This window comes from Adiantum capillus-veneris, chromosome 20, assembly GCF_014529385.1.
Source record: "Adiantum capillus-veneris isolate H3 chromosome 20, ASM1452938v2, whole genome shotgun sequence".
Classification (NCBI taxonomy): Eukaryota; Viridiplantae; Streptophyta; class Polypodiopsida; order Polypodiales; family Pteridaceae; genus Adiantum; species Adiantum capillus-veneris.
Window position 1 is genome coordinate 37,361,410 of NC_140950.1, and position 72,089 is coordinate 37,433,498.

The 72,089-nt window shown below is 43.0% G+C and overlaps 1 protein-coding gene across 2 annotated transcripts; it reads left to right on the forward strand.

Moving 5' to 3' along the window:
- Positions 1 to 21,648: 21,648 nt before the first annotated feature.
- LOC147432375 (DNA-binding protein) lies at positions 21,649 to 58,720 on the forward strand. Of its 2 annotated transcripts, XM_086492355.1 has the most exons (15): positions 21,649 to 21,931; positions 43,306 to 43,410; positions 43,489 to 43,557; positions 43,660 to 43,749; positions 43,843 to 43,926; positions 44,023 to 44,187; positions 44,270 to 44,457; positions 44,544 to 44,616; positions 52,891 to 52,944; positions 53,571 to 53,828; positions 53,901 to 54,107; positions 54,178 to 54,281; positions 54,355 to 54,499; positions 54,835 to 54,969; positions 58,304 to 58,720. In XM_086492355.1, the coding sequence occupies exons 1-15, from the start codon at positions 21,815 to 21,817 to the stop codon at positions 58,475 to 58,477; spliced, it is 1,968 nt and encodes a 655-aa protein (XP_086348481.1). In that variant the 5' UTR covers positions 21,649 to 21,814; the 3' UTR covers positions 58,478 to 58,720. The 2 variants fall into 2 exon arrangements, with proteins under 2 accessions (XP_086348481.1, XP_086348482.1); XM_086492356.1 differs by lacking the exon at positions 21,649 to 21,931 and having other exon boundaries at positions 43,337 to 43,410; positions 43,493 to 43,557.
- Positions 58,721 to 72,089: the final 13,369 nt, after the last annotated feature.

Genomic DNA, 72,089 nt, shown 5'->3' on the forward strand with positions numbered 1-72,089 from the left:
TAGATTCTCTCAAGGGCAAATATGAGCATGATGAAGCATATTCCAAAGTGTGGAGCCATGTTCAAAAGAGGGATCCTTCTCACTCCAACGACGGTAGTGTACAGTTAACCTCCTCACCTAGTTCTCCTTTATCAAGTGATGAACTATAGTGATGGAAGCATTTTACCATCGACAATGGGTATCTACTCCGTAAGGGGAGAGTTTGTGTACCGACGGACACAGACATTCGGCGCCAAATTGTTTATGAATGTCATGATAGTCCAAGTGCAGGGCACCCGGGGATTAGAAAAACTTATGCTCTTGTACGACGACAGTTTTACTGGCCAGGTCTACATGGCACCAGTGTAAGACAAGGGAAGCTAGAGCCTGAGAGTCCACCACCCAACCACCCATTATATAGGCAAGCCCCTGGCCCTTTGTCCTAGTTGGACTCCCCGTTCCACACCGCCTAGCTCGGCCCTACCCTTGTCTAGTCCGGCCTTGCCGGTGTCCTGACATTACTCCCCCCTTAAGAAGAGTTTCCGTCCTCAAAAGCAAAAGTGGGAAACTTCTTCTAGAACACTAATGTTTTTCCAAGTGGCACCTTCTTCATGTCGGTCTTTCCACTTGATTAAGGCTTGTTGACATGTACGCAACTCATGATAATCAAAAACACGTTCAGGTTCATGCGGTAGGGTATGAGGTTCAATGAAATCAACCAAAACCTGTTGGTCAATGACATTGTCGTTTCCATGTAACCGCTTACGTAAACGGCTTACATGAAACACCGGATGAATGCGAGAATGTGAAGGTAGTAATAATTTGTAGGCACGATCACCTACTCGCTTGAGTATTTTGAAAGGCCCACAATATCGGAGAGATAATTTAGGTGTCGGCCCAGTTTTCAGACTTTCTGAATGTTCTGGCATACGTAAAAATACTTTCTCCCCTTCTTCGAAGGTAACTTGCCGACGTTTCTCATCAGCGTACTTCTTATACCGATCATGTGCTTGCCGGACATTCTGACGAGCAAGTTTCAGCATATCCATGTGGTCTTGGAGAAAATCCTTAACTTGTTGGAGTTTTTTGGTTGCCAACCCCATCATAACTAGTGACCTAGGTTGAAACCCGTACATGAGCATGAAAGGACTAAAACCTGTTGTGACATGCTTAGCACTGTTGTAGGCAAACTCGAGAACATGTAAGTATTCTTCCCAGTCTGACTGTTTTTTGCTGACGTATGCTCTTAGCATATCCTCTAGAACTTGGTTAACCCGTTTCGTTTGACCATCTGTTTCTGGATGATCAGATGTACTGAGGTTGAGTTGTGTACCCAATCGTTTAAATACAGCTCTCCAAAAGTGGTTGTTAAACTTGGGATCACGGTCACTAACAATATTACTTGGCAAACCATACAATTTGTATAGATTGTCCATAAATAACTTGGCTAGTTCTGGTGTCTTAACAGTTGATTTGGTCGGAATAAACTTACATAGTTTAGTCAACCTGTCTACGACCACCCATACTGAGTCATGACCTCGTACAGTGGTTGGTAAACCTACAATAAAATCCATAGAGATGCTTTCCCATTTTCATTGGGAATCTCCAAAGGATGTAAGAGTCCTCCTGCTTTCAGGTGCTCTGCCTTGTTAACTTGACATTTTTTTGGCAATGTAAGACATAAGCTTGAACAAAGCCATGTAGACCTGGCCAATAAAACTGTTGTACGAGAGCATAAGTTTTTCTAATCCCCAGGTGCCCTGCACTTGGACTATCATGACATTCATAAAGAATTTGGCGCCGAATGTCTGTGTCTGTCGGTACACAAACTCTCCCCTTGTGGCGTGAATTTTTGCAATTTAAAATTTTCAAGCAGGTTTTCTCCTTCTCCCCCTCCCTTCAACCAGCTCTTTTGATTTTTCAACCAGCTCAAGGCTAAGCTGAGGCAAACTTTTCCGAACTATGCACGGGGCTGTCGGGGGGGGGGGGGGGGGGGGGGGGGGGGATGTCCTCAATTGAAATAATAAACATCCTTTTTACACCGAAAAAGGCAAAAATAGTGGTGCTACTACTACATACGTTTTTCTTTGTATTAAAAGCGTGACCATTCAATGAGATTGCAACCTTAAAATTCTCCTCATATCTAGGTGATCCCACGTTCACCTTTCTTTTCAATTTGAAGAAAAGGTCATCATCTTATGTTATTGCTTCCTCTATACATAGGAAGAGCATGGTGGAAAGCGTCTTTTGCATAATAGGAGTGGGATTGGAGCTGTAGGGAGATGCGGCTCTTAGTCGACTACACCCAAGAACTTGGAGAAAGTATGAGTCTACTACACCCAAGAACTTGGAGAAAGTATGAGTCTCAATCAACATCAAAAAATGCACGGAGTGAGAAAGCAAAATGGTTGGGGAAGGGGGCCATTTTTCAATATTGAGTGCACTTCTACACCCCGTTCTTTGCATTTGCAAGTATCGCATGTCGACGTGTGCTAATTGTAGAGGCGACATTACATACAGCAAGCCGACAAACCTCGAGACAAACCTGCACTCAACTCCTCACAATCAACTCTTCCGCCATAAATCAAAGACCTTGCACGTCGGCGTGCTTTGATTCCAAAGGTGCCAAAGTGGGCAGCCAACTTGCATAGCTGCACCATGTTGTGTTGTGTTCGCCTGCTCAAATTTCCTTCGCACAAACAAATCAGGGCTTAGAGGTGGGTGACGATTGATATGGGTGCGCTATCTGGTCTGAATGTGAGGATGACCCGACTGCTGCAATGCTTGCTTTTCAACTACTATCACATTTTACTTGACTGCATCGTTTACAACGGTTCCTGTAGGGATCGGAGAGCACACACACAGAGAGCCAGCACGAAGAAGGAGATAGACACAGTGTGTGGCGGGGCGGTACTCACACTACAATATGTAGTTATGAGTATAGTTATTATGAATGAGTAAATGAATGGCTGTACATGGGCGGCTGAACAACGGGCAGCCGGGCACACGGGCCTTTAACCCAACAATCTCCCACTTAAAGGCAGTGTGCCTTTAAAGTGGCCAAAGTACAGCAAAAGAAGTCAAGCCATACCCATCAGCGATCTACAGTGTGCAAACCGCTGTGAGGCTAACGACTTCGTGAGTAGATCAGCAGGGTTATCGTCAGTGTGTATTTTGACAAGCTCTATGCGCTTGTCCTCTAGCACCTCTCGTATGAAGTGATACCTCACCTCAATGTGCTTTGTCTTCGCATGGAAGACAGGATTCCGTGCCAACGCTATGGCACTCTGACTATCACAATGTAGAATCAGAGCATCACCAGCCATACCAAGATCTCCCACTAGTCGTGAGAGCCATACGGCCTCCTTGGCAGCCTCAGTGGCAGCCATATATTCAGCCTCTGTAGTGCTCAAAGCAACGCATGGCTGTAAACGTGATGCCCACGAAACCGGTCCACCTGCAACTATGAACACATAGCCGCTAGTAGACTTCCTCGAGTCCACTGACCCTGCATAGTCTGAATCTGTATATCCGCAAACAGACATATCCTTCTCACCATAACATAGGGACAACTCTGAAGTCCCTCTCAAGTATCTGAGAATACCTCTCACTACATCCCAATGACGCTTGCCCGGGTTAGACATGTACCTGCTAACCACACCAACTGCATGAGCAAGATCTGGACGCGTAGCCACCATGGCATACATCAAGGAACCAACAGCTGACGCATAGGGAATCTGAGACATCTCTGTAGTCTCCAAATCTGTCTGAGGGCAGTCATCATGGCTGAGTTTTACATATGGAGGCAACGGGGTACTAATGGCCTTCCCCCCTTCCATATGAAAACGCTCAAGCACCCTGTCAATGTACTCTTTCTGACTAAGAAAGAGCATCTTGCGAGAACGATCACGAGTGATCCGCATACCCAAAATATGACTGGCATCCCCAAGATCCTTCATGGAAAAGGTCTCATGTAGCCTATGTTTCAAGGCATCCACATCAGAAATACACTTCCCTGCGATCAGCATGTCATCCACATACAAAACCAAAACAATAAGACTACCATCTGCAACCTTGCGAGTATAGAGGCATGGGTCCTCATAACTGCGTACATAACCCAATGAACTCATGAATGCATCAAACTTACGATACCATTCACGAGATGATTGCTTCAGCCCATACAAGGTCTTAAGAAGCCGGCATACCATCTTCTTTGAACCATGAATAACAAACCCACTTGGTTGCTCCATGTACAAATCCTCGTGCAAGTCCGGATGTAAGAAAGCTGTCTTTACATCCATTTGCTTCAACTCCATGTCTTCTGTAGCTACCAAAGCAAACAACATACGCAAAGTAGACATCTTCACCACTGGGGAGAAGATCTTGTCAAAATCAATGCCCTTCTGTTGCTTGAATCCTTTAGCCACAAGCCTTGCTTTGTACCTAGGCTTTGCATCCATTGAACACAATTTTATCTTGTAAACCCACTTACATGGTAGTGCCTTCTTACCCTTTGGCAAAGGAGTAAGCTCCCACGTTTCATTTTGGATCAACGAATCCATCTCTGACTGCATAGCCTACTCCCACTTGAGCTTGTCAACACTAGACATGGCCTCATCATAACATGATGGCTCCCCGCAATCAGTCAACAATACATAATCCATAGAAGGCACAAAACGCTGAGGCTGTCTTGCACGCCGCTCTGAACGCCTCAAAGACTGTGCAGGAGGTGCATCTGGCTGTCCCACATCTACATGATCACCCAACAAGGGCTGATCTAGCTGTCCCACATCTACATGATCTCCCAACAAGGGCTGATCTCCCACTTGAGGGTCAATGGGTTGTCCCACGAGTAGCCATGGGACCATTATACCGATGACCATCCTCCTCAAATATCACACGCCGAACCTCAACCGTTCGCGGTGATGCTCTATACATAGAGTCCTCATGAAAAACAACATCATGGCTGCGCACAATCTTCCTGTCAATAGGATCCCACAATCGATAACCCATCTCACCAGAGCTACCATAACCCAAGAAGATACATCTCTTGCTCTTTGGATCCAATTTGCTGCGTTTTGCCTTAGGTACATGTACATAAGCTTCACAGCCAAAAACACGAAGGTGACCATACGAAGGTGGCAAACCTGTCCATACCTCTTCAGGCACTTTGAAGCCCAAAGGAACACTAGGTGAACGATTTATCAAATGCACAGAAGTGGCAACAGCTTCAGCCCAAAATCCATTTGACAAACCAGCCATAGAAAGCATACTACGGACTTTTTCCTGTATAGTCCTGTTCATGCGCTCTGCCACACCATTTTGAGGAGGTGTATAGGGAGCACTAAGCTCGCGCCGTATACCCTTCTCAACACATAATGTTGTGAAAGCATGAGACATAAATTCACCCCCATTGTCCGTACGTAAGCACTTCAACTTACAACCTGATTGGTTCTCAACAAGAGCCAACCATTGCTTAAATATATCAAACACCATATCCTTCTTACGAATGGGGTATGCCCATACCTTCCTGCTAGCATCATCAATGAACGTAACAAAGTACATAGCACCTCCAAGAGAAGCATTGGGCATTGGCCCACATACATCACTATGCACCAAAGCTAGCTTTTCCAAAGATCTGTGTGGGACACTTTTCTTATGAGAAGACCGAGCATGTCGACCATAAAGGCAATGCTCACAAAACTCAAAACCACCAAAATCTGAAACGGGAATGTAATCCGCACGTGCCAACAACTTCAAACCTTTTAGTGACATATGCCCCAAACGCTGATGCCATAAAGAAGCAGGAGGTTGCTCAGTGATCCCCACAATGTGATTAGCCACACTACCTACACAAAGGGAATACAACGTATTCCTCTTAGCACCTTTAACCAAAACAAGGCTGCCCTTAGTGATCTTCCAACCTCCATCACCAAAAGATACATTGAAACCAAGTGAATCCAACTGACCCACACTAATCAAGCTTTTTGCAAGAGCCGGCACATGACGCACACGCTGCAAGACAAACGTAGTAGAGTTTGGCATAGCCAAATGAATATCCCCAATGCCATGAATCTGCATAGAACGCCCATCGGCAATCCTGACAGTACCTGTGCTCGAAGCATCATAGTCATGAAACCACGGCCTATGAGGCGTAACGTGAAAAGAAGCACCACTGTCAATGACCCAATCCATAGGCATACTACGATCATGAGTGAGAAGAAAAGCGTCATCAAAATAGGATGCAAGCAACACATCACCAAGATCTTCACTAGTAGCACTAGTCGGAGCACATACATGGTCTCTTGAGAGCTACACTCTCCCTGTGTTGCATTTAACTCCTCAATCTTGACATTGGATTTAGGCTTGTCCTTAGCATCATGGTCTTTCTTCTTACCATCTCCATTTTCCCTTTTCCACTTGTAGCAATCCTTTTTGAAATGGCCTTTTCTACCACAATGAAAACATTCCACATCCTTTTTACTTGTGCCTGCACGGGACTTGCTTCTAGATTTACCCCTGTTGGACTTATACTTGTCCATAGTCCTGCCTCTGACAACCATTGCACTAGAAGACTTACTACCTGCATTATTCTTTCGATTAATCTCTTCCGTGAGAAGACTAGACTCCACATTAGTACTTGTCAACTCATTCGCAGGAACCGAGTTACTTATGGCTGTCCTAAATGTGTCCCATGACTCAGGCAACGTGACAAGTAAAAACATAGCTTTTACATTTTCCTCAAACGTAATTTCCTGCGTAGCAAGTTGGCTGAAAATTGTATTGAACTCATTCAAATGCGCATTCATGGAAGCACCTTCCTCCATTCGCAAATCAATAAGCTTTTTAATCCAATACACCATAGAAGCAGCCGAATGCTTATCATACATATCACAAATCCGCTGCCATAGCTCATAAGCTCCACCCTGTGCATCTTTCACATTGTAATAAACAGACTTTGAAAGGGAAAGCCTAATGGTAGACCTGCACATCTCATCCAACTCCTCCCAATCATCCCTCTCCATGTTCTCTGGCTTAACTCCCTGCAACTTTAGAGGTCGAATCTGTTTCTTCTGCACCAAGACATCCCAAATCTGATCTTTCCAATATGAGAAATTAGCACCATCCAATTTCTCAATATTGAAAACTGTGTCCTCTTTAGTGCCCATTACAATAAGAATGCAACAATGAGAAACCTGTAACCAACCAACAAACTGCCACAACAAAGTAGTGTTGCAAATCTGACAACACCTGCTGCTCAATCAAAGAGCAAACGCATAGACTATAAATCAGCCCATAATATGGTCAAAAAACGTACGTAGAAATCCACAAACAAATGCATAAACCTGTGACACCTGTAACTCAACCGGCCTAGGCAAACCGTGCCACAAAATGCATCAACAATGAGCTGTCATAGAGGCATAAACATACTCCATGTCTGAATAACCACAATAGAGACATAAGCTGACCAAGCTTACACAAATCCGTGAGCATAAATGGATCCAAGTGAGCATATAACCAATGCACAAGCTCAACGAAGTCCAATCTCTACTGTCAACCAAGTACCTGTCTGTACTCAAACCGCAACACTGCAAGCAAGAGCAAACCCGCTCTATGTATAAGTGAACCAAATCTCCACAATATCATGCATAAAGAGTGTCTGTCAAACTGCCATATCCACATCCATCAACATACATAGATGATGTAAACCTGTAGCTCAAGAACACGCATAAACAGACTGCCCAGAAGAGTAGAAGCTCCCACTCAAACCACAACCATATACATGGCTGTCCCACAGTCAAAATACATGTTTTGTAACCACAGAAGAAACCTGTATCCAAAGCTCCCTGTAACCTGTACCCGTACCTGTACCTGTACCTGCACCTGCACCTGTACCTGTACCTGTACCTGTACCTGTACCTGTAGTCGAAGAAGACAATGTCGCCAAACTCCCACTCTATCTGTGTGTACGAGGCCACTCCAAGAAGAGGCTACACACTCTCAAATGAGCTGTGGGCTCACGTAAGTGGAAGATATCACAACAATGGCACCTGTAATGGCTATGGAAGCTCTGGCAGCAGAAAACTACCAAAGAGAGCTGAAAAACGCAGCTCCGAGTCTGTAGCTCGGATGGGATTTCTGATGGCACGAATGGCTCCGAAAGGGGGGTTAAACCTCAGGACGCCTGCTGAAAATACTCGCGGAGAGCTGAACCTTCCAATGCCAAGCTCAGAAAAACCTTCTGCTCTTTAGAAATGCGCGCGTGCGCGAAACCGAAAAACGGCAATGAAACAGCAACAAGTTTCAACAATGATGATGAAGCTCTCAATGCTCTCACTACCAAGCTCTGATACCACTTGTAGGGATCGGAGAGCACACACACAGAGAGCCAGCACGAAGAAGGAGATAGACACAGTGTGTGGCGGGGCGGTACTCACACTACAATATGTAGTTATGAGTATAGTTATTATGAATGAGTAAATGAATGGCTGTACATGGGCGGCTGAACAACGGGCAGCCGGGCACACGGGCCTTTAACCCAACAGTTCCCATCTGTGCCAGTAATTGAGCGCAAAAGCCAGAATCAAATCGAAGTCGTGCAAAGAAGGGTCCTTTTTTTTATTGTGAGGGAATGCGGGAGGCTGAGCATGCTATAGTTGCGGGTGTTCTATGAAGTGACGGAAAATGGGTGGCGGGCGCTGGTGAGACATGTGTAGGTGCTAGAGGATCTTGACGTTCATAACTGCCTACAGGGCACTGCCAAAACTTTTGCCATCTCCTTATTTCTTGTACTTGCTTCCACAAACAAATTAAAGTAGCCTTGAAAACTTTTGCAACGCTCACCCTAGCATCACCGTCAAGGTTTACGAAAGAATATCTAGGCCGTTCTGGATGGCCTCTAGGGAGCCGATTGGGGAGGCGTCCCACCTTTTACGCGGACCGCGTAGGATGTTATAAAGTCATGCATTTTGGCTACTCGTTGTTCGATTTTGTCCCCACGATATTTCAGGGAGATAGTCCACTCTTGAGATCAAGTCCACTCCTTGACGGTCGGCATATCGACAAGAGAGATTCCCTCAAACTTAGCTCAAGATTAAAAGCTGACCATTACCATGAGTTGGCAAAAATATCAATAGATTGGTCATAGATACCGCTATGAGTTCAAAACTTGAAGAGATGTTTGTGCGCCTTTTTTTAGAGGACGAGCCTTGGTCTCCGCGGTCCTTGATAACATGGCTTCATATGCTTCCTTGGCTAATTTGAATTGATCACTCAATAGAGCGTCCATGTAGAGTTCATTGCCTCTTGAGACCTCTCAGAAGCAACACCAGTAGCAATAGTTGTAGCATGCATTGCCTCTTCAACACTGGGTATTGTAATGTCTAGTGACGTGATTGCAAAGTGTGATTGACTTGAATCTGACAATGATGCCTCTCGTGTAACCAGTAAAGGCTTGCTCAAAGTTATCGATATAGATGAGGCATCCTTTAAAGGTTCGAATGTAGATGAGGTATTCTAAGGATTGGGAATTTCCTCAACTATGGGCAAAGGCTGTTCAATTTGTTCAACTTTAGTAGGAGATGACTTTCTCAAAACATCACTTCAACGTGCTTCTTCCAATTCTTCAAGTGTGTGCTCTTTCCTAGCCCATACACATTGTAGCTTGGTCGAGACTTGGAAATGTAATGGAATATGGCTATATAACATTGATTGTAGCGGGATTAAATAAAAATAGTGAGCATTTTATTTAAGAGAATCTTAAAGAGCATAATAATAGTACTTGATTAAAGGTAGCAAAATGAACATTACACCTAATTAGCTTGGCATGAACAATACTTGTAAACAAGAGAGTAAAGATTAGAGAAATTGACAACAGTTGAGGACCAGATTTATGTGGAGCCAGTCCCCCCTCCAAAGGCTTTTGTATTATAGATTCCCCCATAAAGAGAGATTTGGAACAATACAAGATTGTGTTCCTCGAGACCTCATTGGTGCAATGAAGATGGTAGACTTATACACCAAAATTATGCCCTTAATCAACTTGCAAAAGCATTAACATATCCTTGGACTCAATCCCAAGACCTCAAACACCTTCAAAGGTGGAGAGAGCTAGCAAGGAGTGAGGGAAGGGAAGAGGAAGAAGAAGTAACATACAAGAAAGAAATAGACTCCTCACTTGTTATTACTCTTGTTGCTTAGCATAGCATAATAGCATAGTAATGGAGATGAAGAAGATGGCAAGCTTCCACTTTGGAGCATGGCTCTTGGTTGGATTTGCATTCCATATCCAAGAGTTGTTGGTGTAGGCTCTCAACTCTCAAGCTTGGAGAAGGAGATTGAGTTCTTGCACCACACTATGAGAATGAGAGTGTGTGTGTGTGAGAGAGTATATGGTCAAGATACCCCCCTCCTTGAGCTTGGGTTGACCCCTCTTCCTAGATCTAGCTTGAAAATAATTGGACCTCCTCAAGCCTGACCAATCACGTGATTAAGTCATTGCAAGCAATAGAGGTAGTATTTGGACAAGTGTCCTCCTTTCCCCTTTGAGAGAGAGGGCTTGAATAATGCTTAAACAACTAATTAACAAACTAAATTCTCATTGGACCCCTTTAGAGGTCAACCGACAGGCTTTAGGCACCTTATGAGGGCAACATGGGGAGAAGCTTGACATGTTTCCTTGTTGCCTCTTTAGACTTGGCTTGCCTTGAGTGAGTGTTTGTGTGTTCTCCCTCATGCCCCTACTTGTAGGGCTCGCCCCCCCTTGTGTAGGGATGTTGTTGACTTTTTGGAACACCTCCAACCCCTCAAGCACCTTAGCCATGAAGCACCTTCAACACCTTAGGCATCAAGCACGACAAGCACCTCAAGCACCTTAGTCGCTCAAGCACGACAAGCACCTTAGTCAACTCAAGCACGATAAGCACCTCAAGAACAGGCTTAGCTTGTCTAAGGTCTAAAATACCCTAAGGTCCTAGGTCTAAGGACTTTTAACACTAACCTTTGGAGGTCTTTAATGAAGCTAACCCTAAGGAATTTTATGCTCCATTATTTGGTCATTGCTCTTTGATAGACCATCTTCTTTTTGGACCCGTTGCCTTCTCTCCTTTTGGTCCCGTGCTAAGGTAGACTTAAAAACACATGTCTATATTCTAAGTCTTGTTCTCATTTATTTCCCCACGTTAAATGACCAGTTCAATATGAGAAAATCATTTGGTTTAGTTAGATATTGGATTTTATGACAAGAAACAAGATGAAACTTCTCCAAATGAATGCAAAATGGAGTAGATGTCTGGGCAAGGCCAACCGACACTCCTAAAGAGAGTATCGTGCCCATCTATCAGGAAACTAGTGGTACCGTGCCAATCTACCAAGAAACTAGTGGACCTCAAACTGAGATTAGAGAATACGCATTGCACTCACAAGTGCACGTGACATCCCTTTTGAAGTTTGGTGAGTAATGGCATGAGGTGAACGTTCAAAAGATGGTGAATGAGCTATAAGAAAAATTGAGCTTGGTCAAAAGATGACTTGTTTTGGGATGGGTGCTGACTAGAGCGCTAGATGTGGTAGATTCATCAATGAGGGGGATGCTGATCTAGCATGTGGACTTGTAGGTCCATGCTTTTGGAGACGTATAAATTATCTTGCATCTACTACAAATCTAGGTGGTTTGGTTGAGGGTTTTGTAAGATTGTGCAGCTTGCATAGCATGCATAGATGGTGGTGGATACATGACATGCATAGATGGCGGTGGGTCCACTTCGACCGGCTCTAAGGGTTTGGGCTATAGTGCAAGGAACATAATTATTGCCAGTTGAGACAGAACACTTGCAACAAAATGGATTTGTATTTTAGTATTTGCAAAGTATTCAATATATGGTTGAGTATATTTGCCTATATTTAAATTTATTAGAAACTTCCATCCTAGGACTATATAGGATGCAATTTTGATTCTTTTGGCTTAGCCTCATAGGCAACACATTAACTTACAAAGTCTTCAGTATAAGGTTGAGTATATTTTTTTGTAAACTATTGAAAGCCAACAATAATGGGTTTTATTGTTTTCATTTTATTTGAATTGGTTTGCTCAGTTTAGTGCTTGCTCGGATATGATCGCTCAGAGATTAGGATTCCTCCATCCAATTTACTATCACGCAAAGTACACACCAACCATTTTGGCATACCTTTAGCCTTCTCATTCACAACCCTTTTTACATCAAGTACATAATGTATATCTGCATCAGTAATAGGCAGATCCGTAACACTTTTAGAAACCCCCATAGGCTATACATTTGGCTCATTGCGATTTGCATTCAAGTTTCCATTATTTAAAAGAGACAACAAACTGTCATAAATGTCCTGTGACCTTACATTACTATCTCTAGTACATGATAACAAAGACTGAACAAAATCTTCCACAAACATCACATCTCCTGAAACCAAGATATGTTTTGTTTGTGGATGGTGTAACCTATAACCTTTTCTTTTAGTAATGTAACCAACAAAAATGCATTTAACGGCCTTTGTGGCACCAACGCATAATCTAAACAACCAAAAATGTGCACGTGGAATGGCATGTAGTCATAGAGAGAGAGAGAGAGAGAGAGAGAGAGTATATATCAAAAGATTCTCCTTAGTTCATCTTCAAAACGGAGCCTCCCTACCTTAGTCCCCTTTGCCAGTGAGAGGGCCATGATCCTTTCTCACACACCAGCTCAAGAGTTACCAATGAATCAGCAGATTGAATCTAGTGGGGATTCAGGAAGCATGAGTAGCTATATAGGGTCGAGAGGCGAAGAGTGTCTGCCGCATTGGCTTTTGTCCAGGAAGCTCGCTTTTACATTTCCTCAGTTTTGAAAATGATGGATTTTGCCTTTGAGTCTACTCATACTTACAAGGTATTCATCAAACACGTGGAATGGCATGTAGTCTCTCTCTCTCTCTCTCTCTCTCTCTCTCTCTCTCTCTCTCTCTCTCTCTCTCTCTCTCTCTCTCTCTCTCTCTCTCTCTCACACACACACACACACACACACACACACACACAGATAGATAGATAGATAGATTTTATTATCGTCCTCGGAGGTCAAATATGACCTATGGGACCAAAGTTACATGTGATGTAGTATGTGTATGGCTGATGAGTGACTCTCGATGCTCCAAAATTGTAGTGATGAGAGTCGCAATGGAGAGCCCACACTTTGGCTGGGAGAGGAAAGTGTGTAGGTCTAAGTTATGGCTGAAAATGTGAGAGAAGCAAGTTCGGATGTGATCAAAAGCTGAGCACTCTAGTAGTGTGTGGTACTCAGACTCTCGAACTTGCAGTGAGCATAATGTGCACAATCTATTTGACTCTTCTCCATTGCCCCAACGCCCTATCTCGCATCGAAGGAAATGGGAGCTAAGCCGAATTGCTACGATAGTGCGTATCGCGGACAAGGGAATAGGCTCAAGCATGTAAGTGTGAGTACGGTTTCCTCTCTCAGCGAAGAACATGGTTTTGTAGTTGGGGGCAATATAGGTGGTGTAATGTATGAAGCGTGACCCACAGGATTTCTCCCAAGCCGTAATACATTGGCGTTGTAGAAAAGCTTCATTCACTTGAGAGTCAATTGAAGCATCATGTAGCAAGTGTAATGCATCCCATCTCCCAAACTACTTCTTTATGTCTTGCATCCATCCCGTGCTCAAGATCTTGCTTTTATGCGTCTTTTGAACTTTTTTGCTTGCTTCCCATGCAATTGTAGGAAGTCGGTGTGAGGGGTTTTGACGCATCTTTATCATGTACTCCACAACCCTTTCCATGCCCATAACCTCAATTGGAAGAGATCCCGACTCAAGAAGTAGGAGCATATATGGTGTTTGTGTCTTAACTTGGAGAAATTTTGTAAGAAAACGCTTTTGGACATTCTCAAACTCTTTCCAAGTAGACTTTGAGATGCTCCCGCCCCACACTTCAACTCCATAAAGAAGAACCGGTGTCACCAATGCATCAAATTGATACTTCTTGAGAACCCAACACTTGATGTTTCCCGCATTACACATGTTCTCAACTGCATAATATGCTCTCTTTCCCGCTTCCAAACGATGCATAGCACATTCATGCCACTTGTGATTGGATGGAACCTCAAGGCCAAGGTACTTAAAGCTCCCAACAACTTCAAGTGTCTCGTTGTTGTACACAATGCATGGCTTCTCCTTATGGTTGGTTTTCACAAGCATAACCTTTGTTTTGGATTCATTTACAATCAGCCCACTATGCAAGCAAAAGTTCTCAAGGACAACCATAAGCTTTTGTGCATCTTCTAAAGTGTGTGCTAGAAGCACTACATCATCCGCATACAACAAAAGCATGATTACCGCATTGCAAATAGTGACCTCTTCAATGCCTTCTTCTTGCATAAAGTCAAGTACCATTTGTTCCAATTGATCAATGCATAGACCAAAGAGAGTTGGTGACAATGGACATCCTTGTTTAACCCCAATAGTGCTTACAAAAATTTCTGAAACTTCTCTTCCCATGCGCAATTTGTTGGGGTATAAAGCCCAATGTAGTCGCCCAGGTAAGTGGGCGGGCCGCCAGGTATGTACACATATTCTTTTATAAAAACCTAATAAGAACTCACTATGCTCTACACATTACAGTAGAGCGAGTTCACCATATCGTCGTGCTCTTCTTCTCGCACTCTCTCTCTCTCGTCGCACTTCTGCTCGTACTCCTTCAAGTGGTATCAGAGCTCAGATCGAGGCTCGGGGCAGCACTGCAGGAGGCTAGAGTCACCAGCTCAGATTGGAGTGAAATTCGACAGGCGAAGACACGGCCCCAAATCCAGTGGGCATACCCAAAGGGCTCGGTGTTCTCAGAATTTCATTCTGAGGTCATCTCGGCCACCGTTCGGCTTCGACAAAGGTCCGCGCAGGCCATTCTCGACTACGTGGTCTCGACGGGTGCAGATCCGACTCTGCAAATTAGGGTTTTTCGGCCTACGACTGCAGGTGCTGAGGATATCGACACTCCCAGAGTGTTGATTTGTGGCTGTCTACACATCGAAGGACGGCTCACAGTTCTTGGAGGCGTGTCACATACGACACGGGCGCATCTACACACAGACTGTAGGCGACATCCACTAGTTCATCAGGTAGCTTGTGTTTGCTGCTTGATATTCCAGATTTCATCTTGACATTGCAGGTACTTCCACATGGGATGTATTGTCAGAGATGATGTATGTCTGTTGAGGGTTTGCTGGCTGTGAGTCACGCAGCAAACAACCGCCGCAGCGGTTACAGTATACAGTGGGAAATTTGTGGATGTATGACTTTGTGGGAAGTCTATGTACTGTCAGATTTACTGCAGCCTTTGTTGAGGGTCGAGTGAGGTTTTATTGAGCTGGGGGATTCTCGAATGTTCAGATCCTTTCAGTGATACAGGTCTTGGAGCGATCCCTCGAGCACCCTTAGATAGGCAGCTAGGATGTATTGACTGTGAGTTAGACAGTTGGGATTGCATCTTTGCTTTACTGCCGTTGAGGCATTGTCGCAGTCTATGCTTATAGGACAGTGACAGGACAGTGAGAGACAGTACACGTGCAGGACAGGTTTACCCGCAGCTTACAGTGTCAGAGAGACAGTGTTTTTTGAGCTGTTTTTTGGTCTGTTTTTTAGTACACCAGAGCCATTTTACAAAGGAGACTCTGCCGAAATTTATGCAGAATCTGAAGCTTTCTTGGTTCATTTGACAGGTTGATATTGGTTCAGAGGTCAGTTTACAGGGGAAACTCTGCCGAATTTTTCACAGAAAAGTAAACTACTGTGAAGCGTAGCTATGGCTGGATCACAGGACACTGCTCTTTACAATATCAAGAAGCTGGATGGAACCAATTTCCCATTGTGGAAGAAGCAGATTTGGAACGTGTTGGTACAAAAGAAGCAAATAAAACCTATAAAGCTCAAGGGGATAAAACCAGAAGATATGGACGAAGATGAATGGAGGGAAATAGATGAATTGGCACTTTCTACCATTATGCTGACTTTGGCAGAAAGCGTTTACTTCAATGTAGCAGATGAGATGTCGGCTTATCAAGCATGGTTAAAGCTGAGTGATCTTTATGAGAAGCAGAGTGCAGCTTCACAGGTATACTGGCTTAAGAAGCTTGTTGACTTGAAGATGAAAGAAGGGACACCTATGTCCAATCATCTGAATGAATTCAACACAATCTATAGTCAGTTGTCAGCTCAAGGTGTCAAGTTTGATGAACCTGTTAGAGCTATGTTCCTGTTGATCACATTGCCGGAAAGTTGGGACACTTTTCGCACAGCTTTGAGTAATTCTTCACCTCCAGATGGTTTGAACATAGCAGGTGTAGAAGGAAGTCTGCTTACTGAAGAAACCAATAGAAAGACAATGGACAAAGGCAAAGGAATAGCCTTAGTTGTCAGGGGAAGGACCAAAGAAAAGTACAAAGGTGGAAAGAGGAATCAGTCTCGTAGCAAGTCCCGCAGTGCTAAAGGCAAGAGTGACATAGAATGCTACCATTGTGGCAAGAAGGGTCGCATGAAAAGAGACTGCAGAGAATGGAAAGCAGAAAAAGGCAAAGAGAAAGCTGAAGACCATGGTGAGAAGAACAAGTCCTCAGTGAAGATTCAAGAAATAAATGTGACAAACACTGTTGCAGAGGATGACAGTCTAGTGTCAGGAGACATCTACTTCTTGAAGAATACAATGGACTCATCTCTTCTTACAGCATCTGATGGAAATGCAATGAGTGACTGGATTATAGACTCAGGGGCATCACTTCATGTGTCTCCAAACAAGGAGTGGTTTACCTCTTATGTGACCACTAAAGATCATGTTCGGCTAGGCAATGGGCAGACATGTGAGATCTTAGGTGTTGGAGATGTTCAATTGAAGTTTCAGAATGGCTCTTCTTTCACGTTGAAGAATGTGAGACATGTTCCCGCAATTACAAAGAGCTTGATCAGCACAGGTTTACTTGATGATGCTGGCTACGTCACCACTTTTGGACAAAACATGTGGAAGATATCCAAGGGTTCTATGACAGTAGCACATGGAGTAAAGTCTGGAGGACTTTACATGATTTATGTATCAAATGTCTCGAAAAATGTAATCAATGTAACCGAGCAGCCGAACGTTTCTTTGTGGCATAGCCGGTTAGGACATATGTCCAAGAAGGGAATGGAAATCTTGTCTCGTTCTGGTTATTTGCCTGGCTTTTCATTTAATGATTTTGAATTCTGTGAACATTGTCCGTATGGTAAGCAAACACGGCAGCCACATAAGCATAGAAGCAGTAGAAGAGATACACAGTTGGCACTTGTTCATAGTGATTTGTGTGGACCTATGCCTAACCTATCTCTAGGGGGAGCTTCTTACTTTATGACATTTATAGATGATTACTCGAGGAAAGTATGGGTTTACTTTCTCAAGCACAAGGATGAAGCGTTTAGTGTTTTCAAAACGTTTGTGACACTTGTGGAGAATCAGAGTGGCAAGAAGCTTAAATGCTTACGCACTGACAATGGTGGAGAGTATGTTTCAAAGGCCTTTTAGGACTTTTGTGAGTCAAAAGGTATAAAACGTGAACTTACTGCTCCTTACAATCCTCCTCAAAATAGTGTTGCTGAGAGGATGAATAGGACCATACAAGAGAAGGTCAGAAGTATGTTGTCTAATGCACAGCTGCCAAATGGGTTTTGGGCTGAAGCTGTATCAACAGCTGTTCATCTTGTAAATAGATCTCCTAGCAAGGTTTTGCAGAAGGATTCAGTGCCAAAGATGGTATGGTCAGGCAAAATGCCCTCATACAAGCATCTCAGAGTCTTTGGCTGTGAGGCATATACTCACGTTCCAAAGGAATTTAGGAACAAACTTGAGCCAAAGAGTAGAAAGTGCATCTTTCTAGGCTATGGTAATTCTGGTGAGATGGGGTACAGACTTTGGGATCCCGAATCCAGAAAGGTTGTCCACAGCAATGATGTTCACTTTAATGAATCCAAATATCATTCTAAACCAGAGAGGTTTGAGGAGATTAGAAGAGTTGTCTTCCAAGAAGATGGACCTGCACGTGCAAGACAAAATGTCAGGGCTCAAGAGGAGCAAGGACAGGATAGAGTGGAACCACAGGTTGTGGCTGAGCCTGAGCCACCTATTGTGCGTAGATCTGGACGTATCATGCGACCTCCTGATAGGTTTGTTCCATCTATGAACTATGTCATGTTAACTGATTGCAATGAGCCTTCATGTTACAAGGAAGCAGTGCAAATGAAGGACTCCGAGAATTGGCAATTGGCCATGCAGTCAGAGATGACAGCTCTGCATAAAAACCAGACATGGAAGCTAGTTAAATTACCACATGGCAAAAAGGCTCTACCCTGTAAATGGGTTTACAGGTATAAGATCACCGCTCATGATAGTCAGCCAAAGTACAAAGCAAGGCTTGTTGCCAAGGGCTTTAAGCAAGAACAAGGCATTGACTTTGATGAAGTCTTCTCTCCGGTGGTCAAAATGACTACATTGAGATGCTTTCTTGCATTGGTTGCCATATTAGATTTGGTGTTGCACCAAATGGATGTCAAGACAGCGTTCTTGCATGGTGATTTAGATGTGGAAATTTACATGCAACAGCCAGAAGGGTTTGTTGAGAAAGGCAAGGAAGATTGGGTATGCCAGTTGTTAAAGAGTCTTTATGTCTTAAACCAATCACCGAGGGCATGGTACCATAAATTCCACAAGTTTATGCTTTCTCAAGGCTACAAACGTAGTGAGTTCGATCACTGTCTATATACAAAGAAGGCTAAGGATGGCAGTTGGCTGATCCTTATTTTGTATGTGGATGACATGTTGATTGTTGGCAAGCACTTGGAAGAAATTTCAGCTTTGAAGTCAAAGATGGCAAAATCGTTTGACATGAAAGACATGGGTGAGGCAAGTCATATACTTGGTATGCGCATTGAGAGAGACACATCAAAGAAGTTGATTTGGTTATCTCAAACAGAGTATATTGACAAGGTTTTGCAACGTTTCAATATGGAGAAGGGAAAGGCATTGAGTGTTCCATTGCCACCATATGTGAAACTTAGCAAACAAGATTGTCCTGTGTCTGAGGAAGAACAGGCTGAAATGGATAAGATTCCATATGCGTCTGCAGTGGGTAGTTTGATGTATGCAATGATTGCTACTCGCCCAGACACTGCATTTGCAGTGGGAGTAGTAAGTCGATACATGTCAAACCCAGGCAAGAAACATTGGGAGGCAGTGAAAGGAATATTGAGATACCTGAAAGCTACAAAGAGTATGCGTATATGCTATGGGAGTCGGGAGCTAAGTGTAAAGGGTTTTACAGACTAAGATTATGCAGGTGACTTAGACAACCAAAGGTCTACGTCAGGGTATGTCTTTACATTGGCTGGTGGAGCAGTATCATGGCGTTCTAGATTACAAGATTGTGTTACTCAGTCTACTACAGAGGCTGAATATGTTGCAGCATCAGAGGCATGCAAAGAATCAATTTGGCTTAATCGACTAGTTACAGATTTGGGAATCAAAGAAGAGATGCCTGTGTTATATTGTGATAGTCAAAGTGCTATACAATTGGCTCGCAATCCAGTTTATCACTCAAAGACAAAGCATGTGGATGTGAAGTATCATTTCATCAGGGAAATGCTCGAGGATAAGCAACTTCAGCTTGTCAAAGTTCACACCACAGAAAATCCTGCTGATCTACTTACAAAAGGACTTCCCTCAGAGAGCTTTGCGCATTTTCGCAAGCAGTTAGGTGTAGGGTAGTACATCACTTCTCTACATCTCTTGTATATTAGCTTCTCTCACACTTAAAGTACCACATTGGACTTTAAGTGGGAGGTTGTTGGGGTATAAAGCCCAATGTGGTCGCCCAGGTAAGTGGGCGGGCCGCCCGGTATGTACACATATTCTTTTGTAAAAACCTAATAAGAACTCACTATGCTCTACACATTACAGTAGAGCGAGTTCACCATATCGTCGTGCTCTTCTTCTCGCACTCTCTCTCTCGCGTCGCACTTCCGCTCGTACTCCTTCACAATTGACAAATCAACTTCTCATAGATTCGAGAAACCGCAAGCATAAACTCACTTGGCACTTGGAGTTCTTCCATCTTCAACTTCTCATAGATTCGAGAAACCGCAAGCATAAACTCACTTGGCACTGAGAGAGAGAGAGAGAGAGAGAGAGAGAGAGAGAGAGAGAGAGAGAGAGAGAGAGAGAGAGAGAGAGAGAGAGAGAGAGAGAGAGAGAGAGAGAGAGAGAGAGAGTTTATGCTTCCCGAATCCCCACTAGATTCAACTTGCTAATTCATTGGCAGCTCTATGGCCCTCTCACTGGCAAAGGGGACTAAGATAGGGAGGCTCCATTTTGAAGATGAACTAAGGAGAATCTTTTCTCTCTCTCTCTCTCTCTCTCTCTCTCTCTCCTTAGTTCATCTTCAAAATGGAGCTCTCTCTCTCTCTCTCTCTCTCTCTCTCTCTGAGCTCTCCTTAGTTCATCTTCAAAATGGAGCTCTCTCTCTCGCTCTCTCTCTCTCGCTCTCTCTCTCTCTCTCTCAGACTCTCTCTCTCTGAACTCTCTCTCTGAGCTCAGAGAGAGAGAGTCTGAGAGAGAGAGAGAGAGAGAGAGCGAGAGAGAGAGCTCCATTTTGAAGATGAACTAAGGAGAGCTCAGAGAGAGAGAGAGAGAGAGAGAGAGAGAGAGAGAGAGAGAGAGAGAGAGAGAGAGAGAGAGAGAGAGCTCCATTTTGAAGATGAACTAAGGAGAGAGAGAGAGAGAGAGAGAGAGAGAGAGAGAGAGAGAGAGAGAGAGAGAGAGCTCCATTTTCAAAGGAGAGAGAACTAAGGAGAGAGAGAGAGAGAGAGAGAGAGAGAGAGAGAGAGAGAGAGAGAGAGAGAGAGAGAGAGAGAGAGAGAGAGAGAGAGAGAGAGAAAAGATTCTCCTTAGTTCATCTTCAAAATGGAGCCTCCCTATCTTAGTCCCCTTTGCCAGTGAGAGGGCCATAGAGCTGCCAATGAATTAGCAAGTTGAATCTAGTGGGGATTCGGGAAGCATGAGTAGCTATATAGATCGAGAGGCGAAGAGTGTTTGCCGCATTGGCTTTTGTCCGTGAAGCTCACTTTTACATTTCCTCAGTTTTGAAAACGATGGATTTTGCCTTTGAGTCTACTCATACTTACAAGATATTCATCAATCACGTGGAATGGCATGTAGTCATAGAGAGAGAGAGAGAGAGAGTATATCAAAATATTTTCCTTAGTTCATCTTCAAAATGGAGCCTCCCTACCTTAGTCCCTTTGCCAGTTAGAGGGCCATGATCCTTTCTCACACACCAGCTCAAGAGTTACCAATGAATTAGTAGGTTGAATCTAGTGGGGATTCAGGAAGCTTGAGTAGCTATATAGGCTCGAGAGGCGAAGAGTGTTTGTCGCATTGGCTTTTGTCGCGTTTACATTTCCTCAGTTTTGAAAACGATGGATTTTGCCTTTGAGTCTACTCATACTTACACGATATTCACCAATCACGTGGAATGGCATGTATAGAGATAGATATATATATATATATATAGATAGAGAGAGAGAGAGAGAGAGAGAGAGAGAGAGATAAGATTCTCCTTAGTTCATCTTCAAAATGGAGGAGCTACCTTAGTCCCCTTTGCCGGAGAGAATGCCATGATCCTTTCTCACACACCATCTTAAGAGCAGGTTGAATCTAGTGGAAGCATGAGTAGCTATATAGGCTTTTTGTCCGCGAAGCTCGCTTTTACATTTCCTCAGTTTTGAAAACTGACCACTCGCTATGGCGTCCGTAAAGGAGAAGCGAAGCTCGCAGAAGGAGAAGCGAGGTTCTACCTCTCCGCCCATGACCTTAGAGCGTTTTGTCAGCACCATGCTGCCTCTCATTGATCTCGAAAAGGTACTCTCGATTATCTACGTATATTTGTTTTGTTCGGCTGTGAATGATGGATCATGGTGCTATCAGTGGACTTTTGAGCACGTGGCTCATCGCAGGCAGATAGCTTAATGTAAATTCAATGGTTGCCAAGCCATCACTCTCCTCGCGAATAAATAAAGAAACCATGTAGGGCCGGTATAAGACGGGCATGGCAATGTGGTGTTATGGGCATACTCCCACTCCAACCTTGCCCCCCCTTCTCTCTTTTCATCTTAACCTGTGCCATGGACAATGGAGAACAGCTTCTGTCGTCGCTTCATGCAAGCACTCTATGCCTAGTCTCCACCTCGGGCCTCAAGGGCTGGATGTTGTTAGTAGTGGCAGCAGAGGATGCACTTGGGGGGCATAAAACAACGGTCACTGGTGCACAGAGAATTGTCGTCAGCTGGAAAATTTCGCCTCAAACAACAGATAAACTAGCTTTAGAACATGTCAGACCCTCACACAAACAACTGCCAACCTCATCTCTTCTACCCTTAACGCTCCAAAAGGGGTCGCCCAATTAGTAGTAAGTACCAAGTTGTCTCCCAAAAGTGGTGAACCTTTCACACTACCGGTTGCATGACTAACGAGGGGACATGGAATAAACGACATGGCGTGAAAAGACTTTTAACTTGCCTGAGGGGAAAACTTGCTTCCTGCCCCCGTTGGCTTGCGACAGTTGGAGGCTCTTTTCCCCTTGTTGGCTTGCCGGCTTGTGCCTGAAAAAGTAAAAAGTAAAAAGAAGGTAGACGAGGTTGCCTACAAGTTACAATTACCCGCTAACTCGCCCATCCATCTAGGGTTGTTCAAGAAAATGTCTTTGCATCGCGAATACGGTTAGAAAACCTTTTCTTGTCAAGGGAAAAGGTAGATTTGACCTCCAAGGAAGAGTGCAATTGAAACCTGATGGTCATCTAACAAAATGGTAAAATAATGGAACACCACAACTGGATGGTAGACAACAAACTAAACTCCAAGAGATATTGGTCCCTCAATAGGTATCCCTTGCGGTACTTCTTATATTTATAAATTGTCGTGGTTACAATTGATTTATGTGAGCACATATAACATAATTTGAGTCTCATGCACCCTTGGACCCACTTATATAGGCACTTGGCCCCAAAAGCACATAAAATATGTGCTTTTTACAACGTCATGTGGGGTATGTGAAATCAAAAGCATACATAAAAATAGCCTCGTTAGCACTTTGTTGCATAGTCGGTGTCACAAACTGTTGACGTGTCAAGCCATTGAAGACCTAAGCCAACTTGCCGATCGCAATCGAGGGGCCTAACCCTAAGAAACAGAAGAAGTTGAAGTTCCCACCAACTTATGGGACCCCATTCGAAAGACATTAAAATAAAGAAAGCCCACACACGCGTGCGCGTGGAGAAGATGACGTGGGAGCTGTACGGATTCTCGGAATTCACACTGATAGCTTGTACGGATTTCCAGATTTTACGTTGACATGCTGACGTGGCAAAGTTGTACGGGTTTCCTTGTTTTACGCTGACTGCTTGTTGGAATTAGGGTTGCAGGAAAACACACAGCTTGGAGAAGGCGAAGGAAGCTCAAGGCACACAACAGAGAGTGTATTACTTAGTGTGCAATGGAAAGATAGATAGCCCTAGAATAATGAGCGTATATACAATGCACGGGGAAAACACCTCTTAGTGAGGGAAAAAATGCCTCGACAGTCTTAAGTGTGTTTTCACACATCACTACCACCTGTATATGGTAACAATTCTCCCCTAGGAGTGATGCGGTGAACGAGAGCTGGCACATAGAGTAAAGGGAAGCGCCATGCCTTGAGGACATGATCAGTCCACAAAGGGGAGTAAGCCCAAAGCTTTGGGGAAAGCTTCGAACTTCTCATGAGACAATGCCTTTGTGAAAAGGTTTGCAAGGTTGTCTTGTGTTGGCACATAAACCAAGCTAATCTCTCGTGTTGAGAGCCTGTAAAAAACTTGGGACACCCCAAGTCAAGATTCTACCGCGACACAGCAGAGATTCACTTCAAATTCACAATTAGGTCGACACGGGCCGGCGTAGATCCGTGTCAAGAGGTATTGGCCCCAAAGACTTTTGCGTCCCTTTCGGTATTTCTTTTTGTATTAATCTGTGTTCAAAGTTCAAGAGAGCGGGTAGGTGCTCACTCTCAGACTTTGCATCTAGATGCTTTGAGAAGTGGAGCCTTGCCCACTTATTTAAAGGTACAAGGGATGCCCAAAAGCAGAGCCCCAAAAGCACTTAAATTCAAAATCTTTTAGTCTTAAAAGCAATAGGCCCAAAAGCTGCTAAAATCAGCCAGTGCTATTTCCAGAAATTCGTACAGTCCGCTTTTTGTGCCGCAAATTGCGGAAATTCCGTACGGCAACCCAATAGCGTAAAATGCGGATGTTCGTAAAACTTGCGACGATAGCTTGTCGGTGCGTTTTACGGAAACTGCTACCACATTAGCAGTGTGCTTGTCCGGGGCCTGTTGCCACATCACCAGTTTGTGACGGACCCCCCTCTTGAAAGAATTGTAATCATTCTCGATTATGCCTGCAAAAACAGACAGAGGCCATAAACTGTCTTAGTAGACAGTGACTGTTAGTACCGACGCACTAGGCACAACACATCTAGCACATGTAACAATCGACAGTCACATTACTGAACATCATAGGACAACAGTTGACATCACAGGACATCACATGACAAATCACATTCAAATTCATTCCAAATCTCAGACCATGATTAATCGGCAACGTATTTAGCAATCGCATCTAGATCCAGTCGGGACCTCACAGATGTTCGATTAACTAATCCATATTGCAATCATGTCTACAGAGATTTATGAGACCAAAATGTTGCATTCATTTTGTCTTTCAGTTCCTGCACTCAAACAAGTCAAGTACAAATCAATCAATATCATTTTCGGGAATTCCAGTTTATAAAGTCATACAGCAAAATACTGTCAGCCCAACAGTATCCTTGAAACCCAAAGGGACATTAGTGACTCTATATCAAACATCGAGGTAATCTGTTGACAAAGGAGTGGAGTGACTCTACGCTTGTGCATGCCCACTGCACTAGATTCACCCATGCTGAAATCGGGGTTCTATCGGAGTAGACTATGCTAAACCGAATGCTTCAAGGTAAGTTCCACAATCTGAGGAGTATCTGCTAGGTCCTCCTGCTCCATCCATTTCGCATCCAATGCAGGATAGTTCTTGAATTTAACCAAGAACCGCCTAATCACTTTACCTTTAATCTTTCTATCTTTATGTGCCAGAATCTGTTCTGGAAGGAGTATCTCCTCTCTTTCCTCCACTTCGGGTTGCTCATTTGGCTCCCCATCATCGGCACATCGCCTTTAAAAGGCTTCAAGAGACTCACATGAAAAGCATTGTGAATTCTCCAAGTATCGGGCAGCTTTCAGTCCAAAGGAGACATCATTTATCTTTTCGTTTTTCTGGAACGGTCCATAGTATCTCATGCTAAGCTTTGGCCGCTCCTTTTCTTTTTCTTCCTCAGGCGTGCCTTCTCGAATCATAAGAGCACCCAATCGTCTTCCTTTAATTTCAAATCGCGACGGTGTCGATCTGCTGCCTTCTTGCGTCTTTCGTGAGATTTTGCTAAAGCCTCCCAGACCTTGGCAATAGCAGTGTCCAAGTCCCTCATGTACTAGTCGGCTTAAAAAATCTTATCTTTCGTGCTTAGGAAGGGTGAAACCTTCGTAGCACCTTCAATAATCTCAAATGGCGCCTTCCCGTCGAAGAGTGGATCGTGTTATTGTAGGCAAATTCCACCAAGGGCAAAAACTTTTCCCGTTGAGTCTTTTGATCAGAAATGTAAGACTTCAATAAATCCAGTACGATTGAATTTGCAATCTCGGGCAGGGCTCCCACTTCTCAGAGCATCTGGAGACAGAGTCTGAGAGTGAGACCCTCCCGCTCCCTTGTACTTTGAGTTGCAGATTAATACAAAAAGAAATACAGAAAGGGGCGCCAATCTTTGGGGCCATTATCTCTTGCCACGGAACTCCGTCAGGCCGGTGTCGAATCAAATTGTGAACTGTTTTGAAGTGAATTCGTGTCGTGTCGTGGTAGATTCTTAACTTGGAGTGTCCAAGTCTGTTACAGTGGTATCAGAGCACGGACGATTTCTCTTCTACAGGGAAATCCGATCCTCGTTACGCGACACTTATGGATTCAAGCAAAGGACAATTGACTTCCTTTGCATCCGGAGATGCGGGAAGAGATCACGAAGAAGATTCACTCGAGGAGTATGGCCCGCCTCGGCCTACTCAGGCGGAGCTTGAAGAGATGGAGCATCTACGATTGATCGACGATGCAACCAAGATGATGCTAAATTTTGCGAAGGACCCAGAATTTGCAAAATTTATGACCCAGACCTCCTTCGACAAGGTGTGTAGACATGTAGTAGTGTTAGTGTGTATACGCGCTTCACCAAGGGCACTTTTCCCCCACTGGGTTTTTCCCCCCTGGACATCCGGTGTGAAAGGACACCTTATCTCTTAGGGTTTCATATAAGCTTTGTAGCTCTGAGTTTGTATACTCTATTATTCTAATACAGAGAGAGAGACTACAGAGATCTCGTACGCAAGCTCTGTGTCTTCTCCTTCTCCATCTTCTTCCTACTCTGAGTTGTTGTCTTCCTTCTGTTTCCTGTTTCATCATCTTCAACAATTGGTATCAAAGCAAGGTGATTTCCAGAGCCTCTACTTGCGTTTTCGCGTCCGCGCGTGCAATCGCAGTTTTCAGGCAGTTTTCGGAAAATTTGCTCGTGGGAGCATCCTCGACGTTCCGGGAGTATTCTGCGTAGGTGACCTGGGGTTTTACCCCCCTTTCGAAACCGTTCAAGCCCTCAGAATTTTGTTCTGAGCAGCGTAGCAGAAGTTACTTTTCGGAGGCGTTTAGATCAAGAGGGTGTGCTTTTTGTCAGATTTTCTTCAGGTAAACAGTTCTTTTGGGAAGCAGCTTGTCTTAGCTTTGTGCTAAGATTTTGTGTAGAGTTTTGCTTGGATTGGAGAGGAGATTTGTGAATCTCTTGGAGGTTCTTTTGCTCTCTTGTGTGCATCCACAGTATGGCTCAATCTACGGAGAAAGAGATTTTTGGTGCGTTTACATCCGAAGACAAATTGGATGGTACCAACTATTCTCTTTGGTCTTTTATGGCCAAAAATGTTTTGGTTGGTAAAGGATTGTGGGATTATGTATCTGGAGATGAAGTTCGTCCAGGTAGCATTGCACCTACCACGCCTGGTCGTGGTGCAGCTGTTGGTGCAGGACCCTTACAAGTCCCTCTAGAGCAAAAGAGATGGGATACTAAAGATGCACAGGCTATGGCTGTGATTGCCTTAACCATAAAGAGGACAATCACACCACATATCAGATCTTGCAGAACTTCTGAGGATGCTTGGAACACTCTGCAAGCTATGTTTGGAGGAAGAAATGCTGCCAAAATAGAGTTTTTGAAGAAACAACTTGACAAAATACAGATGGATGAAGGTGACGATATTGTCGAGCATCTTACAAAAATCAGGGATCTTAAAGAGCAATTGCTTAGCATTGATGAAGTGATTCCAGAGAAGGACTTGGTTTCCAAAACACTCAATTCACTACCACCATCTTATCTGACTTTTCAGACTTCTTTGACTCTGTCTTTGCGAGCTAATCTTGAGCCTCTTCATTTTGAAGAGTTAGTGGCTTTGCTATTGCAGGAGGATCAATCACGTAAGAACAAGTCTTTACAGGTGGATGGTATGGATCATGCTCTTGTTGTACAGAACAAAAACAAGGGTAAAGAGAGTGCTCATTACTCCAAGTTTAGTGTAGGACAATCTTCAGAGAAGTCTAAAGGTGATTCCGACAAGTCCAAGAAGAAAGGTAAATGTCACTACTGCAAGAAACCTGGTCACTATATTAGTGAGTGTAAAAAGCAAATTGCTAAAGAAAAGAAGAAAGAGTCAAGTTTGGTTGTTTCAGCTTCTGGTGATTCTTCTACAGCTAAAGAAGAGTCTGCAAACTTTGTGTAGGATTCTTATGCTTTCGTAGTATGTTCAGATTTTTCTGCTTACAGTGTTGACGAGACACAAATGATTTGGTACTTTGATAGTGGTGCATCCAGGCATATTACTTCAAGGAAGGATTTGTTTTGTTCATTGGATGCAGCTTCAACAGGAAAGAAGGTGACATGTGCAAATAATGCTTCTTATCCAATCAAAGGCGTTGGTAAGATTTTGATTACCATTTCAGATGGTTCAGATTTATGCTTGCCAGATGTCTTATATGTTCCAGGGATCAAGAAGAATTTGTTGTCTGTATTCTCTCTTGCAAAAAATGGTCTTCGGGTCATTTTTGAGGATGACAGATGTGTTGTACGAGATCGAGAGAATGGTTATTCTCTTATCACTACAGGTACACTGGAAAATGGACTATTTGTGCTAGATCGTTATGAAAAGCAGATTTAGGTATGTATTGCAGAAACAAAGACTCAAGCAATGCAGGATACTGAGTTGTGGCATGCTAGATTTGGGCATGTTGGTTATGGCACTTTGATGACTTTACAACGTCATAATATGGTGCATGATTTGTCTTTATTGGAGATGCCACCAAGACATGTATGTGAAGGTTGCGTTCTTGGAAAGATGCACAGATTTGCATTTTCGCAGGATGGTTCAGTTAGAGCAACACGAAAGTTGCAGCTTGTACACAGTGATGTATGTGGTCCTATGAGGACGCCATCTTTGGGAAACAACCTTTATTTTGTGACCTTCATTGATGACTTTTTCAGGTTTTGTTGGGTGTATCCACTCAAAGCAAAGTCAGATGTGTTTGCAGTTTTTCAACATTATGTCGCCATGGTTGAAAATGAAACAGATTGCAAAGTACAGACTCTTCGTACCGATCGAGGAGGTGAATACATGTCAGGTGCATTTAAGGATTTTTTGGGAAAGAAAGGCATTAAACACCAATGCACTATGCCATACACACCACAACAGAATGGCGTTGCAGAAACGAAGAACAAGTCTTTAATGGAGACGGCTAGATGTATGCTCAAGGCTAAGAGTTTGCCTCATAAGCTATGGATGGAGGCAGTTGCTTGTGCAGCACATGTTTTGAACAGGTGTCCTACTCGTGCCTTGAAGACCATTACTCCATATGAAGCTTGGTATGACAGAAAACCTTCAGTCAGTTATCTTCGTGTTTTTGGTTGTCTTGCTTATGCTCACATCCCTCAGCAGTTACGTGGGAAGCTTGATGATAAGGCAATCAAATGTATATTTGTGGGGTGCAGTAGTGGAAGTAAAGGTTATAGACTTTACAATCCTGCTACAAACAAGATTTTTGAAAGTCGTGATGTAATTTTTGTAGAAACTATTGCTCAACCTATGGTTGCTTTTGATGTACCTCATATGCAGACACATGATGTATTTGAAGGTTTGCTTCCTTCTTTTGTGGAGAATCAAGAATCACAACAGGTTGATAATCTTGATCAATCTTTTGATCAGCATGTGACACCTCATGATGTAGAGGAAATTGTGCGTGAAGAGCAAGAAGTTCTCAGGGAAGAAAGAACCTTGCTTAAATGGGTTCAGAAAACTTTGCAGGATAGCAAGTTGGATGCACCGTTGCCACGAAAAACACGTGCTGGTACTACTTTTGACAGAGAGCAAGTAGATTTGGCTTGCTTTAGCACTCTTTGTGATGCAGATGAGCATGATTCATTTGAACAAGCGTTAGAGTGTGTTCAGTGGAAAGATGCTATGCAGCAAGAAATTGATTCTATTCATAAGAATCATACATGGGATCTAGTGGACTTGCCTATAGGTAAAAAGCCTATTGGTACAAAGTGGGTTTTTAAGGTAAAAAGGAAACAAGATGGTACTGTTGACAGGTACAAAGCAAGGCTTGTGGCAAAAGGCTATGCGCAACAGAAAGGCATAGATTATGATGAAACCTTTGCTCCTACTTCTCGTGCGTCCACAGTTAGATCACTAGTTGCAATTGCTGCTCATCATGGTTGGAAAGTGCATCAGTTGGATATCAAAACTGCTTTTTTGAATGGTGATTTGTAGGAAGAAGTTTATGTAAGTCAACCAAGTGGTTTTATTGTAAAAGGTCAAGAGCAAAAGGTATGTAGATTGCGTAAAGCTTTGTATGGTCTCAAACAGGCTCCAAGAGCATGGTATGAGAAGATACATACTTATTTGATTGGCCAGGGATTTCAGAATAGTCCAACAGAAAGTACTTTGTATGTCAAAAAGAGAGATGGAGTTCTCATTATGCTAACACTTTATGTGGATGATATGCTTCTTACAGGCAATAATGCAAATGAAATTGAAGCGTTTAAAGATGCTTTGAGAAAAACCTTTGAGATGTCTGATCTTGGTTTGCTACATTATTACTTGGGTATTCAGTTTGTGCAATCAGAGGATGGCATATACATGTTGCAGGCAAAATATTTGCATAAAATTTTGGACAAGTTTGGTATGCAAAATTGTAAGCCAATCTCTACACCCGTAGAAACTAGATCAAAGTTGAGCATGCACGATGTTGAAGAACCTTTTGATGTACATACTTATGCAGCAGCGGTTGGTTGCTTGATATATTTGGCAGGCAACACTCATCCAAACATTCAATTTGGGGTTTCACAAGCAAGCAGATTTATGCACAGCCCAGGTATGCATCATTGGCAGGCTGTGAAGCGCATACGTTGTTACCTTTCAGGTACCCCTAATCTTGCCATGTTCTTTCCAAGGGGGGATATGTATGGAAAGCAAAGTTCTATGTAGCTTCTTGGTTACAGCGATTCAGATTGGGCTGGTGATTTTGACACACGACATTCCACAAGTGGCAATTGTTTTTTCTTGGGAAATGCATGTATATCTTGGCTAAGCAAGAAGCAACCCACAGTGGCTACATCAACTTGTGAAGCTGAGTACAGGGCAGCTTTCACGGCAACAGTTGATTGTGTATGGATACGCAGGTTATTGGCAGATCTTTGTGAGTGTCAACAGGCACCCGCTACCATTTTCACTGACAGTCAGAGTGCTATGGCAGTTGCAAGGAATCCAGTATTTCATGCAAGAACAAAGCACATAGAGGTTCACTACCACTATGTCAGGGAAAGGTTACATGTAGGGGAGATCACACTAACTTACTGTCCTACACAGGATCACGAGAAAAGTTTGAAGCTTTCCGAAAAGCTTTGGGCTTACTCTCATACACATGATGATCTACTACTTTGTACGGATTCATACTATCACTACAGGGGGATTTCTAGACATGTAGTAGTGTTAGTGTGTATACGCGCTTCACCAGGGGCACTTTTCTCCCACTGGGTTTTTCCCCCTGGACATCCGGTGTGAAAGGACACCTTATCTCTTAGGGTTTCATATAAGCTTTGTAGCTCTGAGTTTGTATACTCTATTATTCTAATACAGAGAGAGAGACTACAGAGATCTCGTACGCAAGCTCTGTGTCTTCTCCTTCTCCATCTTCTTCCTACTCTGAGTTGTTGTCTTCCTTCTGTTTCCTGTTTCATCATCTTCAACAAGGTGCACTCACAGTGGCGGCAAACCACAGAACCACCCCTCAAACCGGCGCTACTCCAAGGATGTTTACAGAGCAAGAATTAGAAGGGGTGGTTGATGCACGGATATCTCAGCTTTTGACGTGCAGAACAAAGCCGAAAAGCATGACAAAAAGCAGAAGAAAGGAACTGAATTCCCGGGTTATTTGGGTCGTCCGTCTACATTTTCCTCGACAAGAAAGCAGAAAAAGCACGTCAGATTTGAAGGAGTATCCAGTTCTTCTTCTTCTTCTTCTTCTTCTTCTTCTTACAGTTCTTCTAGCTCTTTTGACTCGAGCGAAGAAGACATAAAAGGGAAAAAGCGAAGCAAAAAGCAAAGCTTCGGAAAGGGCAAGAAAAAGGCAAAGAAGGGTAGATATCGCCCAGTTTCTTACAGTTCTACAGAGGACTCGTCTTCAGACAGTTCGGACTCCAACGATCACAGATTCTATGCAAAGAAGAAGAATTTCTATGAAGCCAACCAATATGACTTTTTGGAGGATAAAAGCAAGAAAGTCCGAGAGTTTAAAGAAGGTGGACAATCAATTAAATTTGACAAGTTTTCTGGATATCGAGATGCCTTCATACAGCAGTTTGACATAGCTTTCTCTGGAGGGCGTTACTCAAAGCACTCCAAGATTCGGAGGGCTACCTCTTACTTCAAGGGAAATGCTTGATTTTGGTGGTCCACGCTTCTATTGAACAAGACAGCGCCAGTTAAATGGATGAAATCTAAAAGGCTTTTTATTTCTTCTTGGTTGACTCGGGAGTATGAACGCGACATACGAACTGCTTGGAACCATCTTCGGATGACCAAGAAGGATACATTGGACGCATATTGCGAGAGATTCTGGAGCTCTTTTCTACCAGGCTCTTCATTTAAGAAAATCTCGTTCGGCAGGGCTCAATGGATTACTATGCAGGTTCAGGGTGGCCTTGTGGGTTTCCTGAACATCTATGCGCCCAATGTGGTGAGTGCTCGTGCAGAGTTTTGGTCACAGATTGTTGAGTCTCTGCCGCAGGCAGATCATTGGTGCATAGGAGGGGACTTCAACATGTTGGAGGACCCTTCTGACAGGATTGGTGGCAGCCATGCTACTGTGCATGGAGTCGAGTTGGCAGCTTGGGAGAGGTTTTGTACGACTCTGAGGGTCTCGGATACATGGTAGCACTCTGGTTTTGTGAAGCCCCCAGACAGTCTTACCTTCTCTCGATCGGACCGCAGACTGGGAGGAGTGAATCTATCGCGGATAGATCGCTTCTACACTAGTGACCACTTCAGTGACTTGGGAGGATTAGTGGGCATCCTGGCAGGGACCTTCTCGGACCATGCACCAGTGATCCTCACAGTGGCAGACAGGTAGAGGAGTGGGAGCACGATGCTCCGCATCCCATAGAGGGTCTTGTTGGACTCAGCACTCAGAGAGAGGGTAGAGGCTCTCTGGACAGAGGGCATGGACAGACAGGATTCTCTTGCTGACAGAGTGGCCTCAAGCCTAGCTCAGATCAGCCATTTTTTTCTTCAGGAGTCTCTGGCTCGCTGGGCTGCAGCGAGAGAGGCAGAGCAGCGTCTCAGACGGGGCATTGCTTCCTTACAGAGGATGCAGGAGCAGCGTCCAGACAGTCCTTGGTTGGAGGATTACAGCAGGCTCGACAGGAGCTTGCTAGCGCAGAGGATAGGCGACATGAGTTTGCTTTCCATCGACAGGCATCTCAGTGGACTCAGGTGGGTGACAGAGTGATTGGTGCTTTCTTTGAGAGAGTGGGACCTCGGCACTCGCATGCCAAGGTCAGTCAGTTGAGGAGGCCCGACGGGTCAGTTGCTTGTGAGCCCGAGGACATGCGTGCAGTTGCTACTGACTTCTACCGTGAGTTACTGTCTGCAGAGCTCCAATCAGAGCGGCAGGATGCATGCAGGGAGCAGGTTTGGGCATAGATGCCTTGTCTTGTGACTGAGGAGATGCGTCAGAGGCTAGAGATGCCACTTCAGCTTGAGGAGCTGCACACGGCTCTAAGGGCCCTCCCCCGTGGTAGCTATCTAGGTGAGGATGGGTTGACTCCTAGCTTTTTCTTGGAGTACTGGGACTTGCTTGGCCCAGATCTCTGTAGTGCTTTTCAGTACATTTTGCACATAGGAGTGTTGCCTGACAGCATGAGTGAGGGCTTGATTTACCTCATTCCCAAGGAGGGTGGCTCCTTGGACGAGATTCGATAGTGGCGCCCCATCACCATCCTCAACTCAGCCTACAAAATTCTTGCCAAGGCTCTGAGTTTGAGGATTCAGCCACTTTTAGAGAGCCTTATACATGGGACTTAGACAAGTTTTGTCAAGGAACACAGTATCCTTGACAACATCTTTACTTTTTGGGAGGCTTCTGTCCTGGCATGGCTCCGTGGTGAGGACCTCGTGATTCTTCTTCTCGATTTTGAGAAGGCATACGACAGAGTTGACTGGGACTTTCTAGAGGGCACACTACGCAGGATGGGCTTCTCAGATGCTTGGATCAGAGGGGCGTCAGCCTTGTACAGACAGGCTCACAGTCAGGTACTTTTGGCAGGAGATAGAGGTGATCGCTTCATGCTTACACGCTCGGTCAGACAGGGCTATCCTCTTGCCCCCTTTCTCTTTCTGTTCTATGCGGAGGCGATGAGCAGATTTTTAGTGTCACAGCAGGTTGGTCTACGGGGCTTAGCACTCCCTATTCGGGGAGATGAGCTACTGGACGCTGAGTTTGCCGATGACTTAGCTTGTACTTAGATGGCCAGGAGGCCAATCTTCACAGATGTCAGCAGGCTTTGGAGACCTATTGCTGTGCATCGGGCGCACTGATCAACTGGAGAAAGACTGTGGCTTTCTCGGTTGGTAGTGCTCCTGTGCCATATTGGATGCCAGGAGAGGGTTTCAGGTGGATTCCCCCAGGGACTGCAGTTCGGTACTTGGGTTGTCAGGTTGGTTTGGACCTGTCTCCAGAGTAGCAGATTGCTCCCCTTCTCTTGTCTATCGGGAGAAAGTTGTTACATTGGAGCCAACACGACTTTCTTTGGCTAGCAGAGTAGTAGTTGCCAACCAGGTGTTGTTGGCGACTATGTGGTACATCACTTCCTGGTGGATCTTCTCGAGTTCTTGTATCAGCCAGGTTTTTGCAATTTCCCTCAAGCTCAAGCTACTCAATGCTTTCCTCTCTACTCAATGCTCAATGCTCAAGCCTCATAGCCTCATTGAGTCATTGCTCAAGCCTCAAGGCTCAAGCTTGAAGCATGACCATTGACTACTCTACACTCTAGTCTCCACTCTCAAGTCTCTCCCTCTTCTACCCACTTTGAAGTTTGAACTTTGAAGCTCTCCTCTCCCTCTTCTACCCACTTTGAAGCTCTCCTCTACTCTCTCTCCACACAGCTCTCCTCTAACTCCTCTAACTTCTAAGCTCTACTCTCTCGAGTCTCTCCACCATCATGTCATCTCAAGCCAACTCCACTTCTCAAGCCGGTTCTTCTCGAAGGAGGCCCGCCGTGCAAACGTGGTCGTGGTGGGATGAAGTCGACTTTAGTTCGCGTGGCAAAGGTGGCGGTGCAAGACCATGGACGTGCAAGCTATGCCCATACAAGAGAACGGGTGGTTCAAACAAAGTGCGAGCCCATCTTCTTCATGAACCCGGTCACGAGGTGAAGTTTTGCCCTCATGTAGCTCCCGAGAAGAGGTTGGATCTTCTTGAGAAGCTCACGGTGTATGAGGTTGCGGAAGCGACCAAGAGGGGCCGTTTTGTTGCCGTTGATCCCTCCACCACGGCGACACCGCGAGAGCAAAGGGAAGCCAACCTTGACAACATCTCTCGAAGCTTCAAGAGCCATGCATCTACACCGTCCTCTTCCGTTCCGCATCGCCAAACCACTCTCAACGAAAATTGGAATCCTAAATTGAAGGAAGAGGTGGATAGGTCGGTTGCCCGATTCTTCTTCCACGACCACATTGCCTTCCATGCTTCGCGGTGAGTTTCCCTTGGCATATGCACATTGCAATCTTCCATTTTGTATTCATAATGGGTTATAACTTCTCGACTCTCGACTCTCCATACTAACACAACATGCTCTATTTTGTGTGGATAGGTCTCCATACTTTTGAACCATGGTTACGAAAATAGGGGAATATGGCTCCTCTTATGTGCCACCTTCATCAGAGAGGCTTCGCACCACCCTCTTTGACAAAGAGAAGCTTGCCGTGGAGCAAGCAGCCCAAGCAACAAAGGATTTGTGGGAGACCAATGGCGTCTCTCTCCTTGTAGATGGATGGAGCGACACCCGCAAGCGGTCCATCCACAGGGTGGTGGCCTACTCTCGAGGGGAGATGTACTTTGTGGAGTCACATGATGCATCCGATGGTGGCAAGGCCGCCGAGATGCTTGCTGCGAGTGGACAAGCACCATAGAGATCACCGGCCCGGAGAATGTCCTTTATATGGTTGCAGATGGAGAGGCGTCAAATAGGGCAGCCGGAGCTATCATTGAGGACATGTATCCCAGCATCCATGTCACATTTTGCATGGCGCATTGCCTCAATAACCTCCTCAAGGACATAGGGAACTTGTCATGGATTTCACCCACCATTGGTGATGCCTCTCGAATTGTCTCCTTTGTGCTCAACCATCAAAAAGTGCGCCATGAATTCTCAAAGAGGAGCCACTTGTCCTTGCTCAAATATTCAGAGACAAGATTTGCATTCAATTGGCTTATTCTAGGCCGCTTGTCTACATGTGGCGGAGCAGAAGCTTGTGCCTGACCCTGTTCAGTATGCGGAGATTCATGGCTTGTGTGAGTCGAGGTGGAATGGATACTACTCTCCACTTCATGCGGCAGCTTATGTGCTTGACCCTGAGTTCCAAGGAAGGCGTCAAGAGACCGACAAGGAGGTGAGCAAAGGATGGCGGCTTGCATTGGAGCGCCTTGAGCCTAGCAGTGACATTAGGCGCAAGATTAGAGACGAGCTACTCAACTACAAGCAAAAGAAGGGCTCCTATGGATGTGTAGATGCACAGCTTGATCGCAACAAGATTGGCTCGGTTTTGTGGTGGGAGGACTATGGAGGAGATGGCCCACATTTGTAGCGCTTGGCTGTTCATGTCCTTAGCCAAGCATGTACCACTAGTTGCTTGGAGCAACTATGGAGTGTGTACAGCCACATTGCCTCTAAGAAGAGGAATCGCCTTGGGGTTCAGAGGGCCAATGATTTGGTGTTTGTGAGCGCTAACTTGCGCATGCTTGCCAAGAGCGTCACACACAAGGCAGATCCTTTCACTGAGTGGGAGATGGCACAAGAGAATCCATCTATGGCCGATACTCTTTTGGAGGAGCTAGAGGAGGATTGCCTCAATGCGAGCCTCTCGAGCCCTCATACGTCGCTGACGACCTCGACTACGACGACAATGTGGAGATTCAGCAGGCGAGCACTTCTTGAGTTTGATGATCATTGATCACTCGACTCTCGAGTCTACGACTCTACCTACTACATAGCCCTTTGTACTTTTTGTTATCCTTGAGGCCTCAGGCTTGTCCTAAGTACTTTAGGCTTTTTGACTCTTGAGCCCTTGTGGCATGCACTTCTCATTTTGTATCCATCGATCATCGATGTTTTATTAGCACATTTCAACCTATATGACTCGTGTTCTTTGGTCTATTTAGTGTAAATTTATGGTCAAAGTGATGCTCTATGTGTGTGGCATGTGTGTAGGTCAAAAAATGCCAAAAAAACTCTTTTTTTTTTGCCGTTCCGACCCCCGTCCCCGTTTCCCGCCTTTTGCCGTCCCGACCCCGACCCGCCGTCCCAAGTAACTATGCCTGACTGAGATGAGAACCTCCGAGCCTTTTTATAGCCTCCCAAGGGCCAAGGCCTCCCAAAATGTGGCAGTTGGGGCTGCACAGATCCGTTAAAAACGGTAAAAAACGGTCACATTTTTCGGCCTCTGACTGCAGCCGTTCTCGGCTGACCCCGTCCGACCCTTGCCGTTCTGGTCGTCCCCGGGTCCCCCTTGCGACCCACCCGTCCGGCCTGAATTCTGTCCGTCCCACAACGTCCCCTTCCGTTCCCGGCCCGGTTACGGCCGTCCCCCGGCCCTAGGGCCCGTCCCCCCCGTCCCCTGTAACTATGCAGTCAGGGCCTGCTCAGAGACTGTCCCAGCCCTGTTCTTCGAGCTGCAAGGTGAGAGACGACTACAGCGAGTTGCAGTAGAGGCCCCACATGTAGCAAAGTGTTGTTTTCAGAGGATCCGAGTAGTGGGCATCTGTGGGAGGACTTGCGTCATAGACCCTGACCCAGCAGCTCTTGAGACTGGACACTGGAGGTTATGGGCTTGGGAGTGTTGTCCACTGGCACGAGTACAGTGGGATCCTGGTGAGTGGCTATGGAGGGACCCCTTCTCTTCTGTAGACCACCCAAGAGTCCCATTCTTTCAGTACATTGTTTGACTGGGACTGTGAGGATTCTAGGTACTAATCCTCTATTAAGTACTTAAACTCATGATAAGACTTAAGAAACTGAACTGAACTCAAAGAAAGACTTAAGAAGACTGTGTGTTTGATTGATTGAATGTGTGATACAAGGGCTCCTTATATAGGAGACGAATAGACACAAATGAAAAGACACGTCTCTTGGTGAAGAGACATGACTTTAGACGTAAAGACACATCCTTTCGGCGAAGAGCTGCAACCATTGGGCGAAGAGTCGCACCCGTAGAGCGAAGGGGTGTGATCAGTTGTCGAAGGAGTGTGGCTTTTGGCGAAGAGGCATGTCCTTTGAGCGAAGAGTCGCAACCATCCAAGCGTAGGGGTCCTCCTTGGCATGGCACTTCGCGTATCTGCATCAACGAGTAAGTATTGTAATGTAGTTAAGTCACGAACGTGACAGGGACGTCATATATTAGCAGCACAGAGAGAGGCCCGCCCCGCTGCAACACGTCATTGGCAGGAGGTGGGTCTCACAGGCGAGTTCTTGGCAGCCGTTTGGGAGAGGTTGTGGGACTCCAGACAGCCGAGGCGAGTCACTCTTTTTCAGTGGCTGGTCGCACATAGAGCTACAGCAGTAGCGAGCTGGCTAGTGCATAGTGGTCTCTCGGCCGCATGTGCAGCTTGTGACTATTTGGTGGAGAGTCAGCGTCATTGTCTTTGGGACTGTCCCTCAGCCCAACAGGTGTGGCTACGAGTTCTTCGGCTGATGCCTGCTCTCTCCACAGCTCGACAGTACAGTTAGGGGGTAGCGGCTTGGTCCACCCTCCCGGGCCCGGCACTTTAGTTTGAGCTATCTTCCACCAGCAGGATGATAGTGATGCAGGGGGGGCGACCTACACTCTAGCCTGCTACAGAGCTTACTCCACAGGAGTGGTGCAGTGAGAGAGAGGAGTGTTGGGAGCTCATCAGTGGCCTTGGCCAGAGCTGATCCATACTCTCAGAGGACAGCTTGAGGGACTACAGGGCAGCTCTGACCGCATGCGGGAGTGCCGCGAGGCTTTCCTTCAACTCTGGCGCCCTGGGCCTTTCTACACCATAGTCCAAGGTGTGCTCAGATGGCACTACCGTCCACCTGTGTGGCTCTTCCCTCCTCCCATCGCTTGATTTAGCCTCATTGTATATATGCTGTTTTTTCATTGGGAGAGTCTCCCCATCATGTTTGTTGTAGCCCTCTCTTGCAGAGGTGGTTGTAGCCCTATGGGCAGTTTTCATTAACTAATGGAAGGATCGTTTTCTCGGAAAAAAAAGAAAATCTCGTTCAAAGAACAGATTGAGCGGTTTACCTTGGGACTTCCTACAAAGATCCGAGATCATTGCTTAGAGCAAAAGTCAGATTTCATTCAGGCACTGATGATTCATGCGAAACGGGGTTTTGCCATTCATTCTGGTAGTTTGACCTACCCCACAGATGAAATCATGACGCAAAGGACCGAACAGACTTCGAACAATAAAAGTAGAAAGAAGAAGAGTAACCCAGAAAAGAAAGAAAAGGATGCATGACCCAAGCTCACTTTTCAAGAGAGGGCAAACTACATCAAAGAGGGGAAGTGCTTTGGATGCGGGGAAACTGGTACATCTCCGCCAAGTGCCCTAAAAAGGCACCGAAAGAACAGAGCGACAAAGATGAAGACAGGCTTGAGAGTTCAAAAGCAGCTAAGGATTTCACCCCCTTTGTTTGTCCATCACTTCATGGATGATTGGATAAGGAGAGGTTAATCTTTACTACTTGAAGCTTGAACAAGCCTTTCCAAAAGCTTGATATCAACTGTGGTCCTTGATTTGAAACAATGTCCCTTGGAAGCCCATGATAGTGGTAAATATCCTCAAAGAAAAGCTTTTGCATTCCTTCCCCAATTAATGAAGAAGGATGATAGCCTTGTTGTAGCTTGCGAAGCTTGGTTTTGACAACGGCTTCTCCAAGCGTGTTGAGAGAAGTGAGCCAATGACTTGAGAAGCACGAGTCTGGTGAAGCTTTGGTTGCATGCATATAAACAGCTTCACTGTCGAAAGAAGCCTCTAAACTTTGATTTTGTCCCATCATACTTTTCCGGTTGGTTGACCTTGGGATCCCTTCTTTATTGTGGTGGACTAGTTGGAACTGCGGGTGGATTTTTGCAGGTATTGGCTTCATGTAGTTCTTGGATTGGGTGTCCAAGCTCTTGCGCCACTGGACGTGGCAAGCGTGTTTGTTCTACTTGCCCCATTGGACTAGCTGAAATCATGGGTGGATTTTGGCACATATTGGCTTTAAGTAGTTCTTGCACTGGGGGTTGAAGTTCTTGCACCACCCGACCTAGCAAGTGTGGCTGCTCTACTTGCCCCATTGGAATAGCCAAATTCATGCGTGGAATTTGCCACATAGTGGCTTTATGTAGTTCTTGGACTCGGCATTGAAGGTCTTGCACCATTGGACTTGGCAAATGTGGTTGCTTTGTTTTCCATTGTGCATGTAGCTCCTGAATTTGTTGTTGCTACTTTTGCAAGCTAGACATAACACCTTGCAAAACAGATTGCTGCATGGCTAGGCAAGATTAAGAAGTGGAGTCTTGCCAAAGTGTTATGAGCGCGTCTTGAGCTAGAAGCGAGGGAGAGGAGACGCTTGCAATTAACAAGATCTTAAGACTTGATTACAACACTTAATCTTGATTACAATACTTAATACTTGATTAAGAAAACTTGATACAAGATGTGATACTCGATTAAGAAAACTTGATACAAGACTTGGATTACAAGACTGGAGTACAAGGCAAGACTTGGTTACAAGGACAAGACTCGAAAACAAGACAAGATCTGGAAGAGGACGTACCTCGCAGGAGCCTCACAATTGGTGTTGAGAAGACTAGAACAAGACTCGAACACAAGACAAGAACTAGAAGAGGACTTACCTCATAGGAGTCTCACAACTCGTGCTGGCAAGACTGAGGGGCTTGTAGCCCAAGATCTCTATTTATACTAAACCTTAAGGAGGTTAAGAACCATCTAGGTGCTTCAACCTTCCTCAAGCTTAAGGAGGTTAAGAAGCTTCTAGGCTTTTCCTCAAGCTTAAGAGGTTAAGAAGCTTCTAGGCTCTTCCTCAAGCTTAAGGAGGTTAAGAACCTTGTAGGTGCTTCCTTAAGCTTCTAGAACTTTCTAGGACCTTCTAGATTCTTCTTCAAGCTTCTTGAACTTTCTAGGACTTTTCTAAGAGTTCGCATCTGTGACACAAGTGATTTATGGTGATAACTCAGGATGGGTGCTCAATGCGTACTCAAGGTTCCTTTTACTTCATGAGAGATGTGCAAAAGACTAGAGAGAAAAGAGAGAATGATGCTATGAGTGAAGGTTCTGTGGGTGATAGAGGGAGAAGAAGACTAACACTAGATGCGGTTCCAAACCCGCCTCCAAGGGCCCCCCTCTCTATCAGTGGAGAGGTATTTGCTTTAGATTGCCAAATGTTGATACAAGGGATCTAGATGCTGAGATGCCGATGGGATGTGGTTGTAGATGCTTGGATCTGTGAGGCTGATGGCGGAAGAGTGAAAACGCCAGACTAGAGAGAGAAGAGAGAACGATTCTATGAATGAAGGTTGTGTTGGTGATAGAGAGAGAAGAAGACTAACGCCGGATGGGGTTCCAAATCCGCCTCCAAGGGCCTCCCGTTCTATCAGTGGAGAGATATTTGCTTTAGATTGCACAAATGCTGATATGATAGATCTAGATGCTGAGATGCCGATAAGATGTGGCTGTAGATGTTGGGATGTGCGAGGCTAAGGGCTGAAACCTGAAAACGCTAGGCTTGAAGGGTGAAAACTGAAATTGCTGAGTGATCTGCAAGCTGAGGGTAAAAACATCAAGTCTGAGGGTGTTTCTAAAAACGTTGGGTGAGAGGAAATGCCAGGATTGCTGATGGCTGAAAACGCTAGAGGGTACTGCTGTCCTTGGTTTGGGTACTGAACTTATGCTTCTGTGGATGACCCCTAGGGGCTCTTATAAGGAACAAAGGGAGGTTGGACAACCCTTCTTTTTTGGGTCACCTGCCACTCTTAAAAAGCACAGATTTGAGATCAACATGCCCAAGTGGTCTTGGGCTACATGCAATCTCAAACAAGCAAATTTTTTTGTGGCTTAATGGTCCTTAATCCTTATAGGTCAATCTGTGTTTATTTTGGGTTCATCGATTTATGCATCATATATTCTTCAGATCTTCTTCGAGGCAACCTGCATAGATCACCTCAAAGAAGATTCCCTCTTCAGATCTTCTTTGTGGCAATTTGTCTATGATTGCTTCAGATTGCTTTAGAGAGTGTGACATGCTTGCTTCTAACCTTGAAGTGTTTCACCAGCGCTTCTCATTTCTTCTTGGACAAGCTTCTCACTAAAGCCTCACCAATTGTAATTGACTTGAATGTAATAAATTTGATGCAGGTTTCACCCCAAAAAAAAAGGTTTGACAACCTTTCTCAAATGAACTCATAGTTTATTGCATGCATTTCATCCACATGATATATATTGAACAGTGTAACGGGGAACGTTTCGGAACGCAGCCCAAACGTTCCGAAACGGCGTTCCGGACGAGTCCCGTTCCCGAAACGCAGTCGGGACTCGGGAACGGAACACCGTTCCGGAACAAGGGAACGGAACACCGTTCCGGAACAAGGTGTAACTGGAACGGTGTTCCAGAACGGGGGGAACGCGGGGCGGAACGGGCAAAAGTAGGCATTTGGAGGATATATTTAGGGTTGTTTGGGGGACATATTTGGGGCAGTTTGAGGGCAGGTTTAGGGACAGATTTGGGGGCAGTTTTGGGGTTGTTTAGGAGTTGATTTGGGACTAAGTTGAATGGAGGTAATTCAAGCCTTACTTTAGTCAACCATTCCGGCCCCGTTCCCGTTCCGGGCCTCCTTCCTCCTCCCCGTTCCCGTCCCGTTCCGGACCCTCCCATTCCCGTTCCCCGTTCCCGTTTCGGGTAACTATGATATTGAAGCATTTCACCAGATTTATTCACATTATTTGCATTCTTTTGTATTTTCAACAAAAAGCACTTGAAATCTTGCTTGAAAAAATTGCATGAAAGCAGAGGCACATTGCACAAAGAAAACTGCAGACCATCCAAACCATTCTTGGAGGGCCAAAGGCTTATCCCAATAGTGGTTTAATTCAAGCCATCAGAGTTACTATTATGTCATGACACCTAACACTGACCAAGTATGAGAGCTTGTTATGGGTGAAGCTTGTTTTGAACAGTATAGATAATGTTCATTATTACTTTTATCCTTTCTGACATGTGTGTGTGTACAGGAAGCAGAAATTGCAGCTTCTTTAGATTCTATCACAGCAACGACTACACAAGCAACTGAGAAACGAGGCTCTGCTCTTTTAAATTTGAAATGTGCTGATGTTCAGGTGCCTGACTACTCTTTTGAAAGGTTTTGCTGTTTAAATAGATAAATGTCAGTATTGATGTCTTCTTCTTTTCTGTAGACAGGGCTTCTGGGCAAGACCTTGTTGGAATTGCAGTCCAATAAGGGGGAGCTCCTTCCTCCTCACAAGGTCTCGGCACAATTGTGGTGGATCGGCACCTATCTACTGCTTAAAATCAAGGCCCTCGTTTTTTTTTTTGTTTGAAAAGCAAAGAGTTACTGGTGAATGCAGATGACTTCTCATGATGTTGTAATCTTGAAGCCAAATAAAGCAGAGTCTAGCAGCTCACCTCTTGGTCAGGGCATTGTATACCGGGTTAAGGCTAGTAGTTTGACCTTAACTCTCTAATTCTACTTTCATTTTTTGGTTGAAGTTTCTGGTGCTCAAGATCACACCTGAACTCAATTTAACCAGGATACCTCAATTATAGTTGCGGTGGATGATGTACCAGACGATGGACTGAATTCACCCCTTCGGCTTGAGAAAGTGGCCAATGAGGTTTTTCCTTGTTGCTAATAGCTGTTCTGCTTTCGTATTTTTGGTGTTGCCCTTTTTGCATAGCTATGATTTATTGCGGGCTGACTTTGGTTGAAGGTAACTTACAGAAGATTAAAGGATACCCTAATCGTGTTGAGCAAGGGTGTTCACAAGGGCCCAGCTGTTGACTTGGTTCCTGTACTTTTTGGAACTAATCCTCCTCTATTTGCCAAAAACACCTCCACATTTACTCCTTTTAATGCTTCTCTTGATCCATCTCAGGTTCAAGTGTTTCCTCATGCATGTACTCAGAGGCAACGTTAAAAGCTTTAATAAGAGAGAGACCATTGACTGGTTTTTGCAGAGAAAAGCTGTACACAAGGCACTAAGCTGTACACATTTTATGCTTCTACATGGTCCTCCCGGTACCGGAAAGACCACTGCTGTGGTGGAGATTATATTACAAGAGGTCAAACGTGGTAAGAAGGTGCTTGCATGTGCTGCTTCGAATATTGCAGTTGACAATATGGTAGAGCGCTTGTCTGCCCACAAGTAAGTTTCTTTTTCTTAGCAACACGAGCTCCGTTGTCCTTTCACGACACAGTGGGATTTTGGATTAACAGCTACTCTCATGCTAGGATAAAACTGGTTCGCATGGGTCATCCAGCAAGGCTGTTACCTCAAGTCTTGGAGAAAGCTCTTGATGCACAGGTTCATTTCAAGTGATGCCTACTCATTCTGTCCTTGTTACATGTCAAAATTATTGTAGGCTAAGAGGTTTCTATGTAAAAGTGGGAGCCATGAGGTGCTGGGTGCAACCCTCACCTTGATTTTTGTGTCATCTAAAAGACATTACCTAGAAAAAGAATTTGTTGTTTAAAACAAAGCAGATCACCCTGTTTGTACTCTGTTCTGCATGGTGTATAGGTCTCATCTTATGAACGGCTGGCAACTGCAAAAAAGTAGCTTTTAATTTGTTGATCTAACAACTCGGAAACAGGGTAGTGTCGTTTCTTCCCTGATAGAAGAGATCCTGGTAGCATCATTTTCTACTCTTGTAAACAGGCTAGAAGTTTAGTTGGTCTAGGCATCAAGAAGTTGATATTTTCCAGATGTATTTTAACAACTCATAATCGTTTTGACTGATGTTTGCACCATTAATAAGATCCTATCTAAGTTCACTACTTGAAAATTCACATGAGGGGATTGAATCAGAAAACTAGCTGCCACCACGAGGTAAAGATGGAATAGAATTACATCTGCCAGTGCATTCCCTTCCATGATAGTCAGCAGCAGCAGCATTGCCTCTTGAACAGGGAATTAACCATTACGTTGTTGAAGAGGTAACCTTTAATAACGTTGGCCTCGAAGCTAATGACTCAACATTAAGTTACTCTAGAGTTTTTGAACAACCTCACACTCTGATTCATTACATACGGAAAGCTCATTTCGCAAACTGTAATAAACCTCTCTTCTACACCCGTGTACAAACCAAGCCTCTCCTCAAGCCATTCCCTCACCGGCATCCAGTGCTCCATTGCTGTCCATCATCGGCATCATCGAGATCTGCATTTTCATCCCTTCATCCCTCTCACATCGGGAGTGCAATTCAGTCTTAGATCTACCCCTTGGTGGCCATCCGCAATCCCACATCGAGAAAGATTCAAAGGTGCATCAAATCAGCCCCGGAGGTGCCTTGTTTCGAGGAATTACCACGGTGACATTCACCATTCGAGACAATATAGTCTGTACTTGAGGTATTGCATGTATGTACATTCCATTTACGCAATCTAAAGCAAATACCACATCGGCAACGGTGTGGGGGACCCTTTAGAAGGGTTGGTTGGGTCCCCATCGGGTGTCATTCTCCTCTTTTCTCTCTCCACTTTGTAGTCGCACATTAGACGGTTTTCTACAAGGGTTGTGTCGATACCACCCGCAGTCCATCAGGGTCGAGCTCAAGCCAGCTGTTGTTGGCACGCGTGTGTAGCTGCAACGTGTACACTTGTAGCCTCAAGATAACTGAAACTGGCCCATAGGGCGGTAGACTTAAGCTTTCACCCGATTCTTCACTTGTTTACTTTACTTGACTTCACGACACAAAGGAGAATTTCACGAATAAACCTGTGACTGGAATTAACACTTCAAACAAAGCACGGCTTGGCAGCTAGAGTGCTACCGAGCAGACAACGACACCTTGTAGGCCCCAAAGACTGGCACCCCTTTTGGTATTTCTTTATTCTTATAAAACTTGGGAGAAAAACCTGCAAGTTCCTACGAGCTGTCCCGCTTTTTTTGGGTTGACATGGCCTACTCTAGCCCGATTTTGGCAGCATAACCGCAGTAGGAGGCTTCACAGACAAATTCTCCATGCCAAAGGTGACTTCCCCAGCGCGTACAGACACTTTCCTAAACCTGGCGAGAATCTGTAGCATGCTGAATTCTCTGTTTACTGCCCTGCAAATGCACCAGATCACTTGTACAGTGATCCCAACGCTTCCTCGAAGCTCTTGGAGGTACTAGGGATCAATTAGGGCCGAAACCCCAAACCTGCAAAATACACAGCAGGCTGTATTTTTCTGTTTTGGGCTCCGTTTTGCGTGCCAGTCACATCCATAGCAAGCGCTCGAGCTCCCGCACCTGTAGGGCTACTTGCCCTTTGAATCAGACGAGATTTCTTGTGTGAAATCTCTCCGAATTCACCTGTACTTGCGGGGGATTAGCAACTAGCTAATATGGTATCTGTGCAAGAGGCTCTTACCTCGGCAATCGCTCATGAACCCACGTGTACATACAGATGAAAAGCCCTTGAGCGGGGCATCACGTTTTTGTGTTCAAAGGGGGAGAGAGATGCACGAGAGAGGAATCATCGTGCTACATAGAGCAAGGGAGAAGGCAAGCTTTTTATTAAAGTTGTGATCACATGCACCCACTACTCACACACACAATAGCACTCGAATGATCAAAATCAGCCTCCTCTCACAAATTTGCCCCCCCCCTCTTCATGCAAGCTGGCAGATTGCTCTCGAGCCTCCAAGTGTCCAGTTTGCCTTTTTTGAGTCAATTCCCTAGTATCCACCAACTTGTAAGTGTAGCGTGGGGCATGAAATGGCTTTCAACTGAGCCTAGACACCCTTTTACTGCTCGGTTTCCAGTGCCGGCTGGCCCGACCATCTTGTGGCGATGTGTCCTTCCCGACAGCGGGTGAAACTCTCGGCCGTCGGTTGTTTCACATTGGCCACACAATGTCCGGCCATTTGTGACTCCGAAAAGAGGGTCCCAAAAATTAAATAAAAATGAAGGGAAAGAAACCAACAACTAAGGTTAGTGGTTGCCACAGCCTCGTGACATTAACCAGGATGTTATCGACGAGCAACTGTAGCTCGACGTCGTCGCAGGAGGAGCTGCACATTGAAGGCCGATTTGTGATTCATCTGAGAAAGTTTTGCCAAGACTAGCTGCAGCAACTGCAACACACACAGTTGTGGGACAGTACTCAGGTTTCAACGGGGCAGCTCGACACTGCTCTGTGGTGCCAGCAGGTCCCGTGAGGCAACAAAAGCAAGAGTAGGGCAGAAGCCTCACACGAGGTGCCTGAGGATTGACCAATCTGCCGACCTCGGAGATGACGATATCTATGAAACCCCGCCTAAATTGAAACGACAATTAGGCGGAGGATTCGAGAGAGCACACTATCGCCAGGTTGTGTGAGAGCAGAGGAACTTTCTAGAGTCAAAGATGACTTAATGTTTGAGAAGGTACAGGTGATGATTAAGGCGGAGCTGAACCTTTTGATGGGTGACATTGAAAAAGAGATGTATGCAAATGCGGAGACTTACAAAAAAGCTATGTATGCATGAGGAAAGAATTGGACAAAGAGATGCTTAGTAAGCGTGACGAGATGTACCCGAAATGCAGACAATTGCGAGGGCAGAAGTGAATGTAATGGAATGTATGATGCAAAAAGATTAGAGGATGCACTAGTTGCATTTGAATCCTGGAAATAAAAAATGGAAGAACGCATGAATGAAAAGGATGCATTGATTTAAGCACTTAAGGGAGACCTCACAGCTTGCAAAAATACCCTCGCAAAGGAAGGAGAAAACCAACCCTCAATGATAAAGGAGCTCGAAAGCATTAAGGAGCAGATGAAACCTCTACGGGAAGAGGAAGGGTAGAAGGCACAGACAACCTCTTCATGGGCGGAGCACCTATTCAAAACACAAGAGAAGGTTGATAAAGCTGAAAAGTGGATCGAGGACGCAAAGAAAGGAAAAGATAAGATGCCTCAAGCCACATCGACATCCACTATTATCAATATGACAATTGAGGAGGAGCAAAAGAGAAAGACTAGAGCCCTTCATGTGCGTGTTACAGGTCTCAAAGACACTGGAAAAGTAGAAGAAGAAGTGCAAGAGCTCGTGAAGCGCATGGGTATTTTTGAACCCACTCACAGAGGTGCTTGGAAAGTTGGCCTGAAGGAAAGTGATGAGAAAGGAAGGCCCAAGGAAAGAGCACTCATTATACGTTTCCCTATGTTGGAAGCTAGGATGGAATTCTTAAAGAAGAGACCAACACTCAAGCAAACTGGGACCTCAACACAGATAGCACACATGCAAGAGTTGATGCTAAAGATCAAGGCGGCGAGGAAAAAGGGAAAATTGCTTTCTACAGGGGAGGGAGAGTAGTGGTGTTGGAAAAATGCACCGCATGACGGTGCGAGACTTATGGGACCAGCCTTAAAAGTTAAAATGGCAGCATGGAATTGTAATGGATCAATGAAGCTAGATGTAGGCGCATTTGAGGATAGCTTTAAGGGAAGAGACATTATTTTTACTCGGAAATGCATCAGACTCCCGGCGGCACATTACCTAGAGCGACGGGATACCATTGGGAGACTACTTGTAGGTAGGATGTGAGATCAACACATAGAGGACGGGGGTAAGGAGGTGTGGCAGTTCTATTCAGGGAGGAGCTTCAACCCCTCACTCATATTGTTCGGAGAGATGAGCAAGCCAGATATATGTGGGTCAGAGTGAGAGCAAAGACAGGGAGGCCACTCTACATTGCAATATGCTATTTTGCCTCTAGCACATCTCATCTCCTAGTTCCAATGCTCGGTCAATGAGAGTACTGTGGGTTTGAGTATGAGCTGAGCTTTGAAGTGGTGGCTGCTCCTCTTATCTGTCCATTGTTTGGTGTGAAGAAATCAGTAATCTGTCTCTGGGATTGTCTCTCTCTAGGTCTCCTCAGTAAACTATCTCTGTGTCTATGTAACTCAAGTAGATACAGGCCAACACATCTCTGGTCCTGATAGCTCATGACTCTCGAGAAGGGTCCGAAGCCTTCTCTGAATAAACAATGGAAGCGACCCCATATCTCGTAATACACTGTGCACTGACATACATAATGTGTCTTCGTCTTTGGCTTTGAATGGCATAGGCGACATATCCTTCTAGCTGTTGGTATCCCTTTGAATCTACTAGTCTCAATCTCAAGTTGATGTGAAGATGTCCGTATCTGACCATTGGCACACCGTAACCCTTGAGATAGATGTGTATCCATATAGCTGGGACGAATCACGAACCCATCCCCTGTGAGTTGAAGAGGATGCTCTCTATAGAAAGCCATCTTCGTGCCCAACTCCTGTGTCGGCTCTATCCATGTCCTCTTGGTGTCTATTGGGTCAGGTCTTGGCGAACGAGTCTAGTAATCTCCACCCATGTAAGAGACAACGATGGTGCATCAAGGGAGTATTGGAAGGGAGGCAAGCTGTCCATGTTGAAGCCATGTATCTGGAACCATGATGACATCCGTGCATATTAGCATGATGTGTCCCCCTGTAAAGCTAATTGTCTGGAGGACTCAAGGGCCAATTTGGCATATCTGTCTCTGATAGTATCCCATAAGCTGTGCATAAAGGAGACTGATCTGGTAAGCGCCTCTATCTCCATAGGAGGGGCCGCTAACTCAGCTCTAATGATCTCGTGTGGCATGGAGGCATTGGCTCTAATTAGCCGAGAGATCATAGATACCAAGGGCCTCTCCATACCTCTCCACCCATCTTGACCCACAGAGGGTCCCCAAACCTGAACCCCATAGAGCATAGTTGAAGCTACCGAGGTATCAAGGAGCCAGAGCTTTGTTCGGGGTTATTGGAATTGAACCTGTGAATACATCCTCTCCAATCCTCCCAAGGCCGCATACGCTCTGGTGTGCAGTCTAGTCTCTGCTGCTCTCCTCAAAGAAAACTTTGGCCAAGTAAAGACTACCCCAAGATAAGTGTTTGCATTTGTATACTCCACAGTCTCCTGACCATAAGTGATTGTAGGTGCTGATCTCCCGATCCACTGTTGTGTGGTGTTAAAACACCATAACCTTGGTTTTACCAAGGTTTACACACAGTCCACTATCCTCCTCAAAGCTATGTAATGCATCCAAGCGTCGCTGCATACCCTCCGGTGAGTCAGAGATCAACACAATATCATCAGCATATAACAACAATAGAATCCATGTCCCTGCCAGCTGGGCACCTCTGTCACCCTCAAAAACCTCATCTATATAATACCAAATAGAGTAGGAGACAATGGACAGCCTTGTTTCACTCCAATAGTGGAGTGAACTAAGTTAGATATCCCATCTGGAGTGCGTACATGTCCCACCATTGATCTGTATAGAGTCATGATCCCCAAATCAACGCAATGGGCACTCCCATCTCCTGTGGTCTGCGCATCAATCTGGCTCAAGGCACCACGTCAAATGCTTTGGCGGAATCCAGAGCTACAATAAATCCGTCTCCCATGTGCCCTACCCTCCTCAATGATGGCTCTGAGTGTCAGAATATGGTCAAGAGTGGAGAAGCCTCTCCTAAAATCGGCCTGTCCCGCTGCTCGTATGCCCTCACTCTTTGCCCATCTGCTCAACTGCTACTCAAGGATACATGCATACAACCGTGCCGTGTGTCCAATTATAATAGTACGGTAGTTTCCAGGCTCCGTAGGATCACTTGCCTTGAAGGTAGGCACAATAGTAGACAGTTTCCAAGTCTCGGGTAGACCCTCATACTGACATGATTGAACAGAATTGCAAGAACCTCTGCCAACATATCTCTAGCATGTGTAAAGTGCTCTGCTACTAGACCATCATGATCATATGCCCTCCTGGTCCTTATCCTGTCAATGGCTGTCTTTACCATCTCAGTGGTGAAGAAGGTACTCGTAGATGGGCATGGCTCAGGAGGATCTGGAAGGGGTGTCTGTCCAGGGACCTATATAAGGATGTTGCATATTGACCCCACACATCAGGAGAAGTAATCACTGGGGGAGGGGAGTGCGCATGAAAGAAACACCATGCCTCTTCAGAGTCTCTACTCCAGAACAACTGGTATAAGTCTTGTTTCAATGAGCTAGGAATGCTCGCTTCTTCCGCCGCACAAGGCGCTTGAAGGCTATCCGAGACTGTCTGTGATTGATGACCCCTAGGAGAAGGTCTCTTTGAAGCTGTGCTCTCGTCTCTCTACACTCCTTGTCATACCAAATGTTCTGAGGCATGGTCCCAGAACGGCGTCTCTGATTAGGCTGAGTGTGTGGGTATGCCTCTGCTGCTGTATCATGCAATGTCTCACTCAGTAAAGTGGTGATCTCCTCCACTGAGAGTCGTGGCCTGGCTGCTGTACATAGACGACTATAGATCTCCTCTGTATAAACACAGTCAGTCTCTGGTGTATATGTATAGCGGGTATTTGTCCTCCCTCTCGACACTTGGGGATGTACTGTATTGAGAGGAGACAGAAAGTGTCAAGAGAGCATGATCCAAAAATTCATAGATGCAAATCAAGCCCTGAATACATCAAAACCCTTATAAAGATGTCTTTAACACAAATAAAGCACTAGAATTGTATCTTCTGCTGTGTTGCGTGAATCTCCCGGCTCGCTGCTCCTCGGTCCACGTCCAGAAAGTTGTTTTAACTTGTCAAACCGCGATTGTGAAAGACAAACTCGTGTGCCTTTTTTTCGTGCATGTCACCTCCTAAAATAATTGCTCTTTGCATGAAGCCCCTATTCGAGAAGCTTACAATGCTTTTCCACTAATGTTGCGTTACAATTTACAATAATAAATGTGTCCAAAATCACAAAAATATCCTAAAAAGGCCCAAAATCCAAAAAATTCTAAATTTTTTATTGTGACCACGTCCCTTTGGGACCAATCGTAACACCTTTACTCGAGGTGATCAATGATAACAAATGAAACACTCTTTGAGTATCTTTCACACCATGATTGTGTAGCGGCATGACAATGTTGCATACTTGGTTCACATATTGGATCTCTTGGAACTCTGGAATGGGTTTTCTAGAGTGGGATTACCTGCCGAACGTCAGTGGCTCCTATCTCTGATGAGGAGTGTAAGCTGGATTATTTTTGTTTTGTGGGTATGTTTGTATGCAACAGGCATCTGTAGACAAGAAAAGAATTATTGTGTGGTGTATTTGAGAGAGGGATACAGGGCTCATAAGCATGTCCCCAGGTGAGGCTTTGGGAGCTTTGTTGTAATCAGTTCTTGCTTTTATGGAGTGCTCATTGCCTCCTCTTCCTTATGCACGGTAGTAGCCCTATTTGGAGCATATTCCTCTACGATAGTAGCTATCACATATCTATCTACCACCTAAAGATGCTTAATATGTCTTCTGGGCTTCTGTTCTGGTTTTTGGAACATAATTAGACCGATCTTTTTTGGAAGAGCAAAAGCATGGCTTAATAGTGTCTAGTGTAGCTGCCGCTTGGAGGCAGTCTGACCACGTGTATAGACTGCAGCTGTAGTTAACGCCTTCAAAGAATTGTAGAACTTTCTATTTTGCCTTTTTATCATCAGGACTCGAGCTATATCTCCATTGCCTTGATTAATTATTTCTTTCGATGTATTGTGTTGGAGAAATTATGCTTAATATCTCCAATCTTTTCGTAACACTTTACTCTCGCTTTCCACAGGTGATGAAGGCAGACAATAGTGCTCTTGCAAATGATGTAAGGAAAGAGATGAAGGTAATGACTATATATGTTTATGAAATTTTAATTTCAGGTGAAAGGCTCGGGCCATCCTTTGAAGTTCTCCCTGATGTTACAAGAGGTGTTGTGATAGAGAGGTTGGAAGGGGCAAGTGCTGAAGCGTATTTTTTCTTCTGTCAACAATTCCAAAGTTTCAATGAGCTGCAATGTAGTTACCATTACATATAGATCATGGGCTCTCAATTGCTTGATGACTGTTCCACACAAAACAGTTACAATCTTGAGGTAAGGGGCCAAGGCCCAGAATAAGGGGATCAAAATGGGAAGAGAAGGGAGAGGAGCAGGGCTTCGGTTTATTGTAAGAGTTCCCAATTTTGAGTTACACACTGATGTTTATGAGTTTAATTGAAGCCAAATTTCGACCTTGTCTTTTGCCCCTGTATCTGCTTTTTTTTTTTGGGTGGGGTGGGGTAGGGGTTAATTTTGTTATGGCTTGCTAATCCTCTGTAAAGTCGTTTGTAGAAAGTATACATTTTTCTAACTTTGATAACTCTTATGTAGATTCTTGGTCTGGTCTATTTGCTTAAATGTGCTTAATTTAATTATTTGTTTTGCCCATCTGTGGTCAGACTATATGGCTAGACTGATTGGTCTCAATGCAGGCACTGAATCTGAAGCTTTTGAAAACAAAAGATAGGAGAAGCAGAGGAGATATTCGTAAAGAACTACGGCACCTTGCGAAGGAAGAACGTCAAAGGCAACAGCAGGCTGTCTCTGATGTGATCAAGGATGCTAATGTTGTTCTTACCACATTGACTGGGGCACTCTCTTATCAATTGCAAGAAGTAACTTTTGATGTTGTTATTATTGATGAAGCTGCACAAGCTTTGGAGGTGGCTTGCTGGATGCCGATTTTGAAAGTAAGAATTTTTTTTTTGGTTAAAGGTGCTGTATTATTTCAGCAGTTTATTCATGCTCTTCTATTTTCTTAGGGGCCTAGATGCATTTTAGCCGGTGATCATCTGCAATTGGCTCCTACTGTACAAAGTGTTGAAGCTGAGAAGCGTGGCCTAGGAAAAACTCTGTTTGCACGCTTGACAGACTTATATGGTGATGCAGTGACAGCAATGCTTACTTTACAGTATCGAATGAATCGTCTAATCATGGATTGGTCCTCACAGGAGCTGTATGATAGTAAGGTCTGAGGGTGTTAAAGTTATCTATTGACGTAAAGGTAACAAATTAAATAGATTGTTCTCGATCTTGCAGCTTGAGGCCCATGAAACTGTCGCAAACCATTGTCTTTATCAACTTGATGGAGTCAAGCAGACTTCTGTGACAGAATCGGTTCTTGTTATGATAGACACGGCTGGGTTGTGCTTACTCTATTTTCATTGCAGCGGACTCATTGGAGCACACTAATTATGTTCCTCTTTGCCTGATTAGATGTGATATGGAAGAAAGGAAGGATGAAGAAGACAGCACCTTAAATGAAGGAGAAGCCAAAGTTGCTCTAGCCCATGCAAAGAGGCTAGTGGAAAGTGGGCTGAGCTCTAGAGACATTGGAATAATAACTCCGTATGCAGCACAGGTATATTTGCTGTAAGGATTCAAGTAGTTTGCAATTGACATAATATGTTGATAAGCTCTACGCATGTTTGGCTGATTTGCGCTATATTCTGTTCTTGATAGTGATTACTTCAGTGACACTATATAAGAATCATGAATGCCCCGAATCTACAATAGGTCTGCAATACATGATTGTGCTAGGAACACAGCATTCATGATTCTTATATAGTGTCACTGAAGTAATCACTATCAAGAACAGAATATTGAAAATTTACCATGTTATGGGAGAAAAAAGATGAAAGAAGTACGTGTTTATAAGTGGTTTCAGTTGATCCTGCGGCTTTATAATCTGTTCAGGTTGGGATTTTGAAGATTATGAGGGGTGAAGAAAAGGTTTTAAAAGATGTTGAGATAAGCACAGTAGATGGCTTTCAAGGTAGAGAGAAAGAGGCCATTATAATTTCCATGGTCAGATCCAACACTAAGCAAGAGGTATTGCCTTCTGAACTTTGCTTTCAATACAATATAAATTCTTCTCTTGACTTTTGATTGCATATGTGATCTCTAGAAAATTCTTTCATTGTTGCTTGAGAAACATAAAATTATAGTAAGGGTGAACCTGTCTGCACTGTCCCACAGGATGGTGGTGGTGTCGTCACTGTTTCCTTAACCTGTGCCCATGCATCCTGAATGTACAAAGGAGCATACTCTGTAAATTTATCCTACGCTCCCTGGACCAACGAGCCCCTCCTTTTATTTTTTTCCTTGCTCTTCTCTGGCTTGCGGAGTTTTCTTTGTTTCTACCTTTCTAGGAGATTGCTTCAACCCATACAAAGCTTTCTTACATTTTCACACTTTATCCTCTTGTCCCTTTCTTGACAAAACCACGAAGTTGCGTTACATAAACTTCCTTAAATATGTCACTATTCAAGAAAGCAGTAACACTGTTGGATTGATGTACATCCCAACCAAAATGAGCTGCCAATGCACATAGAAAACGCACAGTAGTCATACGACAAGTGGGAGCAAAAATCTCTTCATAATCTATACCTTTCTGTTGTGCATACCCTTTTGCAACAAGTCGAGCATCATAGTGTTCAATCTCACCATTCGGCTTGCGTTTCAACTTGTAAACCCACTTCGTACCAATGGCCTTTTTGCCAGGAGGCAAATCACATAAAGTCTATGTAAGCAAATCATGTTCTGATTGCATGGCAGCCATCCAATTTTCTGAATTATGTGCTTCATCAAAAGACAGATGTTCCTCAACATCATGTAAGCTAGACACAGCTAAAGCATAACAATCTGATGCATAAGATGGTGGCGAGAACCTGAACGAGTACGGCTAGACAAAGGTGCATCCAATTTACTGTCACCCAAAGTATGCACCAACCATTTAGGCATACCTCTAGCGTCCTCATTCTTAGCCCATCACGTACATCACGTACATCCGCATTAGTAATAGGTTGATCTGTAACATTTTCAGAAACCCCCATAGGCTATACATTTGCCTCATCGGAATTTACATTCGAACTTCCATCATTGAAAAAAGGCAACAAAGTGTCATAAATGTCTTGTGAGCTTACATTACTGTCTCTAGTACATGACAGCAAGGGCTGAAGTCCACAAACACAACATCCCGTGTGACCAAGATATGCTTTGTTTGCGGACGATACAACATGTAACCTTTTCTTTTAGCACTATAAGCAACAAAAATACATTTGACAGCCTTATCATCCAATTTCTTGCGCTGCGTTTGTAGCACCAAAGCATATGCCAAACAATAAAAAACGTGTATGTGCTCAATAGAAGGCTTTCTATCATGCCATGCTTCATATGGAGTCATAGAGTGCAAAGCTTTTGTAGGACACCTGTTTAGTACATAAGTGGCACACATATGGCCTCAAACCAAAACGAATGCTACAAAGCTTGACTCTTGACGATACACCGTGCCATTTCTGTAAGTGATCTAATTTTTCCTTTCAGTAACACCATTTTTCTGAGGCATATAAGGCAATGTACATTGGTGTTTTATCCCACAACTAGCCAAAAATACATTAAACTCATGAGATATATATTCCCCCCCTCGATCGGAATGGAGGGTGTCCATAGTACATTTCGAGACGTTTTCAACCATATCCAAAAATTGTTTGAAGCACATAAATACTTCGGACTTCACTTTAAGCGGATATACCTATGCATGCCTGGAGTAATTATCAATGAAAGTCACAAAGTAAAGGTAATTGCCCAAGGACGGAGTTTGCATGGGGCCACAAACATCAACTATGCACAAGCTTCATCCTGTATGTGGCCCTAACTGAAGCATCCTTTGGAAACTTTGAACGTTGCATCTTACCTAAAATACAGCCTTCACAAACATGTTTGATAGGTGCTTCAAGAGGTGGCAAAGAAGCAACCATATCAGATTTCTGCAAACGTAGTAAACAAGCAAAATTCAAATGTCCAAAACGTGAATGCCAAAGTTTTGCATCTGAAATAGCCTTAGAATCCAGAACTGCAGTCGCAAATTTTTTTCCACACTTGCCATACAAAGTGAGCTTATAGAGCCCACGACATAATATGCCAGATGCAACAATTTCATCACCGAAACTGAGATCATGTACTGTACATATGTCATCCACAAATTTGACTACAAGACGAAGTCTAGCAAGTGCAGATACAGACAAAAGATTCTTCTTGATCCCAGGTACATACAATGCATCAACAAGTGTGAAAGAAGCTCCATTTGTAGCAATAAGTGCAATCTTTCCAACTCCCTTGACCGGATAAGAGGGATTGTTGGCACAAGTGACTGAATTTCTATGAGGGACATCCTCGAGAGAAGTAAACAAGTCACGATGAGCGGTAATTTGCTATGTAGCACCACTATCAAAGTACCACACTTGAGCATCTACTACAATTGACATGCATCATAGACATTAGGATTATAGTGCACTTTGCACTAAAAGCCCATTCTACATCAACATCAGCATCAGAGTCTCCTTTCGCAGAAGACTCAACAATAGTTGCATTTGCAGTGGAACCAATTTCTTTCTTCTTAGCCTCACTTGAGCATCTACTACAACTGACATGCATCATAGACATTAGGATTATAGTGCACTTTGCACTAAAAGCCCATTCTACATCAACATCAGCATCAGAGTCTCCTTTCGCAGAAGACTCAACAATAGTTGCATTTGCAGTGGAACCAATTTCTTTCTTCTTAGCCTCTTTGGTCTTCAACTTAGGACACTGCTTGATCAAGTGATCATTAGCTTTACAGTAATGGCAACTCATCTTCTTTTTGCCCTTATCGCCATAATTCCCACACAAATTGCTACCAGCAGAAGCATTAGAAACAGATGATTTACCACTCACAGAAGAACCATGAGAAGTGGCTACATTGCTGTTACCATCTTTTCTTTGAGCAGCAATAAAGGCATGTTGAACTGCACGCTGTTTAGTCCTGTTTTTTCTGGAAAGTGATCTTGCAACAGCAATGCGCATAGTGCATCAAACTTGACAACTTCAAAATTTCCTTGGGTCATAAGTCTCCAAGTACTAGCAAAAGTCTGGTAAGAATCTGACAAAGCATCAAGAACAGTCCACACAAAGGCAATTGTCAGAAATGAAGTGGTTGTGGTAGCGAAGCTGTTTGTGTTTCCAACTTTATAGAAGGAAAGTATGTTGGCGTGAAAGTATTAATTTTGTTAAGTAGGATTACTTATTTAGTTTAATTAAGTGGTTGTTTAAAGTAGTGGAGCGGTTTGAAGGTTATCAGTATCGATCTGTACAACATTGTGTACCCATCTTTTCTGCTGAACAGGTTGGATTTCTCAGTGATGAGAGACGGATGAATGTAGCGGTCACAAGAGCTCGGCGGCAGTGCTGTTTGGTATGTGACACAGAAACTGTTAGCAGTCATGGTTTTCTCAAGCGCCTTGTGAAATATTTTGAGGAGCATGGAGATTATCTGAGTGCCTCAGAGTATGTGGCATGAACTGGTGCTTTTGATTTTCCAATTCCATGCAAATTTAGGAAGATGCTAGTTTTTGGATAATGTATTTGCAACACACATTACGTGAAACATGTTTGATTTCTTTTAGTTCGATTAGTACCGCGCATCTTCATTCATGTACACATCATACAATCATACATATCAACCCCGCGGCCCTGGATTTGTTAACCCGGTATATTATGGAAATAATTTCTTTATAGTAGTGAAGCATAAGCTTTATCATCGTCCCAAAAAGAAGAGTTATACAACCTAGAGTCTATGGTTTAACATCTTAAGCTTCCAAGTAAGAAGGTAATCTTCAATGCCTAAGGTTAGAGGCATTGCAGAGACTTGTGACGCAGCATTGTGTCTTGTTTGTATACATCATATTCACTTCTGTCAACAACAAAAAGAATGTGTGGCTCAATTGGCGAAGAGAATAGATTTTTATCAAAATTTGCCACCAAGATTTCTTAAAATTTATCATCTCAAATTCTATTCATGATACTTCCATTTGAGCAATCTTCCTTATTATGGTCTGCACCAAGAGTAGGGCTTCTTTTTAATCATGCAGGCTCGCATCATAAAGATTCTTTTTGAAACTAATATTCTTGTCTATCTGTTGAAAGGATTTTTGGTAGAGAGGAGAAGTTTAAGGCCTTAGAAACAATCACAAGAGATCTCAAATGTTTATTCTCAAGACCTGTTATTCAGGAGCAGATGTTGCGGCTTATTAGCACGGCTTCAACACCGATTATGAGCACATAACTATAGAAAAACCTAAAAACTCCCTCTGTATTGAACGCAGAGTCAAAGATGAAGGGGCAACATGCACAATGTTCCTCTTAAGACCGTCTAGTTTTACCTGAGCTGGCTCTTTCTAGCATCCTATGGATCTTTGGTATCCTTGTGATACCCGAAAGACAAAGTGTTGTCGTCTTCGAGCGAAGGTGGCACGACAATCATTTGACTGTTGGCCTGAGCTAGGCGTTAGCCCATTACATGGATCCTCAACCTAAATTTAGACAAACAAAGTACAATTGGAACTTCATTGTTGAGATGATCTCTCTTTCTCTGTCAAAGTCCAGATGGGGGTTGCAAATCATGGCCCTCTAGCCGTTGAATGAGTGACACATCAGCAGCCCGAACCCAATTTGTTTTTGCTTGCACCAACATCAGCTCTCGTAATTATAAATGTCACTGCCAATTCCCGTAATCTTCCAGCAATCGCTTTCAGTTCTTGTAAAATGCCAAGGGTCGTTTTTGCTGCACTAATATGATCGCCATTTTGCCCCCCCTCGACTTGAATATTTGATGGCCTTGAAAAGGACAGCTAGTGTCCTTTCTCAGGAATAATGGCTCACAGTATTGGCTCCCGGCTCCCTGCTGGCCGCCAGCTAGTCTCCATTATTCATGGGAAGGACACTAGGTAGTCCTTTCCCCACACCATCAGTGTCACTTGTCTGAGAGGAAGAAATGAACTTGGGCTACAGTTCACATATTAATCCACAAATAGGCCTCTTCAATTAGAGCTTGATGGCCCTCCTAAATGACGCTTTGAAAGAAATTTGATAGCATTCGGTAGGCACAAGAGGTAGACTTGATAATGCAGTCACAACCATAAGTGGACATCAAGTATTATATCACATGGGTGATTTTGCACGACTGTTGGGCATTTCTTAGTTGACAATATGTTTCAAGCTTTGGGTATAACCATCATTTTGATGACGAAATGTGCTGGTTCAAATGTTCTTAGGCTTTGGAGAACCTAAAACCTAGGCATCTATTCCTCTAATGTGACCCTTTTTTTGTGATTCACTTAGAATGCTCAAGAATGTGGATTTGATGCCAACATGTTGCACATTTGGAAAGCTTTGTTATTGGACCAATCGTTGAGCTATCTCTACGTAATGGGAACCATGCATAATGCTCGAAAGTGGGTCAAGTAGCCCTCGTCTTGAATTGGCAATTATCTCATCTAGCCTTGGCCTTAATAGTATTCAATAGATGAGAGCAAACAACCTACAAGGCAAAAGGTCATTGATGCTAATGTCATGGAAACAAGAATGATAGGCATGTTTTTGGACCTTCAAGTCAATCTTATGAACAAAATGTATTTTGGATTTCATGAGCAATGCATGGAACATCAAATTTCATAACAAACACTTATGTAGGCGTTAATTAAAAAAAGAAAATGCTCCCATGTGGCAATGGGAATCTTTTCCAACCATGCACTTACCACTTTACTTTGCAAGCATAAAGTATTTAGTATTGAGATGAAGATCCTAATGAACATATCACACACAAAGGGAGCCTTTCTACAGGAAAGCCTATACATAGGGGGTTGATGAAAGGGTGTTCTATACGAGCTCTTTATTTTGGCATGCAGAGAGCTTCAAGAAGAGCTCAAAGCTGATTCTCTCTCTCAAAAACAATTGTAAAACATGGGCTGATCTTTGTTAATAGGTCAACAACTCCATGCCAACATCTCACAAACTAGGAATATGTAGTAAATCCTCTCTCTTAAAACTCTCACAAATTAGGATTATGTAACATATGAATTGTGGCATTTTAGGTTTGGGCATGTTAGTTATAGAAATTTGAACACTATTGGATAATGTATACTCTTTTAAATATGCTACTTATACATGTATATTGATTTTAAGTTACTAGTACATTGTATCATGGACACGAATCTAGCTCATTTTAGAAGCTTCCAGAAGTTTTTAGAAGCTTGGAGAAAATTAAAGAAGAATCCAGAAGTTTTTGGAAAGCTCTAAAAAGTTGAAAAAGGATCTAGAAGGTTCTAGAAGAACTATAAGGATCAAGAGGGTTCTAGAAGATTTTAACCTCCTCAAGAAGAACCTAGAAAGTTCTAACCTCCTTAAGTAACCTCCTCAAACACTGATATAAATAAGGGTCGGTTACAAGCCCTCAGTCTTGCAAACACCACTTGTGAAACTCATGCAAGGTACGTCCTATCCTAGTTCTTGTCTTGTTATCAATTCTCGTTCTTGTCATCAGTCTCCTCAACAGCAATTGTGAGGCTCCTGCGAGGTAAGTCCTCTTCTAGTTCTTGTCTTGTTCTTGCAATCAAGCCTTGTCTTGTACTTGAGTCTTGTATCAAGTTCACTTAATGAAGTACTAAGTCTTGTAATCAAGATAAAGTTTCTTTATCAAGTATCAAGTCTTGTAATCAAGAGCTAAGTTTATAATCAAGTTCCAAGTTCTTGTACATTCTAGAACTTTCTAGGACCTTCTAGATTCTTTTTCAAGCTTCTAGAACTTTCTAAGACTTTCTAGAATCTAGTAGATGCTTGTAGAATCTTTTAGAACCTTCTAGAACTTACTTCAATGTTCTAAAATCTTCCACAACTTTCTTCCGAAATCTTTCAGGACTTTCTATAATCTCCTTAGTGTTTTCTTGTAGGAAACTCAAGAAGACTGACTCTCAATCCGTGACATTACCCCCTCCTCTAGTGACGAGTTCCACGAGGAGCGGTTTTGCTTCTTGGCATAAGAGCAAGGCTTGATGGATGTTGTTGATGATACTCACGAAGTTTGGACCAATGACAAGGAGACTTAAACATGGAAGATTGGATAAGTTTGCATAGATTGGATGAGTGCATATGCTGTGGAAACTGGAGATGATATGTGACTGGATTCACTTAGCCAACTATCTTGAATGCTCCAAGTCTTTGATAATTCAGCTTATGGAAAGGGCAAAACGCACATAGTTCATAACAGAGAAGCCATAATCGATCTCTAATCTTGCATGATAGTTGTTGTATTCGGTGTTTTTATGGATTGGCTTATACTTTTGTTGAGCTCTTTTGATGTTGTTCATCAATTCTATATGAATGCTTTGTAGATGTATGGCTAAAATTGTGGTAGCTCGATTCTTTACTCGATGATTCATGTGGACATCCATCCTTAGGTGATGATAATAGTTGATTGTGCATCGATGATAATGCTTTGAAGCTTGATTCACCCCCTTTGTTTGTCCATCACTCTATGGATGATTGGATAAAGAGAGGTTAATCTTTCTTGAAGCTTGAACAAGTCTTTCCAAAAGCTTGATATCAACTCTAGTCCTTGATTTGAAACAATGTCACCTGGAAGCCCATGATAGCGGTAAATATTCTCAAAGAAAAGCTTTCCCATTTCTTTCCCAATGAATGAAGAAGGGTGATACCCTTGACGTAGCTTGTTAAGCTTGATTTCAACAACTAGTTATCCAAAGCGTGTTGAGAAGCGTGCCAATGAGACTAATTTGAGAAGCACCATCTGGGTAAAGCTTTGGTTGCATGCATATAAACATCTCCGCTTGTTGGAAGAAGCCTCTAAACTTTGATCCTATCCCATCATACTTTTCAGGTAGGTTGTCCTCGGGCTCCTTCCTTTGTTGTGGTGAACTAATTGAAACCCTGAGCATATTTTTTCATGTATTGGCTTCTTGGAGTGGGAATTGAGGCTCTTGCACTACTAGACTTGGCAAGTGTGGTTGCTTTACTTGCCCCATTGGACTAGCCAGAATCATGGGTGGATTTTGACACATAGTGTCTTTGCAAAGTTCTTGCACTAGGGGTTGAAGATCTTGCACCATTGGAATTGGCAAGTGTGGTTGCTTTTCCTTCCATTGTGCATGTATCTCTTGAATTTGTTGCTGTACCTTTTGCAAGGTGGATGCTACACGTTCCAATATAGGCTCCATGTCTTGGCAAAAAGGAAGTTCAGTCTTGCCAAATTGTTGTGAGCACATCTCGAGCTAGAAGAAGGCAAGATGAGGTGCTCACAATGTAGAAGAACTTGGGAATTGATTTTAAACTTAATCTTGATTACAAGACTTGATACATGATAACTAAACTTTATCTTCATTACAAGACTTAGTACTTGGTTAAGAGAACTTGATACAAGACTTGGATTACAAGACTTGTATTGCCAGACTCAAGTACAAGACAAGGTTTGATTGCAAGAACAAGACCAAACACAAGACAAGACCTAGAAGAGGCCTTACCTCGCAGGAGCCTCACAACTTGTTGAGAAGACTGATTACAAGAACAAGAATTGATAACAAGATAAGAACTAGGAGAGAACATACCTCGTATGAGTCTCACAACTGGTGTTGGCAAGATTGAAGGGCTTGTAGGCCAAGGTCCTTATTTATACTAGTGTTTGAGGATGTTACTTGAGGAGGTTAGAACTTTATAGATTCTTCTTGAGGAGGTTAGAATCTTTTTAATCCTTCTAGTTCTTCTAGAACCTTATTTCTAGAGCTTTCCAGAATCTTCTCCAAGCTTCTAGAATCTTCCAACTTCTTTGAAAATCTTCTTCAAGATTCTAGAAACTTTTGGAAGCTTCTAAAATGAGCTAGATTCTTGTGTCCATGACACAGTGTACATGTTACAACTTCCCCTAGATGGTTTATTGGAGCTACACAAAATTTGCAACCCATTTATAAAGGTCATCTATATGGTCGTCAAGTCCTAGGTGGGATTGATTGTCACTTTTCAAAACATATACCATATCATGTGGGTTTAACTGGAGAGCATTATAGTTTTTGAAAATCTGTATCTTAATGTTTACATTAGAGGAGGGTGAGGATTTATTAACTATTATTGATAAATTCTTGAAGGCATATGATACATGGAGCTTCTAAATATTGGAAGCCCCACACAACAAATACATGCTTCCATCTTTGAATAATAAGTTTTTCTTTATAGTCTTTATTTTTGAACTTTACAGTTTACACTCTTCTCCAGTCTCTATTGTGATTAAGTGTTGTTTATTATGCTAATGTCATGAATGGTTCTCTATTTTATCATTCCTAATCCTTACACATTGTTGCTCTTTTGAGCATGTTTTGTATTGATAATAAAACGAGACAATGCCAATATCCCTGTGTATACTATTTTGCCCACTCCAAGTTATAATACAATGTAGTTTGATTCATAATTGACTACTTAAAAAAATTGTATGTGTATATTTTTCTAATCGCATCTATAATTATAGATTGAAAGTTAGCACACATATTAATGCGAATCATCTCTACATGGGATTTTTCTTATTCTACCTATTAAAAAAATATAGCATTTGTTCTTCGGCTGTCAAGCCTCAACATGTCAATGGTAGCAAAGCAAAAACCACAAACACTAATATGTAAATATGTGGGATGTAGTTGGCATGACTAGTGCATACAAGCTACAAGAAGTTGATATCCTCTTAAAAAACTTAAATTATCTTTCCAATGTGTGGTGCTAATCTCAAGTGCCTGTCACGCGTTAAAAGATGGTCTAGTTTACTGTAAGTCTCAATTGATAATTTGGGGAAGCTACAGGACTTTGAATGCACTCAAACTTACTACATGAATAGACCAACCGTATTGAATGTCATTATGCTTCAAATATTAGTTTTACCACTTAAAAAGTATCGTGGCCACTACTATACTCAAAAATTGATTTGGATATGTATTTTGTGCATTATGAGGGTAAATAGCACCTAGATAGAAATGCTTTAAACCACCAAACTATTGCGAGAAGCTTACAATAGAAGAGCTTTAACCTAGGAACATGGAGCAAGTCTCATAACTAAAATGCCACTTTGCTGGGAGATACAAGTAAGAGAAGCAAGAGGCAAGACTCCATAGATAAAACAGATGTACACTCAATTCATTACCCAAAAACATTTGGTCCATTTCTACAAAAATTACTTTAATGACTTAGACAAGGCGTAAAAGAAAGGATTTTTGACTTAAAGCCTACGTGAGATGGAGTTGATAACTACATCTGATTGAATGATTACAAGTTGGAAGCCTTTGGTTCCATTTGCTTAATATACATATCCAAATGAATAATTTGATACAAAAAATGTGGACGTTGGTGGGATTTCCATTCAACAAATGAGATACATGTGGCTCAGAAAATCTGAAATGATAGTCTAGTTAGCTGAGCAACCAACATTCCCCCTCCTTGTCGGTGTCATCCGCAATACAATTAATTAGGGTGCTAAGTAGTTGTGGGTTGGCATGCATCTTTAAGATTTTGGAGTTTCTCCATGGTGGTACTTGATCCTAAGCTCTTTGTCACCCACTAAGATAAATTGCATAAAATTTCTATATTTATCTTTTATTGTTGAATACCCCACAAATTTTGCATGAAGGTTTGCAATGATAGGACCAAATATCTTTTATCAATAAGTGAAGAAGCTCGTGTAGAATGCCTCCTCAAAAGTCTGCATATAATATGAGGGTACGATTATCAAGCATGCTTAAAAACCATAGAGAAATTATTATGTTGGCTACTCTCACATGTCATAACATAGTCCTTAGTTTCTCTCTAGAAATGACATGAAGCAATGTTAGTTTGCTCCATTTTGTGGAAATTCTCCAAACATGTGAGCATCATCTTTGAAATATTCATGAGCATAAGACATGCTAAGTGTGGTATGCGTCAAAACAATTGTATGGTTGCTCAGGTCTACCCATCTTTGGGTGGTGGTAGTCATGGGTAATTAATTAGGTTGGTTGCTTTTGATTTAGGAAGAGATGGCTTGACTTTCTGACCTTGGGCACTAAACATTGTGTTAGATCCCTTCTTGATGTCTACAGGGGAATTTACATATAAAATCAAGTACCTTGGGCGCCTTTACAACCAAAGTTTTCTCCATGATGGGTGTGTGTTTGTGTTGGGTCTTCTACTTGGTATTTGAGTAATCCTTTTGTGATCTACAACAAGGCTTGTTGGTGCCACTCTTCATTAATTTTTTTTTGGTGTCAAGTGTGTCACATTGATATTTCCTCCCATTGCATCTTGCTTTGGCTTCAAGGGGTGTAATCTTTGGCACTAACCCAAGGGCTATTCTGTAAAAGGCAAGAATTGTAGGGCTTCAAAGTCCCCCCATGGGTTTCTCTACTTGTTCTTCCTTTGGTACTATTTGCTTTTGCTTGCTAGCTTCTTGTTCCTTCCGTAGCTATACCTTCAACTTGTCAATCTCTTGGTGGTAGGTTTCTCCTTTTTTCATGAAACTCATGGAGTCTTCCCTTCTTTGCAGTACTCCAACTTTGGCTCCATTTCTCTCTTTATTATTTTTCTCCAATGCTTTGTATGCTTCATCTATGCCTTGTACAATGAGCACCGATGGATTGTTTCTTGAATTTTTATTAAAATTTTTAAATTATAAAAAATATCCAAAAAAAAACTTGACTTCAAAAATTTATGAAAATCTACTCACACTTGGCCAATCATTTGATGAGTTTCTCATTTTTATGTTCTTTATGAGTATTTTCTAAAAGCAAACATTGAATTTATTTTTGGAAGAGAAAAAATATTTGAAGATCTCCCTCTTCCCATGTATCATGTGACCAAGAATTCTTGTGTATACCTCTCATTTCACACAAACTCTTTGCTTCACACAGATCACCTCTTAAATCTCTTATTATTTTCTCATCACTAGGCACAGACCCGTAGTCACCAAGGTTAGCTACTGGAATTCCATTTGCATGGCTCATGATAGTCCATATGCTGTCTTCCTTAGAGTGAGCTACTGGAAAAACAAGCAATGTGTTGGAGTGGATATTTGGAATTTTGTTTAGTGCCCCTACACTACTCGACAAATCAACTTCATCACAACTTCTCTCATTCCTGATCATACCGCCAACTTTGGTAAACAAGGTCTCACAAGTGTCTGACCCTGTTGAAGACAAAGGAACTTTAAAATGAGAAAACGTCTCCCTTAATGCCTTTATAAGGAGGATGCAAAGTGGCAAGAGAGTTGGATATCCTCAAAGGCTTCTTTGCTTATGAAGTTCTCTTTTAAAGTCTATATTGTTCCCTTCATAATCCATATATGCCATATCTTGAGGATACAACAAAAAATAATTTATGTGTATCATTCCATAAGCAATTGTATATCTTGTTTTAGCACTACAAATACCTAAAAAAGAAGGAAACCTTGCTCGCAACTTTCACTCTCTCAAATAACAAGAGAGTTGGAGATACAAATATATTGAGATATGCAACTATTATAGAAAGATACAACTCAGTCCAAGTGTTCTTTCTTGTTGGCATCCTCTTTCAATGAACAATTCCTTAATACATGCTTGCACCTTTCATCCAACTAATCTTTGTGCCGATCTCTAGTTCTATGTATCGTTCCTCTCTACATCTCCTTCTTGCAACCCATGTTCATCAACCTTAAAATGTTGATAGACAAAAGAGACACGATTCAAAGTGGAAATATTATTGCCTAAGATAAGTCTCAGAAGCAGTATCTAAAGGATTAATCAGATTTCCCCCATTATGAATCTTGAAGTTCGGAGATATTCCCATTAATGTCTACGCAGTCTGTTAATGGCCACCCCTTCCAAGGAATGCAAAATACATGTTGAGAAGTATAATCTTCTCTCATAAGCTTTCTTCATTGAGAATCTCCATCAATTGCATGACCAATCGAAGGAATCACAATATTTTTTAGATGCACGTTCCAACATGAGGTTACTCCATCCTATTGTGCTCAGATAAAATCAAAATCAAACCGATTATATATCAACAGAATGACAAGCACAAGCTTTGGTAGACAATAAATGAGAGGGTTTGTAATTAGATAACACACTTGGTCAAGCCATATGGCCATGTGGAAAATTGACACTGATATTTGTGATAGTTCTTTGGCTAAGACAAAAAAATATGGAATAACCTTTCTATAAATTGTGGTAGGATGTAATTCTAGTTCCCTTTGAAGTATAGGCCTCGGATCCAAAACATGTCAAAAGGATCTTTTAGGTATGTTGGAATTGTTTCTACAATCTTATAATTTCTCCAAAATTCACTTATTGCCCTCTAGAGTATAGGTCTCAGATTCAAGAAATGTCAAATAGATCTAAATGTACATTTATAGTAGATAACTGTTTCTAAAAGATTAAGCAATTATTTGAAAAAAGAAACTAATTAGAATTTAATCTTGAAGCTAATAGAACTCTTCAAAAATAAAATATTTATAATGGCATTGACAAATTCAAAGCGTTGCTGTATGCATAATGCCAGGTAGAGAGTGCATTGCGATGTGTATATTTGCTCACTACATATGTGGTTGATATGTGGATTGCCAAGAGTGCATTGCAAATCGCACATTGTGTAGATTTGATTTCTTTCTTAATGAAGATTTTTCAAATATATGTTTAAAAAGTAGAAAAATGTTTTTTAAAATTGAACATCTAGTTCTTATTCCTTCATCATTAAATTGAAAGCATTGGAGCAAATTGTCGGCACAAGTGGTATGAAGGAGGCAAATAATAAAAAAGCCCTTGGCAAAGAGTGGATTATGCTCACAACTCATGCGGTCGATATATTGAACATCTAGTTCTTATGCCTTCATCATTAAATTGAAAGCATTGGAGCAAATTGTCGGCACAAGTGGTACGAAGGAGGCAAAGAATAAAAAAGCCCTTGGCAAAGAGTGGATTATGCTCACAACTCATGCGGTCGATATATGGAGTGGCAATGTAAATTTTGCTTCACCATAAAATTGTGGTGCACTATTGATTCACAAGCAGCTTTTGGCACAATGGCAGGTAAAGAGGGATTATCTTAAGCACTATTTCTTTTCCACTAGAATTTTTTTGAAGTTTTCTAAAGCGAGCGTGTCAAGAGAGAGTAGAACAAGATGGCATATCAATTGGACAGTAATTGTGTGCAAATGCATGTAGCAAGTTTACATGTTGCACCAGTCATGTATGCAGGTAGAGAGTCCTTGAAAGAGATTGGTGATTTTGGGGTACATGTTAGTGTTCACCAGCTATGTCAAGTTACAAAAAAAAAAGATTTCAAAAAGCTCATATACTCACTTTAGTAGGAAAGTTTATGGCTATGATGGGCTACTGGGAGGAGGGTCCTCTACAAAGAGGAAATTGAAATGGTTTTGGAGAAATGTTAGTAAATAGAGCAAACATCTAGGGAAAGGCTAGTATTTTTTTGTATTCTTATAGAAAGTTTTTGGTGGTCTTTCATAGTGTGGGATTATCTTTATTGGTGCAAGACTTTCGATGAGTGTCAAGAGCAAAGGCTGGTAACAAAATTGTATGGAGTTATAATTGGTTAGAATGCATATAAGAAGTGTGACCTCTTTCCAATGAACAAATACATTTGAAGCATTTGAGAGCAGCATGCAAACTATTGCATATCTTTGCAAGTGTGCATTTATCAATCCGTCCCCACTTTTTTCTTTTTTTGAATATTTTACTTTATTTTTTCTTTAGTATTAGTAAAGTTATTTGGTTATATTTCAAGTGTTCACATAAAATTCTCTAGGCATATCCCTATCCTTGTCCCAAGACTTGGGTATCTTATCTCCTCAACCACATATTGAGGCAGCGTCTTTACACAATTTTCAATTCTTACTTTTCTTTATCTTGTGTGGGAAAGGATTACAAAAATAATCCACTCTAGGTTATTTTTAATTCAATAATCTGAGAAGCAGAGCAAAGGTCCGACTGATGAGGACAATTACGGAATAGACCATTTAGGTTCCTAGCCTTTCCAAGGTTCCTTTTTCCAAACAATTAGAAGAGTTCCTTATTTAAACCACATCCTCCTCCCTTATCTGATCCCTTCATGGATCCATTTTCCTTCTTCCTTTTTCCATAGGCATCACGTCTCTCTAGACTAGGTCAATTTCTAGGTACATCCACGGGTCTCACCACCCGGCCGAGACTCACTCCCATCCCATCCCACTTCTAGGGCATTGAATGAACCCGAGCTCAAAACATAGACCAACGATTAATAGTTCTAGCCAAAAAAGACCATCCCCCGTTGCATCTCACAAGTAAATACCTGTGCCAGCATTTTCCAAACATGTAAGACAAATTTCACACTTAAATCTTCTATATTATGCTAGGACTATCCACATCAATCTTCTTGATAAAGTTTCTATCCTAGTCAAAATCTAGTTTAGGTTCATTTAAGTTATAATCACTTAGCTCTTAGTTCCTTTTAATTGATTTCTACTTAAACAAAACCTTAAGAAAATAAAGTTCCAAGGTAAACCTACCTTGAACAAATCCCATTTGTTTTCCTTTGCATCATTTGTCATCCATGGGGCATCTCCATGGAAGTGAAGTGAGTTGTATATTCAAATCACTTTTGTGAAGCTATCCTCTTACTCCCCCCTTCTTCATAGTTGCAATTTTTTTTTGAAAGTAAACAAACTTGAAATGAGAAATGCATATACTCTATACGATGACCTTTGCTTAAGTGTGAACCATGAGTAGTAAACATTAACATTTAGAATGCATCAACTTGTGATCTTAAGATAAATAATCTAAAACTTCCTTTAATTGAATATGAAAGATTAAATGATGGTTTATGCAAGAGTAGAATCCTTTGGTGAGTGATAGTCTCTGAGTAATTCATGAAATTCCTAAGAGTGGACATACTAGTGTCATGCAAAATGCTCATGCAATGGAATACAAATGATCAACAAATTATTCTCAAGATAGGGTTTAGGCTTACCTCTTGCTTCCGTGGAGAGGATTAATTACACAACAGGAGAGGCTTAAACATTTGGGGATTTCCAATTGGCAAGAGGGAAGGGAGGGAATGACCTTATTTGGAAGGGAATCTTCTTTCTCAAAGAAAAATCCATTGGTTATGATAAACTTATCCTTAAAAACTCAACTCTCTTTTGAAAATTGGATATTGACTTAGTGTGTCACTAAATCTTTTACACATCTAATTTATGCAAGTCAAGGTCAACATTTTGTTTGGAGAAATTATAATTCCTCTTTTGGAAAATAAAGTTATGTAAGGACCCTTGGAGAGGGGATTCCCATATACATGACTAAATATCGGGCCATTTTTGTCATAAATAGAAAGTTTCTAATTTTGATAGTTTTTCCACCTTTGATGAACTAATGATGTAAGATTTTCAAAAATATTTTTTTTATCTTTTGTCACTTTTGTCCAAATATAGTAATTTTTAAGATACTTGCACCCACCTAAACATGATCGCCTTGTCCAAATCTACCCTGTCTTGAATTTCCATAAAAATAGCTACCTCCTCCAAAAATTACTAAATATAGAAAGTGTGTCCATCCGACACCTTAGTTTTTCGTCCTCAAGCTTGTCTTTTAATAGCAACTTTCAGAAGTAAATTTTGATAAGCTAAGCTCACTCTAGACAATTAATTTTCATCCTAATGTTAATAAATAAATTTATAAGTCTAAGGTATGTATGTGTATGCATGTGCATGGACATGTATGTGTATGTGTATGTATGTGCATGTGTATGTATGTCCATGGATTCCCATAAACGATCCATATCCATGGACCCATCTCTTATGGCATGATTGACTCTAAGCATGGGTAAGTACCTGAGGTGTATCACCCAAAAGGGTAAACAGGGACAACTCTAAAGGCTAACTGGGAGCTTGTGACACCTCTACTCATCCTTTTCGCAAGAGGGCACAAGCAAGGGAGGTATGTGGCTTATTTGGGCAGCAAGGCACATCCAACTATCTATATACAGGGCATTCCCACTCATTTTTACACACTCGAACACACTTGGGGGAAGGAAGCTTTGCTGTTGCGACAAACAACTTGGTAACTGCCACATCAAAGCTTTAA

Bases quoted from the DNA above. Each gene is read 5' to 3' on its own strand.
- LOC147432375 (XM_086492355.1), top strand. From the start codon at position 21,815: ATGGCGTCCGTAAAGGAGAAGCGAAGCTCGCAGAAGGAGAAGCGAGGT. The intron at 43,558-43,659 runs GTCTCGGCACAA...TGGTGAATGCAG, and splicing joins AGCTCCTTCCTCCTCACAAG to ATGACTTCTCATGATGTTGT. The intron at 44,458-44,543 runs GTAAGTTTCTTT...CTCTCATGCTAG, and splicing joins GAGCGCTTGTCTGCCCACAA to GATAAAACTGGTTCGCATGG.